General features: G+C 46.3%; 1 protein-coding gene across 2 annotated transcripts; it reads right to left on the minus strand.

Moving 5' to 3' along the window:
• Positions 1-36,938: 36,938 nt before the first annotated feature.
• Positions 36,939-58,275, minus strand: LOC121273415 (NADH-ubiquinone oxidoreductase subunit 8-like). Of its 2 annotated transcripts, none has more exons than XM_041180597.1 (7): positions 58,188-58,275; positions 58,021-58,068; positions 50,652-50,714; positions 42,661-42,750; positions 42,318-42,490; positions 38,766-38,894; positions 36,939-37,112 (listed from the first exon to the last, which is right to left on the minus strand). In XM_041180597.1, exons 2-7 carry the CDS (start codon positions 58,058-58,060, stop codon positions 36,981-36,983), a joined length of 627 nt encoding a protein of 208 aa, XP_041036531.1. In that variant the 5' UTR covers positions 58,061-58,068; positions 58,188-58,275; the 3' UTR covers positions 36,939-36,980. The 2 variants fall into 2 exon arrangements, with proteins under 2 accessions (XP_041036531.1, XP_041036532.1); XM_041180598.1 differs by having other exon boundaries at positions 58,156-58,229.
• Positions 58,276-70,750: the final 12,475 nt, after the last annotated feature.

A 70,750-nucleotide genomic window follows, 5' to 3' on the forward strand; every position in this document is an offset into this window, starting at 1 on the left:
AGTAGAGTTAAACAGATTTAAACAGAGGTAAACAGAGTGAAACAGATTCAAACAGAGGCAAACAGAGTTAAACAGAAGCAAACAGAGGCAAACAGAGTTAAACGGAGGCAAACAGAGTTAAACAAAATTAAACATAGGCAAACAGAGGCAGATAGAGTTAAACAGAGGCAAACAGAGTAAAACAGATGCAAACAAATTAAAACAGAGTTAAACAGAGGCAAACAAAGTCCAACAGAGTTAAACAGAGTTAAACAGAGGCAAACAGAGTTAAACAGATTTAAAGAGAGGAAAGCAGAGGCAAGCAAAGTTAAACAGACTTGACCATAAGGAAACAGTGTTAAACAGAGGCAAACAGAGGCAAACAGAGTTGAACAGAGGCAAACAGAGTTAAACAGAGGCAAACAGAGTTAAACAGAGTTAAACAGAGGCAAACAGACGCAAACAGAGTTAAACAGAGGCAAACAGAGTTAAATCGAGGCAAACAGAGTTAAAAAGAGTTAAACAGAAGCAAACAGATTTAAACAGAGTTAAACAGAGGCAAACAGAGTTAAATCGAGGCAAACAGAGTAAAACAGAGTTAAACAGAGATAAACAGAGTTAAACAGGGTTAAACAGAGGTAAACAGAGTGAAACAGATTTAAACAGAGGCAAACAGAGACAGATAGTGTTAAACCGAGGCAAAGTGAGTTAAAAAGGGTTAGACAGAGTCAAACAGAGGCAAACAGAGTTGAACAGAGGCCAACAGAGTTAAACAGAGGCAAACAGAGTTAAACAGAGATAAACAGAGTTAAACAGGGTTAAACAGAGGCAAACAGAGTTAAACAGAGTTAAACAGAGGCAAACAGAGTTAAACAGAGGCAAACAGAGTTAAATCGAGGCAGAGTTAAAAAGAATTAAACAGAAGCAAACATATTTAAACAGAGTTAAACAGAGGCAAACAGATATAAATCGAAGCAGAGTTAAACAGAGTTAAGTAGAGGTAAACAGAGTAAAACAGGGTTAAACAGAGGTAAACAGAGTGAAACAGATTAAAACAGAGGCAAACAGAGACAGACAGTGTTAAACCGAGGCAAAGTGAGTTAAACAGGGTTAGACAGAGTTAAACAGAGGCAAACAGAGTCAAATCGAGGCAAACGGAGTTAAACAGAGGCAAACAGAGTTAAACAGAGGTAAACAGAGTTAAACAAGGTTAAACAGAGGCAATCAGAGGCAGACAGTGTTAAACAGAGGCAAAGAGTGTTAAACAGGGTTAGACAGAGTCAAACAGAGGCAAACAGAGTTAAACAGATGCAAACAGAGTTAAACAGAGGCAAAAAAATTCAAACAGAGTTAAACAGAGGCAAATAGAGTCAAACAGAGTTAAAACGAGGCAAACAGAGTTAAACAGAGGCAAACAAGGTTAAACAGATTTAACTAGTGGGAAACAGAGTTGAACAGAGGCAAACGGAGAAAAACAGAGGCAAACAGAGGCAAGCACAGTTAAACAGAGGCAAACAGAGTTAAGCAGTGTTAAACAGAGGCACACAGAGTTAAAGAGAGTTAAACAGAGGCAAACAGAGGCAAACAGTGTTAAACAGAGACAAACAGTGATAAACAGAGTTAAACAGTGGCAAACAGAAGTAAACATATTTAAACAGAGGCAAACAGAGTTAAACAGAGGCAAACAGAGTTAAACAGAGGCAAACAGAGTGAAACAGAGTTAAACAAAAACAAACAGAGGCAGACAGAGTTAAACAGAGGCAAACAGATTTAAACAGAGGCAAACAGAGTTAAACAGATGCAAACAGAGTAAAGCAGAGTGAAACAGAGGCAAACAATGTCCAACAGAATTAAACAGAGGAAAACAGAGGCAAACAGAGTGAAAGAGAGGAAAACAGAGGCAAACAGAGTTAAACAGAGGCAAACAGAGTTAAACAGAGTTAAACAGAGGCAAACAGAGTTAAATCGAGGTAAACAGACTTAAACAGAGGCAAACAGAGTTAAACAGAGGTAAATAGAGTTAAACAAGTTTAAACAGAGGCAAACAGAGGCAGACGGTGTTAAACAGAGGCAAAGAGAGTTATACAGGGTTAGACAGAGTCAAACAGAGGCAAACAGAGTTAAACAGATGCAAACAGATTTAAATAGAGGCAAAAAAATTCAAACAGAGTTAAACAGAGTTAAACAGAGGCAAACAGATTTAAGCAGACTTAACCAGAGGGAAACAGAGTTGAACAGAGGCAAACGGATTAAACAGAGGCAAACAGAGTTAAACAGAGGTAAACAGAGGCAAACAGAGTTAAACAGAGGCAAACAATGTCCAACAGAGTTAAACAGAGGAAAACAGAAGCAAACAGAGTGAAAGAGAGGAAAACAGAGGCAAACAGAGTTAAACAGAGGCAAACAGAGGCAAACAGATTTAAACAGAGGCAAACAGAGTTAAATCGAGGCAAACAGACTTAAACAGAGGCAAACAGATTTAAACAGAGGCAAACAGAGTTAAACAAGGTTAATCAGAGGCAAACAGAGGCAGACATTGTTAAACAGAGGCAAAGAGAGTTAAACAGGGTTAGACAGAGTCAAACAGAGGCAGAGTTAAACAGATGCAAACAGAGTTAAGTAGAGGCAAAAAAATCAAACAGAGTTAAACAGAGGCAAACAGAGTAAAACAGAGTTAAAACAAGGCAAACAGAGTTAAACAGAGTTAAACAGAGGCAAACAGATTTAAGCAGACTTAACCAGAGGGAAACAGAGTTGAACAGAGGCAAACGGATTAAACAGAGGCAAACAGAGTTAAACAGAGGTAAACAGAGGCAAACAGAGTTAAACAGAGGCAAACAGAGTTAAACCGAGGCAAACAAAGTTAAAAAGAGTTAAACAGAAGCAAACAGATTTAAACCAAGTTAAACGGAGGCAAAGAGAGTTAAACAGATTTAAACAGTGGCAAACAGAGGCAGACAGAGTTAAACAGAGGCAATAAGAGTAAATCAGGGTTAAACAGAGGCAAACAGAGGCAAACAGAGTTAAACAGATGCAAACAGAGTTAAACAGAGGCAAACGAATTCAAACAGAGTTAAACAGAGGCAAAAAGAGTTAAAGAGAGTTTAGCAGAGGCAAACAGAGTTAAAAAGAGTTAAACAGAGGCAAACAGAGTTAAACAGAGGCAAACAGAGGCAAACAAAGATAAACAGAGTTAAACAGAGGAAATCAGAGGAACAGTTAAATAGAGGCAAACAGAGTTAAAAAGAGTTAAACAGGGGCAAACAGAGGCAAACAGAGTTAAACAGAGGCAAACAGAGATAAACAGAATTAAACAGAGGCAAACAGATTTAAACAGAGGCAAACAGAATTAAACAGATGCAAACAAAGTAAAACAGAGTTAAACAGAGGAAAACACAGTGAATTAGAGGCAAACAGAGTTAAACAGAGTTAAACAGAGGCAAACAGAGGCAAATGGAGTTAGACAGAGGCAAACTAAGGTAAACACAGTTGAACCGACGCAAATAGTGTTAAACAGATTTAAACAGAGGCAAGCAGATGCAAACAAAGTTAAACAGAGGCCAACAGAGTTAAACAGAGGCAAACAGAGGAAAACAGAGGCAAACAGAGGCCAACAGAGTTAAACAGAAGCAAACAGAGTGAAACAGAGTTAAATGGAGGCAAACAGAGTTAAACAGAGGCAAACAGAGTGAAACAGAGTTAAACAGAGGCAAACAGAGGCTGACAGAGTTAAACAGAGGCAAACAGATTTAAACAGAGGCAAACAGAGTTAAACAGATGCAAACAGATTAAAACAGAGTTAAACAGAGGCAAGCAATATCCAACAGAGTTAAACAGATGAAAGCGGAGGCAAACAGAGTGAAAGAGAGGAAAACAGAGGCAAACAGAGTTAAACAGAGTCAAACAGAGGCAAACAGAGTTAAACAGAGGCAAACAGAGGCAAACAGAGTTAAACAGAGGCAAACAGAGGTAAACAGAGTTAAACAGGGTTAAACAGAGGCAAACAGAGGCAGACAGTTTTAGACAGAGGCAAAGAGAGTTAAACAGTGTTAGACAGAGTCAAACAGAGGCAGAGTTAAACAGATGCAAACTGCGTTTAATAGAGGCAAACAGAGTAAAACAGAGTTAAAACGAGGCAAACAGAGTTAAACAGAGGCAAAAAGAGGCGAACAGATTTAAATAGAGTTAAACAGATTTAAACAGAGGTAAACAGAATGAAACAGATTCAAACAGAGGCAAACAGACTTAAACAGAAGCAAACAGAGGCAAACAGAGTTAAACAGAGGCAAACAGAGTTAAACAGAGTTAAACAGAGGAAAAAAGAGGCGAACAGATTTAAATAGAGTTAAACAGATTTACACAGAGGGAAACAGAGTGAAACAGATTCAAACAGAGGCAAACAGAGTTAAACAGAAGCAAACAGAGGCAAACAGAGTTAAACGGAGGCAAACAGAGTTAAACAGAATTAAACATAGGCAAACAGAGGCAGACAGAGTTAAACAGAGGCAAACAGAATTAAACAGCAGCAAACAGAGTTAAACAGATGCAAACAAAGTAAAACAGAGTTAAACAGAGGCAAACAAAGTCCAACAGAGTTAAACAGAGGCAAACGAATTCAAACAGAGTTAAACAGAGGCAAAAAGAGTTAAAGAGAGTTTAGCAGAGGCAAACAGAGTTAAAAAGAGTTAAACAGAGGCAAACAGAGTTAAACAGAGGCAAACAGAGGCAAACAAAGATAAACAGAGTTAAACAGAGGAAATCAGAGGAACAGTTAAATAGAGGCAAACAGAGTTAAAAAGAGTTAAACAGGGGCAAACAGAGGCAAACAGAGTTAAACAGAGGCAAACAGAGATAAACAGAATTAAACAGAGGCAAACAGATTTAAACAGAGGCAAACAGAATTAAACAGATGCAAACAAAGTAAAACAGAGTTAAACAGAGGAAAACACAGTGAATTAGAGGCAAACAGAGTTAAACAGAGTTAAACAGAGGCAAACAGAGGCAAATGGAGTTAGACAGAGGCAAACTAAGGTAAACACAGTTGAACCGACGCAAATAGTGTTAAACAGATTTAAACAGAGGCAAGCAGATGCAAACAAAGTTAAACAGAGGCCAACAGAGTTAAACAGAGGCAAACAGAGGAAAACAGAGGCAAACAGAGGCCAACAGAGTTAAACAGAAGCAAACAGAGTGAAACAGAGTTAAATGGAGGCAAACAGAGTTAAACAGAGGCAAACAGAGTGAAACAGAGTTAAACAGAGGCAAACAGAGGCTGACAGAGTTAAACAGAGGCAAACAGATTTAAACAGAGGCAAACAGAGGCAAACAGAGTTAAACAGATGCAAACAGATTAAAACAGAGTTAAACAGAGGCAAGCAATATCCAACAGAGTTAAACAGATGAAAGCGGAGGCAAACAGAGTGAAAGAGAGGAAAACAGAGGCAAACAGAGTTAAACAGAGTCAAACAGAGGCAAACAGAGTTAAACAGAGGCAAACAGAGTTAAATCGAGGCAAACAGAGTTAAACAGAGGCAAACAGAGGTAAACAGAGTTAAACAGGGTTAAACAGAGGCAAACAGAGGCAGACAGTTTTAGACAGAGGCAAAGAGAGTTAAACAGTGTTAGACAGAGTCAAACAGAGGCAGAGTTAAACAGATGCAAACTGCGTTTAATAGAGGCAAACAGAGTAAAACAGAGTTAAAACGAGGCAAACAGAGTTAAACAGAGGCAAAAAGAGGCGAACAGATTTAAATAGAGTTAAACAGATTTAAACAGAGGTAAACAGAATGAAACAGATTCAAACAGAGGCAAACAGACTTAAACAGAAGCAAACAGAGGCAAACAGAGTTAAACAGAGGCAAACAGAGTTAAACAGAGTTAAACAGAGGAAAAAAGAGGCGAACAGATTTAAATAGAGTTAAACAGATTTACACAGAGGGAAACAGAGTGAAACAGATTCAAACAGAGGCAAACAGAGTTAAACAGAAGCAAACAGAGGCAAACAGAGTTAAACGGAGGCAAACAGAGTTAAACAGAATTAAACATAGGCAAACAGAGGCAGACAGAGTTAAACAGAGGCAAACAGAATTAAACAGCAGCAAACAGAGTTAAACAGATGCAAACAAAGTAAAACAGAGTTAAACAGAGGCAAACAAAGTCCAACAGAGTTAAACAGAGTTAAACAGAGGCAAACAGAGTTAAACAGATTTAAAGAGAGGAAAGCAGAGGCAAGCAAAGTTAAACAGACTTAACCAGAAGGAAACGGTGTTAAACAGAGGCAAACAGAGGCAAACAGAGTTGAACAGAGGCAAACAGAGTTAAACAGAGGCAAACAGAGTTAAAAAGAGGTAAACAGAGTTAAACAGGGTTAAACAGAGGCAAACAGAGTTAAATCGAGGCAAACAGAGTTAAACAGAGTTACACAGAGGTAAACAGAGTTAAACAGGGTTAAACAGAGGTAAAAAGAGTGAAACAGATTTAAACAGAGGCAAACAGAGACAGACAGTGTTAAGCTGAGGCAAAGTGAGTTAAACAGGGTTAGACAGAGTCAAGCAGAGGCAAACAGAGTTAAACAGATGCAAACAGAGTTAAAACATGGCAAACAGAGTTAAACAGAGTTAAACAGAGGCAAACAGAGTTAAACTGACTTAACCAGAGGGAAACAGATTTGAACAGAGGCAAACAGAGACAGTGTTAAGCTGAGGCAATGTGAGTTAAACAGGGTTAGACAGAGTCAAGCAGAGGCAAACAGAGTTAAACAGATGCAAACAGAATTAAACAGAGGCAAAAAAATTCAAACAAAGTTAAACAGAGGCAAACAGATGCAAACAGAGTTAAAACATGGCAAACAGAGTTAAACGGAGGCAAACAGAGTTAAACAGAATTAAACATAGGCAAACAGAGTCAGACAGAGTTAAACAGAGGCAAACAGAGTTAAACAGAATTAAACAGAGGCAAACAGAGGCAAATGGAGTTAAACAGATTTAAACAGAGGGAAACGGTGTTATTCAGAGGCAAACAGAGTTAAACAGAGGCAAATAATGTTACACAGAGTTAAACAGAGGCAAACAGATGCCAACAGATTTAAACAGAGGCAAAGAGAGTTAAACAGAGGCAAACAGAGTTAAACAGAGGGAAACAGAGTTAAACAGAGTTGAAGAGAGGCAAACAGATTTAAGCAGAGACAAACAGAGGCAAAAAGAGGTAAACAGAGTTAAACGGAGGCAGACAGAGTTAAACAGAGGCAAACAGAGTGAAACAGAGTTAAACAGAGGCAAACAGAGTTAAACAGAGGTAAACATACTTAAACAGAATAAACCAGACTTACACAGAGGCAGACAGAGTTAAACAGAGGCAAACAGCGTCAGACAGAGTCAAACAGAGGCAACAGAGTTACACAGAGGCAAACAGAGTTAAATAGAGGCAAACAGAGTTAAACAGAGGCAAACAGTGTTAAACAGAGGCAAACAGAGTTACACAGATTCAAACAGAGGCAAACAGATTCAAACAGAGTTAAACAGATTTAAACAGAGGCAGAGAGAGTTAACAGAGGCAAACAGAGGCAAACGGAATTAAACAGAGGCAAACAGACTTAAACAGAGTTAAACAGAGGCAAACAGAGTTAAACAGAGTTCAACAGAGTCAGACAGAGTTAAACAGAGTTAAACAGAGGCAAACAGAATTAAACAGAGGCAAACAGTGTTACACAGATTTACATGGAGGCAGACAGAGTTAAAAAGAGGCAAACAGAATTAAACAGAGTTAAACAGAGGCAAACAGAGGCAAACGGAGTTAAACAGATTTAAACAGAGGGAAACGGTGCTATACAGAGGCAAACAGAGTTAAGCAGAGGCAAACAGGTGCACACAGATTTAAACAGAGTTAAACAGAGGCAGACAGAATTAACAGAGGCAAACAGAGTGGAAAATGCTCTGATTGGCTCTGTTTTGCTCTCTTTGGCTCTGTTTGGCTCTGTTTGGTCTGTTCTGCTCTGTTTGACTCTGTGTGCCTCTGTTTTGCTCTGTTTGGCTCTGTTCTGCTCTCTATGGCTCTGATTGTCTCTGTTTGGCTCTGCCAGGCTCTGTTTTGGTCTGTTCAGCTCTGTTTTGCTCTGCTTGAATCTGTTTTGCTCTGTTTGTCTCTGTTTTGCTCTGTTTTGCTCTGTTTCACTCTGTTCAGCTCTGTTTGGCTCTGCTTGCCTCTGTTTTGCTCTGTTTGGCTCTGTTTTGCTCTCTTTGGCTCTGTTTTCCTCCGTTTGGCTCTGTGTTGCTCTACCTGGCTCTGTTGTGCTCAGTTGTGCTCTCTTTGACTCTGTTTGGCTCTTTTTGGCCCTTTCTTGATTTGTTTGGTTCTGTTTTGCACTCTTTGACTCTGATTGGCTCTGTTTGGCTCTGTTTTGCTCTGATTGGCTCCGTTTGGCTCCATGTGGCTATGTTTCGCTATTTCTGGCTCTGTTTCACTCTCTTTTGCTCTGTTGTGCTCTGTTTGGCTCTGCTCTGCTCTCTATGGCTCTGCTATTCTCTGTTTGACTTTGTTCTGCTCAGTGTTTTCTGCTTGGCTCTGTTTTGCTCTGTTTGGTTCTGTTTGACTCTGTTTGGCTCTGTTTTGATTTGTTTGGCTCTGTCTTGCTCTGTTTGGCTCTGTTTGGCTGTTTGGCTCTGTTTTGCTCTGATTCACTCTGTTTGGCTCAGTTCTGCTCTCTATGGCTCTGTTTGGCTTTGTTTGGGTCTGCCAGGCTCTGTATGTGTCTATCTGGATCTGTTGAACACTGTTTTGCTCTGCTTGGCTCTGTGCTGCTCTGTTTGCTGGTTTGGCTCCATTTTGGTCTCTTTTGCTCTGTTCAGTCTGTTGGGATTTGTTTGGGTCTGTTTGACTCTGTTTGGCTCTGTTTGGCTGCGTTTGGCTCTGTTTGGTTCTGTTTTGCTCTGCTTGCCTTTCTGTTGCTTTGTTTGGCTCTGTTTTGCTCTGTTTGGTTCTGTTTGACTCTGTTTGGCTCTGTTTGGCTCTGTTTTGATTTGTTTGGCTCTGTCTTGCTTTGTTTGGCTCTGTTGGGCTGTTTGGCTCTGTTTGGCTCTGTTTTGCTCTGATTCACTCTGTTTGGCTCAGTTCTGCTCTCTATGGCTCTGTTTGGCTTTGTTTGGCTCTGCCAGGCTCTGTTGTGCTCTGTCGGCTCTGTTGTGCTCTGTTTGGGTCTGCCAAGCTCTGCATGTGTCTGTCTGGATCTGTTGAGCACTGTTTTGCTTTGCTTGGCTCTGTGTTGCTCTGTTTTGTTGGTTTGGCTCCATTTTGGTCTCTTTTGCTCTGTTCAGTCTGTTGGGATTTGTTTGGGTCTGTTTGACTCTTGTTTGGCTGCGTTTGGCTCTGTTTGGTTCTGTTTTGCTCTGTTCTGCTCTGTTTGCCTCTGTTGTGTTCTGTTTGGCTCTGCTTGCCTTTCTGTTGCTCTGTTTGGCTCTGTTTTGCTCTCTTTGGCTCTGATTGCCTTTCTGTTGCTCTGTTTGGCTCTGTTTTGCTCTCTATGGCTCTGTTTGGCTCCGTTTGGCTCTGTTTTGCTCTGTGTGGCTCTGCTTTGGTCTGTTTGGCTTTGTCTTGCTGTGTGTGGCTCTGCTTTGCTCTATTTGGCTCTGTTTTGTTCTGTTCTGTTTGGCTCTGTTTGGTTCTGTTTTGCTCTGTTTGGCTCTGGTTGGCTCTGTATTGCTTTGTTTGGCTCTTTCAGCCCTGTGTGGCTCTGTTTGGCTCTGTTTTGTTCTGTTCAGCTCTTTCTGGCTCTGTTTAGCTCTCTCCTGCTCTGTCTGGCTCTGTTTGCTTCTGTTTTACTCTGTTTAGCTCTATTTGGCTATGTTTTCCTCTGTTGGCTCTCTTTGGCTCTGTTGGGCTTTGTTTGGCTCTGTTCAGCACTCTTTGGCTCTGTTTTGCTCTGTTTGGCTCTGCTTGGCTATGTCTTGCTCTTTTTAGCTCTGTTTGGCTCTGTTTTGCTCTGTCTGGCTCTGTTTGGCTCTGTTTTGCTTTGTTCTGCTCTGTTTGATTCTGCGTGCCTCTGTTTGTCTCTGTTCTGTTCTCTATGGCTCTGGTTGGCTCTGTTTGGCTCTGCCAGGCTCTGTTGTGGTCTGTTTAGCTTTGTTTTGCTATGCCTGACTCTGTTTTGCTCTGTTTGCCTCTGTTTTCCTCCGTCTGGCTTTGTTGTGCTCTGTTTGGCTCTGTTTGCCTCTTTTTTGATTTGTTTGGCTCTGTTACGCTCCCTTTGTCTCTGTTTCACTCTGTTTGGCTCTGCTGTGCTCTGTTTGGCTCTGTTCTGCTCTCTATGGCTCTGTTATGCTCTGTCTGGCTTTGTTCTGCTCAGTGTCTTCTGTTTTGCTCTGTTTGGCTCTGTTTGGCTCTGTTTTGCTCTGTTTTGCTCTGTTTGGTTCTGTTTGACTCTGTTTGGCTCTGTTTTGCTCTGTGTGGCTCTGCTTTGGTCTGCTTGGCTTTGTCTTGCTGTGTTTGGCTCTGTTCTGCTCTGTTAGGCTCTGTTTTGCTCTGTTTTGCTCTGTTTGGCTCTGTTTGACTCTGTTTGGAACTGTTTTGCTCTGTTTGGCTCTGTTCAGCTCTGTTGGGCTCTGTTTGCCTCTGTTTTCCTCTGTCTGCCTCTGTTGTGCTCTGATTGGCTCTTTTCTGATTTGTTTGGCTCTGTTTTGCTCACTTTGACAATGTTTCACTCTGTTTGGCTCTGTTTTGCTCTGTTTGGTTCTGTTTGACTCTGACTCTGGCTCTGTTTTGATTTGTTTGGCTGTGTCTTGCTCTGTTTGGCTCTGTTTTGCTCTGATTCACTCTGTTTGGCTCAGTTCTGCTCTCTATGGCTCTGTTTGGCTTTGTTTGGCTCTGCCAGGCTCTGTTTTGCTCTGTTTGGGTCTGCCACGCTCTGTATGTGTCTGTCTGGATCTGTTGAGCACTGTTTTGCTCTGCTTGGCTCTGTGTTGCTCTGTTTGCTGGTTTGGCTCCATTTTGGTCTCTCTAGCTCTGTTCAGTTTGTTGGGATTTGCTTGGGTCTGTTTGACTCTGTTTGGCTCTGTTTGGCTGCGTTTGGCTCTGTTTGGTTCTGTTTTGCTCTGTTCCGCTCTGTTTGGCTCTGTTGTGTTCTGTTTGGCTCTGCTTGCCTTTCTGTTGCTCTGTTTAGCTCTGTTTTGCTCTCTAAGGACTGTTTGGCTCCGTCTGGCTCTATTTTGCTCTGTGTGGCTATGCTTTGGTCTGTTTGGCTTTGTTTTGCTGTGTTTGGCTCTGTTCTGCTCTGTTTGGCTCTGTTTTGCTCTGTTTGGCTCTGGTTGGCTCTTTATCACTTTGTTTGGCTCTTTCAAACTTGTGTGACTCTGTTTTGCTCTGTTTGGCTCTGTTTTGCTCTGTTCAGCTCTGTTTGGCACTGTTTAGCTCTGTCCTGCTCTGTTTGGCTTTGTTTGCTTCTGTTTTGCTCTGTTTAGCTCTATTTGGCTATGTTTTCCTCTGTTGAATCTGTTTGGCTCTTTTGGGCTTTGCTTGGCTCTGTTCAGCATTCTTTGGCTCTGTTCTGCTCCGTTTTGCTCTGTTTTGTTCTGTTTAGCTCTGTCCTGCTCTGTTTGCCATTGCTTTGCTCCGTTTGGCTCTATTTGGCACTGTTTTGCTCTGTGTGGCTCTGTTCTGCTCTGTTTGGCTCCTCTTGCCTCTGTTTTGCTCTGTTTGGCTCTGTTTTGCTCTCTTTGGCTCTGTTTTGCTCTGCTAGTTCTGTTGTGCTCTGTTTTGCTCTTTTTGACTCTGGCTCTTTTTAGCCCTTTCTTGATTTTTTTGGCTCTGTTTTGCACTCTTTGACTTTGTTTGGCTCTGTGTGGCTCTGTTTTGCTCTGTTTTGCTTTGTTTGGCTCTGTTTTGCTCTGTTTGGTTCTGTTTGACTCTGTTTGGCTCTGTTTGGCTCTGTCTTGATTTCTTTGGCTCTGTCTTGCTTTGTTTGGCTCTGTTTGGCTGTTTGGCTCCGTTTTGCTCTGATTCACTCTGTTTGGCTCAGTTCTGCTCTCTATGGCTCTGTTTGGCTTTGTTTGGCTCTGCCAGGCTCTGTTTTGCTCTGTCGGCTCTGTTGTGCTCTGTTTGGGTCTGCCACGCTCTGTATGTGTCTGTCTGGATCTGTTGAGCACTGCTTTGCTCTGCTTGGCTCTGTGTTGCTTTGTTTTGCTGGTTTGGCTCCATTTTGGTCTCTTTTGCTCTGTTCAGTCTGTTGGGATTTGCTTGGGTCTGTTTGACTCTGTTTGGCTCTGTTTGGCTGCGTTTGGCTCTGTTTGGTTCTGTTTTGCTCTGCGTGGCTTTGCTTTGGTCTGTTTGGCTTTGTCTTGCTGTGTTTGGCTCTGCTTTGTTCTATTTGGATCTGTTTTGTTCTGTTCTGCTCCGTTTGGCTCTGTTTGGTTCTGTTTTGCTCTGTTTGGCTCTGTATTGCTTTGTTTGGCTCTTTCAGCCCTGTGTGGCTCTGTTTTGCTCTGTTTGGCTCTGTTTTCCTCTGTTGGCTCTGTTTGGCTCTGTTTAGCACTCTTTGGCTCTGTTTTGCTCTGTTTGGCTCTGCCTGGTTATGTCTTGCTCTTTGTAGCTCTGTGTGGCTCTGTTCTGCTCTGTCTGGCTCTGTTTGGCTCTGTTTTGCTTTGTTCTGCTCTGGCTCTGTCGGGCTCTGTTTGGTGCTGTTTGGCTCTGTTCGGCTCCGTTTTGCTCTGTTTGGCTCTGTTTATCTCTGTCCTGCTCTGTTCAGCTCTGTTTGCCATTGCTTTGCTTTGTTTGGCTCTATTTGGCACAGTTTTGCTCTGTTTGGCTCTGTTGGGCTTTGTTTGGCTCTGTTCAGCAATGTGTGGCTCAGTAATGATCTGTTTTGCTCTGTTTGTCTCTGCCACACTGTTTTCCTCTGTTTAGCTCTCTTTGGCTCTGTTGGGCTCTGTTTGTGTCTATTCGAATCTGTTCATCTCTGTTAGGCTCTGCCACACTGTTTTGCTCTCTTTAGCTCTCTTTGGCTCTATTGGGCTCCTTTTGGCTCTGTTCTGCTCTATTATGCTCTGTTTGGCTCTGCCAGGCTCAGTTTTGCTCTGTTTAGATCTCTTTGGCTCTGTTTGGCTCTGTTTGCTTCTGTTTGGTTCTGTTCAGCTCTGTTTTGCTCTGCCTGGTTCTGTTTTGCTCTGTTTCACTCTGTTTTGCTCTGTGTGGCTATGTTTCGCTATTTCTGGCTCTGTTTAATTCTCTTTTGCTCTATTGCACTCTGTTTGGCTCTGTTCTGCTCTCTATGGCTCTGTTTTGCTCTGTTGGCTCTGTTTGGCTCTGTTTAGCACTCTTTGGCTCCGTTTTGCTCTGTTTGGCTCTGCCTGGCTATGTCTTGCTCTTTGTAGCTCTGTGTGGCTCTGTTTTGCTCTGTCTGGCTCTGTTTGGCTCTGTTTTGCTTTGTTCTGCTCTGTTTGGCTCTGTCGGGCTCTGTTTGGTGCTGTTTGGCTCTGTTTGGCTCTGTTCTGCTTTGTTTGGTTCTGTTTCGCTCTGTTTGGCTCTGTTTGTTTGTTTGGCTTTGTTTTGCTCTGATTGGCTCTGTTTGGATATGTTTTGCTCTTTTTGGCTCAGTTCAGCACTGTTTGGCTCTGCTTGCCTCTGTTTTGCTCTGTTTGGCTCAGTTCTGCTCTCTATGGCTCTGCCAGGCTCTGTTGTGTTCTGTTTGGGTCTGCCAGGCTCTGTATGTGTCTGTTTGGATCTGTTAAGCACTGTTTTGCTCTGCTTGGCTCTGTGTTGCTCTGTTTTGCTGGTTTGCCTCCATTTTGCTCTTTTTTCCTCTGTTTGGTCTGTTGGGATTTGTTTGGGTCTGTTTGACTCTGGCTCTGTTCTGCTATGTTCTGCTCTGTTTGGCTCTGTTGTGTTCTGTTTGGCTCTGCTTGCCTTTGTGTTATTTTGTTTGGATCTGGTTTGCTCTCTGTGGCTCTGTTTGGCTGTGTTTTGCTCTGCTCAGCACTGTTTGGCTCTGTCTAGCTCTGTTTGGTTCAGTTTGGCTCTGTTTGTGTCCATTTTGCTCTGTTTAGCTCTGTCCTGCTCTGTTTGGCTCTGTTTGCTTCTGTTTTGCTCTGCTTAGCTCTATTTGGCTCTGTTTTCCTCTGTTGGCTCTGTTTGGCTCGATTGGGCTTTATCTGGCTCTGTTCAGCACTCTTTGGCTCTGTTTTGCTCTGTTTGGTTCTGCTTGGCTATGTCTTGCTCTTTTTAGCTCTCGTTGGCTCTGTTGGGCTCTGTTTGTCTCTATTCGGATCTGTTCATCTCTGTTTTGCTCTGCTTGGCTCTGATTTGCTCTGTTTTGCTTTGTTTGGCTCTGTTCTGCTCTGCTTGGCTCTGTTTTGCTCTGTTATGCTCTGTTTGGCACTGCCAGGCTCAGTTTTGCTCTGTTTAGTTCTCTTTGGCTCTGTTTGTCTCTGTTTAATTCTGTCTGGTTCTGTTCAGCTCTGTTTTGCTCTGTTTTGCTCTGTCTGGCTCTCTTTGGTTCTGTTTTGCTCTGTTCTTCTCTGTCCTGCTCTGTTCGGCTCTGTTTGCTACTGCTTTGCTTTGTTTGGCTCTATTTGGCACTGTTTTGCTTTGTTTGGCTCTGTTGGGCTTTGTTTGGCTCTGTTCAGCACTGTATGGCTCTGTATTGATCTGTTTTGCTCTGTTAGGCTTTGCCACACTGTTTTGCTCTGTTTAGCTCTCTTTGGCTCTGTTGGGCTCTTTTTGGCTCTGTTCTGCTCTGTTATGCTCTGTTTGGCTCTGTCAGGCTCAGTTTTGCTCTGTTTAGATCTCTTTGGCTCTGTTATGTACTGTTTGGCATTGTCCTGCTCAGTCTTTTCTGTTTTGCTCTGTTTTGCTCTGTTTGGCTCTGTTCAGCACCGTTTGGCTCTGTCTGGCTCTGTTTGGTTCAGTTTGGCTCTGTTTGTTTCCGTTTTGCTCTGTTCAGCTGTGTTTAGCTCTGTCCTTATCTGTTTGGCTCTGTTTGCTTCTGTTTAGCTCTGTTTAGCTCTATTTGGCTCTGTTTTCCTCTGTTGGCTCTGCTTGGCTCTGTTTTGCTTTGTTTGGCTCTTTCAGCCCTGTGTGGCTCTGTTTTGCTCTGTTTGGCTCTGTTTTGCTCTGTTCAGCACTGTTTGGCTCTGTCTGGCTCTGTTTGGCTCTGTTTGCTTCTGTTTAGCTCTGTTTAGCTCTATTTTGCTCTGTTTTCCTCTGTTGGCTCTGTTTGGCTCTGTTGGGCTTTGTTTGGCTCTGTTCAGCACTCTTTGGCTCTGCTTTGCTCTGTTTGGCTCTGCTTGGCTACGTCTTGCTCTTTTTAGCTCTGTTTGGCTCTGTTTTGCTCTGTTTGGCTCTGTCTGGCACTGTTTGGTTCTGCTTGGCTCTGTTCAGCTCCGTCTTGCTCTGTTTTGCTCTGTGTAGCTCTGTCCTGCTCTGTTTGGCTCTGTTTGCCTTTGCTTTGCTCTGTTTGGCTGCATTTGGCACTGATTTGCTCTGTTTGGCTCTTTTGGGCTTTGTTTGGCTCTGTTCAGCACTGTGTGGCTCGGTTTCGATCTGTTTTGCTCTGTTTGGCTCTGCCACGCTCTGTTTTGCTTCGTTTAGCTCTCTTTGGCTCTGTTGGGCTCTGTTTGTCTCTATTCGGATCTGTTCATCTCTGTTTTGCTCTGCCTGGCTCTGATTTGCTCTGTTTTGCTCTGTTTGGCTCTGTTCTGCTCTGTTTGGCTCGGTTTTGCTCTGTCATGCTCTGATTGGCTCTGCCAGGCTCAGTTTTGCTCTGTTGAGATGTCTCTGGCTCTGTCTGGCTCTGTTTGATTCAGTTTTACTCTGTTCTGCTCTGCCTGGCTCTGATTTGCTCTGTTTTGCTCTGTTTGGCTCTGTTCTGCTCTGTCTGTCTCTGTTTTGCTCTGTTATGCTCTGTTTGGCTCTGCCAGGCTCAGTTTTGGTCTGTTTAGTTCTCTTTGGCTCTGTTAGTCTCTGTTTAATTCTGTCTGGTTCTGTTCAGCTCTGTTTTGCTCTGCTTGGCTCTCTTTGGTTCTGTTTTGCTCTGTTTGGCTCTGTTTTGCTCTTCTTGGCTCTGTTTAGCTGTTTAGCTCTGTTGGGCTCTTTTTGGCTCTGTTTGGCTCTTGCACAGTTGTTTCTGAACTAAGTTTCTCACTCTCAAATGGAATACTAAATTCCACCATGTTATGGTCACTAGGGGATCTTTTACTCTGAAATCATATATTTAACTTACCTCATTACACATTACCAGATCCAAAATAGCCTGATCCCTGGTTGAATCCACAATATATTGTTCTAGGGAACTCCTAAATACACTCTATGAATACTTGCTTGTGGCTATCTCTGCCAATTTGATTTCCCCAATCTACCTGAAGATTCAAGTCACCCATGATTAATGTGCTGTGTTTTTCACATGCCTTCATTATCTTCTGATTTATTCTCTGTTCCAGAGCATAACTACTGTTAGAGGGCCTATAGACTACTCCCACCAGTGCCTTCTTCCCCTTGTTATTTCTTGCTTCCATCCACCACAATAACCTCCCTGACCTCCTCCTGTGAGAATGCATGTTACTTTAAAAAAAAAACTACTTTTGGGGATTATCATGTAATTATGTGAAGAAGGTTGTGTGTCTGTTTGTATAAATGATTTAATTAAACTAGGGAAAGATTACTAGAAGGAAGGTTGTCTGGGAGGTTTAAGACATAAAGGAGAGAGGCGTTAGGTTTGTACATTTGTAATGAGTTAGGTTGGGTATAACATTTACATTTTTAAGTAAATTCAGAGTTTGTTGAATATCAAAGGGATGTCAGAGGTAAAAAGAAACATGATTGCATCTTGTAGGAGTTCCATAGGTAAATAGAAGAGAGTATATTACTTTTACTTTTTAAAAACTTTTACTTTTCGTTTTTAGAATCCCAAAAGTGTTACTGGACTTCTTGCTGCTGGGATCAGTACATATTCTTCTCATTTTAAGAATACAAAAGAAAAGGGTAGGGCCTGTAAAGCAAGGTTCTCTCTGGGATTTGGTTTGCGCAGCAAATTAACATCAGCTGTGGTCATAACACTTCCAACCCCCAGGTTCATTTCTGCCTCCAACCACCCTCCCTGTCCCTTCTACCAATACTGTTGCACCCACACCCTCCCACCCTACCGGCTCACTCTGCCCTCTCTCATTCTCACCATTCCCTCCTACCGTGCCCACCCTCATTTTGCTCTCCTGGAGGCAGCCATCGACTACACAGATGTTTACCTGGATGTCAGCCCTACTCCTTGTCCCTCATAACTCCTTCCCCCTCAGACTCCTTGTTTTCCCTTTCTCCTTCCTGACTCCTTTGTCCACCCTTACTTATTCCTCCACCCCTTACTCCTTCCCCCACTGGATTTCCCCCCTTCCCGCTGGACTCCTTCCTCCTCCCAGGCTTCTTCCACCCACTGGGCTCCTTCCTCCACCCCCCCTCCAAGACTCCTTCCCCCCTCTGGCCTCCACCCTTCTTCTGGACTCCTTCCCTTATAACTTCCTCCTCCTTTACACCTACCTACCCAGTTGCCATATTTTCCCCATAACCCCTCATCCCCGTACTCTCTCCCCGCCTTCCCAACCTCGTCCCCCCAACACCTTTGTTCCACCCCTCTCAACCTCAACACCTCACAGTTTTGTTCCCCCTCCCAATCTCATCCCCTTGAGAGACCTTCCTCTCCCACTCACAGCTGGATCTTCCTCTCCTCTCCCTCGACGTTCATCCATAGTCGACCATGGCCAAGACACTGAAGTCCTGAAGCAGTGATTTTCCACCTTCTGTGAGCTGCCTTACGGCGGAGTCCTGTTCATGAGAATCCACCCAGCATGCAATGCATGTTCCTCCAAGGCTTGGCTGCTGTCGGACTCCAGCATCTTCTGCTCTTTGTATGTCTGCGATGTGAGCAAGGCTTTGATGGTGAATGCTGAGTTCTGCATGTCACACTTGTCAAGAGGTGTTCTGTATCAGCATGTTTCCCTGCTGACATGGGCAGTAAATTAGACGCAGAGGGATGATTCCGGCAAACTTGGCTTATAATAATATGTATTACAACGAAATTCCTGATGTCCGGCAGTGGGAAACACAGCCCACTATTGCTGAGCAGAGTGGACGATTGCAAACGTGTTTCAAGATGGCGTGAAATTAATTTTTGGCCTTCCTGCCATATTGCCCTCTCACACCTGCCATCATGCCCACTGCCAGAGGGCACAGATGATTCCATCCTCAATCTCTCTTCTCTCAGAAAACGTGCTCTTATGGCGGGCTCTCTTGTTCCTAAGACAATCTGATCAGGTCATCCTTCAGTTGCCCAAACTCACAAGATTCAGTTAGGCATTTCAATGCAGCCATATACGGATTAATATTCTCCCTGTCCCCCACCTCCCCTCCTGAGCTCTGGTGTTGAGTCTGTAGCGTTCATTAGTAACAATAGTTGAGGGTTCAAAGTGGGTCCTTAAGCTCTCCAAATTATCACATGCCTGACTTTTCTGGACATCAGTGAGGTCTAGGCTGCAATAAAGCTTGAAGCATGCTTTTCCCAGCACTGATAATAGAGTTGCTACTCTTATTTGTTCAAGTTTCTTACTTAACTCCATGGCAATTTCATAGTTTTGCCATTGAGACTGGAAGAATTTCTAATTTACTTTCAAATGTGCCTTCATTTCCTAGGAGCCATTACTGGGATATTCAAAGCCATACTGACTTACCCAGTGACCAATATCCTGTACAAAGTTGCAAACTGAACTTTTAACTATTCACTGCTGCTTTTTACAGCTGCTGGCTCACTTACAAATATCAAAATCCATTCAATTTCAGCTGCATACTCTTAATACCATGTTCCAAGCAATACATGAAATGGCTTCTGCTCTGAAGCTGTTATACACCATGGGTGACATCAGTGGTCACATGACTGTGGAAAGCCTTCAGCCAGCCACATTGCACAAAGGTGCTTCTCCATACACCTACATCTCACTTACACACACATTCAGACACAAACCAGTAGACACATGCAATCTTGCGCTGTTCAGCTTATTATATATGCATGCATGAAGGGCACAGGGAATTTTGTGGTGGGGGTGGGCTGGAAGTCACTGTCACCCTTACCTCATGGGATTGAAGGTCCTGACACCACAGTTAAAGGACTCCCAGACAGCCAGGGGTTCCAGATTCTGAATCCATCAGAATGTCACAGAGAAGACGTGTAGTCCCACAGTTGCCTACTGCAGGTTCTCCTCCAGGCTGTCCAGGAAAGCCGGGAGGTCCCATTTCCCAGAGGTGGCAGCATGATGCCCTCCCAACTGACCAAGTCAGTTTGGACGGAAGTCACAATGGAGAGTAGTGCCCATGGGGCCCACAAAAGAACCACCCAGGAGTGCAGAAAAAGAACGAACAATCTGAAGCACTCTGCCAGGGTAAGTGGCACTATTTACTCACTCAAAGTGATATTTATAAGGGAGTATAAGCGTGCGAGTGCACAAAGATGTTAGACAGGCATTTAGGTTGCAAGTCTCAGCAGCAAATGGGACACACCACAAATGTTGAGGCACACAGGGTTTAGTAAGAGGGAGGAACTGAAAGAAATCAGTATTAGTAGGGAAATGGTGCTGGGGAAATTGATGGGATTGAAGGCCAATAAATCCCCAGGGACTGATAATCTACATCCCAGAGTACTTAAGGAAGTGGCTTAGAAATAGTGGATGCATTGGTTCCAAGGTTCTATAGACTCTGGAACAGTTCCTACAGATTGGAGGGTAGCTAATGTAACTCCACTATTTAAAAAGGGAGGCAGAGAGAAAACAGGGAATTATAGACCAGTCAGCCTGACGTTGGTAGTGGGGAAAATTCTAGAGTCCATTATAAAAGATTTAATAGCTGAGCGCTTGGAAAACAGTGGCAAAATCAGACAGAGTCAGCATGGATTTACGAAAGGGAAATTATGCTTGACAAATCTACTGGAATTTTTCAAGGGTGTAACTAGTACAGTTGATGAAGGGGAGCCAGTGGATGTGGTTTATTTGGACTTTCAGAAGGCTTTCGACATAGTCCCACATAAGAGATTAGCGTGTAAAATTAAAGTGCATGGGATTGGGGGCCGTGTATTGAGATAGATAGAAAACTGGTTGGCAGACAGGAAACAAGGAGTAGGAATAAACGGGTCTTTTTCCGAATGGCAGACAGTGACTGGTGGGGTACCGCAGGGATCGGTGCTGGGACCCCAATTATTCACAATATATATTAATGATTTAGATGAGGAAACTAAATGCAATATATCCAAATTTGCAGATGACACAAAGCTGGGTGGGAGGGTGAGCTGTGAGGAGGATGCAGAGATGCTTCACTGTGATTCGGACAAGCTGAATGAGTGGGCAAATGCATGACAGATGCAGTATAATGTGGATAAATGTGAGGTTATCCATGTTAGTAGCAAAAACAGGAAGGCAGATTATTATCTGAATGTCTATATATAGAGTGAAGGGAATGTGCAATGAGACTTGGGTGTCCCTCGTACACCAGTCGCTGAAGGTAAGCATGTAGGTACAGCAGGTGGTAAAGAAGGCAAATGGTATGTTGGCTTTTATAGCCAGAGGATTCGAGTACCGGAGCAGGGGTGTCTTGCTGCAATTGTACAGGGCCTTGGTGAGACCACACCTGGAATATTGTACACAGTTTTGCTCTCCTTATCTGAGGAAGGATGTTCTTGCTATGGAGGGAGTGCAGCGAAGGTTTACCAGGCTGATTCCTGGGATGGGGGGACTGAAATATGAGGAGAGATTGAGTCGGTTAGGATTATATTTGCTGGAGTTCAGAAGAATGAGGGGGGATCTCATAGAAACCTATAAAATTCTAACCGGACTACACAGGGTAGATGCAGGAAGGATGTTCCCGATGTTGGGGGCAGCCCAGAACCAGGGGTCACAATCTGAGGATACGGGGTAAACTATCTGGGCTGAGATGAGGAGAACTTTCTTCACCCAGAGAGTGGTGAGCCTGTGGAATTCACTACCACAGAAAGTAGTTGAGGCCAAAACATTGTATGTTTCCAAGAAGGAGTTAGATATAGCTCTTGGGGCAAAAAGGGATCAAAGGATATGGGTAGAAAGCGGGAGCAGACTATTGAGTTGGATGATCAGCCATGATCATAATGAATGGTGGAACAGGCTCAAAGAGCCGAATGGCCTCCTCCTGCTCCTAGCTTCTATGTGTGTTTCTATGTGCAATGAATGTGTGGCAACCACTTCATACTGTTAGTGTTCTACCAGTTGCAGGACATCATGCTTGTTAAACACTTATTGGGGAGACCTTTGAGCTGGCATAAGCATGCATGCTCCTAAACTGATCATGGACCCACTGGGATGACACTCAATCCTATTATCTGTTGTTATGATCCCAGCTATGAGAATACTGGCTAAGCCGGGTTAGGATCTGGTTTGATAGGCCATAATGATTTAAAGATTGTAATGCATGGAAGAACAAAGAGTAAGGAAATAAGTGGCAGGACTCCAAGATTAAATTTGAACCACACAAGAATCTTTACTATCCAGTTAGGGATGGGCAGTAAATGTTGGCCTAGCCAGCGATGACCCCATCCTGTAAATGAGTTTTAAAAAAGCAATAATGACTAAATAGCACACTAAGCAAATAAAATAATGATTCTAAACAATATGAGGTTCTACCTTAAATTCATTCCAACAGACTTAGCCCAGCTTAACCTTTTTACTGTGGCTTTCATTTTGAAATGCTTTTAAACATACTCATAAACTTGGAGGCAGTTTCTTTTTCTCTGGGTCTAGCTGCACAGTCACAGCTCAGGTCTGTGGTATATACTGACTAATATGACCTCCTAGTCCATGTATTCACGTTGCTGACAGTGACACAACATAACCCACCAGACACATGTAGAAACTCACTTGGCATCTATTCCATAGCTAGAGTTCTCCTCTTTTCACAGAGGTATTTGGCGCTACCCAATTCTCTAGAAATCCCAATTTCCTCTCTAAATGTACAGAACTGAGTTCTCTAGTTAAACACAACAGACTAGATGTCTGCAGCCTCTACGTCAGCTTCTACAGTACACCTGTAAAATAAGCACACCTACTTTTTTCTAAAAAAAAACAAAACCCACCAGTATTCCATTTAGAGTATGGCTCCACCCTCAGCAATTTTCTCCATTGCAACCTCAAGGCTTTCTTGCTTCTAAAAGCCTCTCAGCTGGGTCATAAGTTCAAGTATTGATTGTAAACACACACAGATATACTAGGCCAAATTGAAAGTAAACAACTGAGATAAAAACAAAAAACTGTGGATGCTGGAAATCCAAAAAAAAAACAAAAACAGAATTACCTGGAAAAACTCAGCAGGTCTGGCAGCATCGGCGGAGAAGAAAAGAGTTGACATTTCGAGTCCTCATGACCCTTCGACAGAACTACGTAGCAATAGGAAAGGGGTGAAATATAAGCTGGTTTAAGGAGTGTGTGTGTGTGTGCGTTGGGGGGGGGGGGTGGCGGGTGGGTTGGGTGGGGGGAGAGAAGTGGAGGGGGGGTGTGGTTATAGGGAAAAGGTAGCAGTGATAGAAGCAGATCATCAAAAGATGTCACAGACAACAGAACAAAAGAACACATAGGTGTTGAAGTTGGTGATATTATCTAAACGAATGTGCTAATTAAGAATGGATGGTAGGGCACTCAAGGTATAGCTCTAGTGGGGGTGGGGGTAGCCTAAAAGATTTAAAAATATTTAAAAATAATGGAAATAGGTGGGAAAAAGAAAAATCTATATAATTTATTGGAAAAAAACAAAAGGAAGGGGGAAGAAATAGAAAGGGGGTGGGGATGGAGAAGGGAGGTCAAGACCTAAAGTTGTTGAATTCAATATTCAGTCCGGAAGGCTGTAAAGTGCCTAGTCGGAAGATGAGGTGTTGTTCCTCCAGTTTGCGTTGGGCTTCTCTGGAACAATACAGCAAGCCAAGGACAGACATGTGGGCAAGAGAGTAGGGTGGAGTGTTGAAATGGCAAGCGACGGGGAGGTTTGGGTCATTCTTGTGGACAGACCGCAGGTGTTCTGCAGAGCGGTCGCCCAGTTTACGTTTGGTCTCTCCAATGTAGAGGAGCATTGGGAGCAACAAATGCAGTAGACTAAGTTGGGGGAAATGCAAGTGAAATGTTGCTTCACTTGAAAAAAGTGTTTGGGTCCTTGGACGGTGAGGAGAGAGGAAGTGAAGGGGCAGGTGTTACATCTTTTGCATGGGCATGGGGTGGTGCCATAGGTGGGGGTTGAGGAGTAGGGGGTGATGGAGGAGTGGACCAGAGTGTCCCGGAGGGAACGATCCCTATGGAATGTGTGTGGGGTGGGGTGGGGGGGGGGGGGGGTGGTGGGTTGGGTAGGGGGAGAGAAGTGGAGGGGGGGTGTGGTTGACAGGGGGGTGAAGGGAAGATGTGTTTGGTAGTGGCATCATGCTGCAGTTGGTGGAAATGGCGGAGGAAGATCCTTTGAATGTGGATGCTGGTGGGGTGATAAGTGAGGACATCATCCTCCGCCATTTCCGCCAACTCCAGCATGATGCCACTACCAAACACATCTTCCCTTCACCCCCCCTGTCGGCATTCCATAGGGATTGTTCCCTCCAGGACACCCTGGTCCACTCCTCCATCACCCCCTACTCCTCAACCCCCACCTATGGCACCACCCCATGCCCACACAAAAGATGTAACACTTGCCCCTTCACTTCCTCTCTCCTCACTGTCCAAGGGCCCAAACACTCCTTTCAAGTGAAGCAACATTTCACTTGCATTTCCCCCGACTTAGTCTACTGCATTCGTTGCTCCCAATGCGGTCTCCTCTACATTGGAGAGACCAAACGTAAACTGGGTGACCGCTTTGCAGAACACCTGCGGTCTGTCCACAAGAATGACCCAAACTTCCCTGTCGCTTGCCATTTTAACACTCCACCCTGCTCTCTTGCCCACATGTCTGTCCTTGGCTTGCTGTATTGTTCCAGTGAAGCCCAACGCAAACTGGAGGAACAGCACCTCATCTTCCGACTAGGCACTTTACAGCCTTCCGGACTGAATATTGAATTCAACAACTTTAGGTCTTGACCTCCCTCCTCCATCCCCACCCCCTTTCTGTTTCTTCTCCTTTCCTTTTGTTTTTGTTTCCAATAAATTATATAGATTTTTCTTTTTCCCACCAATTCCATTATTTTTAAATATTTTTAAATCTTTTATGCTCCCCCACCCCCACTAGAGCTATACCTTGAGTGCCCTACCATCCATTCTTAATTAGCACATTCGTTCAGATACATATCACCAACTTCAACACCTATGTGTTCTTTTGTTCTGTTGTCTGTGACATCTTTTGATGATCTGCTTCTATCACTGCTTGTTTGTCCCTACAACCACACCAACCCCCTCCACTTCTCTCCCCCCACCCAACCCAGCCCCCACCCCCCTCCCCACCCCACACACACACACACACACACACACACACACACACCTTAAACCAGCTTATATTTCACCCCTTTCCTATTTCTACTTAGTTCTGTCGAAGGGTCATGAGGACTCGGAACATCAACTCTTTTCTTCTCTGCCGATGCTGCCAGACCTGCTGAGTTTTTCCAGGTAATTCTGTTTTTGTTTTTGTTTTGAAAGTAAACAACTCCCCAGTTCACCTTAAACTGAAAGCAAACCTCTTCATTCTTAACCCTCAATATAACCCACACTACAGACAGTTATAATAATGTCTGCAGGACAAGAATACACTTAACAAGACAGAACAGGCCCACCCTGATGGCTGCATGTCAAATACCAGAGTGCTCACCACCTTCGAGGAGGTGGGTGTCAAACCAGACAGCGTGGACTAGGGCCACGCATGCACCGAAGGCAAGACAGGATTACAAAACTGCCTCCAGTCTGCTATTGCTAGATGTGCCAACAAAGTGAGCCATTTTTTAAATAAGGAAGCCTGCTTAGGCACCCACTAAATCTTTCTTTTCTCCACTCCAAGTATCAACTAGAAAAAGGGAAGGGAAAGAACGTGGGCGGTTCACATCTCTAGATCCAACCTCACCTCTGAGGATGATGACTCAGAATCCTCAGAGCATGCACCAACACAGCATTCTCTTGCACCCTCAGCCAGCACAGAGACATTCACCTTGGGGGCTGCATGTTCTAGAGTAGGCTCAGGGTTACAATCTGATGAGCACCTCACAGATGCGGGTTTGACATTCAGATGACTGCTGGAGTCAGTCCCCTGCTCAGCCCCATGCAGACGACGAGTCTCTGGATTCAGCTATAAGAGACCTGATGGAGATGCAGAGACAGGCAGGGGAACATCAGGAAGAGATGCCACAGGGCATGCATACGCTGGACAAAGGTCTGAAGGAGTCCGTCTGAGTGGGCAAAAATGTGGCAGATGGAGTATTATGTGGGAAAACGTGAACTTGTCCAATTTGTCAGGAAGAACAGAAAAGCAGCATATTATTTAAATGGAGAGAGATTGTAGGGCTCTGCAGTACAGAAGGATCTGGAAATCCTTGTACATGAATCAGGAAAAGTTAGCAAGTAGGGACTGCAAGTGATTAGGAAGGCTAATGGAATGTTGGCCTTTATCACAAGAGGAATAGAATATAAAAGTAGGAAAGTTTCGCTACAGTTGTACAGGGTGTTGCTGAGACCACATCTGGAGTACTGTGTACAGTTTTGGTCTCCTTATTTAAAAAAAAGATATAATTGCATTAGAAGCAGTGCAAAGAAGGTTCACTTGACTGATTCCTGGGGTGAAAGAGTTGTCTTATGGAGAAAGATTGGGCCTAAATTCATTGGAGTTTAGAAGAATGAGAGGTTACCTTATTAAAACATTTAAGATCCTGAGGGGACTTGACAGGGTGGATGCTGAAAGGATGTTTCCCCTTGTGGGAAAGACTAGGACGAGAGGACGCAGTTTAAAAATAAGAGGTCTTCCATTTAGGATGGAGATGAGGAGAAATGTTTTCTCTCAGAGGGTCATTAGTCTTTGGAATTCTCTTCCCCAGAGAGCAGTGGAGGCTGAAGCATTGAATACTTTTAAGACTGAGTTAGACAGGTTCTTGACTGACAAGGGAGTCAAAGGTTAGAGGGGGTAAACTGGAAAGTGGAGGCCACATCAGATCAGCCATGATCTTATCAAGTGGCAGAGCCGGCTCGAGGGGCTAAGTGGGCTACTCCTGCTCCTAATTTGTATGTTTGTATGGAATACCTTATATCAATTCAAGGCCTAGCCTTCATAACTAAAACGCTAGTGTCTCTGGCTGACATGTTGTTGTTTTCCTTGATGACATTTGTTTTTGTCTGTCGTCTTGATAAGGTTTATTTTTGGAAAAACTGCACAAGCATTGCTTTCTCAGTCCAGATCATTTTATTGCAAAATTGATGGGGAGTCATGGCAATCATTGCCCTGAATTTGTTAAAACGTTTTTTTTTGCCTACACACCTCCCCTAGTGTCTTGGTGTGGTATAACATACTATAACACTTTCAATAGTTGTTTCTTCTTGACTTTTTCATCACTTCTTAAATATATTTTTATTTCTTGGCCACAGCAATGTTTGTTTCAAGGTGTTAAATGTGATGTGATGACCAAATTCAATTGCACATTTAAGCAAGTTAGATCTAAGCACATTATTCACAAGCACTGTGGTAGCAATATGCTTTAAGAATATTCTGAAATATTTTAACATGGGAAATACATCCTTTCTCTAGCTAGTCAGGTTTGTGGAAAAAAAAATTGTGATGACATCTGACAAGTGTCTACTTAAGGAATTGTTCCTGCTCAGATCGCTGTTTACAAATTTAAGAGTTGTATTTATTTTCTTTTCTGATTAACGCTTAACAAGAATACTACAAAAATCAACTGGACAATTACCAGGATAATTCTTATCCACGGGTGGATTTCAATAGTCATACCAATATCCAACTAGGACATTGTTGTCCAATATCTATGGTATTCCCCTCACCATGCATATAATGGTCCCAGTCCTTCTAGGCTTCTCCACCTTTGCTTCTGTAGGTCTAAGCTCATTTCGTTAATATGGAACTATTTGACTTTTTTTAGGCAGTTGAACTGCATACACCATAGGACCTGCCTCATCCATTATACTGTACAGTCCCTGATACAAGGATTCACAAACACCTACTCTTGCAGGTAAGTTTCTTACCATCACCTGGTCTCTGATGTTCCACTCCTGTGGTTTGGATGAGGCTAATAGGAGCCTGTTACTGTGATGCATCTGGCCGATTTTGGTGGAGGCATCCAAGTGAAGCTTTGTCAGGGTTTCCCATAAATCTTTCAGGCACTTGTTCCTGGTTACTTCTCCACTTTGAATTTCAGTAAAGGTGGGAACCAGCAAATGTGTGGGAAGCTGCATGGGTCAAATCATGAAAGGAATTCCCAGCTCTTTTGATTCTTCACTCCTGATACTCATAAGAACCTGGGGAAGTACTTTATTATCCCACTTACTGCACTGTTCATCCAGTTCTTGGCTATGGCCCAGCTTTAAGGTTGGGTTCATTCTTTCTCCAATTCCCGATGATCACGGGTTGTGGGCTACATGCTATCTCCTTCAGTCAAAACATTTTCAGTGTGGCTTGTATTACCTGCCCTGGAAAGTGACTTCCCTGATCTGATTTTGATACATTTGGTAATAACCACCTCGAGAATACTTTCCTTTCTTAGTGCTGGGTAGACGTCCGATAAAGCTTATTTGGATAACTGCTGTGGTCCTTCAGTACGCCATAGCCCAGAGGAGCCTGCTTCCTGCTTGGGTCAGGGCTAGTGACAGTGCACGTTAGACATCTCTTACAAAAGTCTTCTACCTCGCCTCTTAGCTTCAGCCACCTTCCTGCTTCCTCTATTCTCTTCTGAGTATTCTCAGTTCCCGGATGTTCTGCCTCTGGACTTCCATGTGCCAACTGAATAAAATACTCCTGGGATCCTTCAGGAACTATCCACTTCTCCTCTTTGAATAACATCCCTTCTTTAATTCTTACATTTCTCGCCCCATATGGTCCCTCCATTCCTGACCCTTCCAATTTTGCCTTCATGCTTTTTGTGCTAAGTCATTCAATTGAGTGTCCTTAAGGTCTGGTGAGAGGAGCACTTCTTTTTGGGTTGTTGGGGGGGGCGGGGTGGGGGGGGGGGGGGGGGAGGCGGTCACTGCCCCAAATTGTTAAGAGTCCTAGAGATTCCCTTTCTCTGCTCCATTCTTAGCCAATTCATCTGCCTTATGATTACCCTCCCATCTAGTTCGTTTCTGAATGGGCCTTTGCCCTGTAGATGTAATACATACGGTCCATATATTTAATGGACTCTGATATGGATGCTAACATAGAAGCTGTGATCAGGGGTTTTCCATCTGTGAATGTAAAACCTCTTCTAGCCCCCAGAGCTACAGCAATTACAGGTGAACACAGAACTGGCAGAGACGGTATATAGAGGGGTAACTCAGCAGGGTGAACAACCACATAAGTTATTGCAGCTAGCTTTACCTGCTGGGCACGGACAGTGGAAGGGAGAGGTATTGTTCAATCTCTTTATGTCGGTCATAAATCCCACAGCCTGTTTCCACTTGGCAAAGGAGCAGGCAGTTCAATGAATTAACATGTGGCTGAAGGTGTGGGCAAGAAGGGTTCCTTTTCATGGGACATTAGCACCTGTTCTGGGACAGGAAGGAACTGTATTGATGGGATGGGCTCCAGTGAACTGGTTGGGACCTGTTTTGTAGCAGAAATGGTAAATAGGGAGGTGGCAAAGGCTGTGGGGGAAGGATCTAAAGAAACATCCAACATCTTAAATGTAAACAAAACAGGCAGGAGAACATAGAAAAGAATAAAGTAAGGGTAGACATTGAAGGCAAGAAAATAAGCAGAGTTATAGAATGGAGGTCAAAAAAGATGGTAAACATTAAGTGAGAGGTAATCATATTAAAAATGAGTCTTTTCTTTGTATGGCTGAGGAAACAGTTATGGTTTGGTGTCAAGGTTAACAATTCATTCAACGGCTTCAGCTGATGCAGTGAGTGGTTGTGATGGCACCAGACCAGGATGCCAAGATCTCTCAGGGCAGGAGTTCAGTACATAGGTGATGGTCTGACATGGATGGCACCAGGCACAAATTTGAGTTGTTCCTCGTGTTCCACTTGTGAGCATGTGGCTACATCTTACCTGGCCCATCCTCAAGCAGTTGATGGTTATCCAAATTTTCCATGGAAGGTTGAAACCTGGGGCTTCACCAGCCTGGTCAGTTACCAGGTTAAAGTCGATGTTGTTTGCTGTCAACCAGGTGGTACACAATCGAGAGTTGGGGCTGTCATCAGTTTGTAGGGTATGGAGTACGTTCCAGTATGGGCTCCAGGATTTCAGATGGGTGTGTGTTTTTTTTTATATCCTGTTGTCAGGGAGAATGCTTTGTTAGCTGTGAGCCAATGGTGTTCTCTGAGGGGGATGTTTTTCCTGCAGACATCAGAAGGTTTAATGTGAGCTAGCACAGGAAGCCACTCAAGCTGTATTAGTCTCAACATCTCCGAAATCATTCCCACCAGTACCCATTAGTTTCGATTAGGGATTCACTCTCATCTTAACATTGGCTCTGCTGTTTTGGAGCTGTTGCTGGTAGGTCAACATACGGTCAAGAGTGATGTAAAAGTATTTTGGTATTGGGTTGTGGGTGAATGAACTGGACATGAAGTACTTCCCTGGCCTTGAGTTGTTTAGGTGGAAGGCTGAAACAGCAGCCTTGGCAGCATTTAATCAAAGTCTCCTTTTCTGAAATAAAAACAAAGTGCTGGAAATACTCAGGTCTGGCAACATTTGAGGAGAGACAAACAGAGTTAACATTCGAGTTCAATATGACTTCTTCAGAATTCTCCATTTTATGAAGTAGGTTTCCAGAGAACATAGGCCTTCAGTGTGTTCTCTCAATGTCCTGGAGTTCTTTAGCCTGGAAAGCGAGGGCCAAGTTGTCAGCCTATGTGAAGTGCTGTGGCCTTGTGGGAGGGAAGTTGAACAGAACCACTGTGAGGACTGAACCCTGTAGAAGCCCACTGTTGGTATTGCGTAGGTAGATGATTTGATCTCCAAGGTGCACACAGAACTGTCAGTTGCTGATCTTGGAGCTGATTAATTGTAGGGCATTCAAACAGCAGCTGATTTTGGAGAGTTTCAGCGGCACACCTGTGTGCCAAACTGTGTCATAGGCACAAGATATGCCAATAAAAGCAGTTCCTGTCTTCATCGCTTCCTGAAAACTGACACAAACTCAGTATCAGAACATGGTCAGAGTTTTTGCAGCCTGTGCAAAATCTGCCTATAAGGAGGGGGGCATCACTGCTTTCAGGGTGAGACTCAGCCTGTTTAGCAGGAGCCATTCCAGGGCATTATGTCTTTTGAGAGCAAGGCAATGGAACAGTAGCTATGTGGGGTGTCATGTGGCTTCCCTAGCTTGGCAATGGCCACTAATTTGGATTAATGCCAGGTGTTTGGGGTGGTGCCTGTGCTGTGGGTGTTGGCGATTAGCTTTACGGGCCATTTCCCTCCCTGCGATCAATGTTCTTCAGGAATTCTGGGCAAGTCCCATTCACACCTTTTGCTTTACCTGACCAGGTGGCCATCAGGACTCTGTCCACTTCCTCTTCTGTGTAAGGCCTTGAGAAGTCAGTCAGCTCTGGGACAGTTTTGAGAAGCCTGCATCAAGGCTGTTTCTACGTTTCACTTATTTTCCTTGTTGGCCGATATCTTGAGTTTATTGGAAGCTGTGAAGCAACAGCATCAGCATTGATTCTGGGTCACTGGTTTGGTTGCTACTCCCTGTTCCCAGACAGCTAGGAATTTCCATGCCTTTCAGCTTGAGTCTGCCATATCCTCCAGATTCAATGCAGCATGGCCCATGCCTGCTGGCTAATTACACACTCAACAGGAGCACAAACAGCATGTGAGGCAGTCATGTGTTCCAGCTAACCTACAGCTCTTAATGGCAGCCTGTCCCTCTTAAAGAGAAGCTGAACTGAGTGAAAAGATACTGCTGCTATCTGTGCTGCAATCGGGGAGAAGGGAAATGGATCACAGCGGCAGAGAGAGGACTCCGAGGTTCTTCTTTATGACTTTGGAAGCCTTAATCATGGAGATGAAGAGGAAGAGAGATGCCATGTTTCTGTGGGGTCCCAGGAGGTCCTCATGGATCATCCACTGAAGGGAATGGGAGCAGGTGGCCGGGGAGATGAACTCCAGGGGCCTGACCTACAGAACCAGGCAGTAGTCCAAGAAGTTCAATGACCTCACATGGGAACTCAAGGTCAGTGAATACATGTTCACAGGACATCTCCTACCCATTGCTCCACCAACTTCTCGCTGCTCAATGTGCCACTGCCCCCACCACCCTCCCCATTACACTCCCTGGCACTCAAGACTCCTGGCAAACATTCAGATATTCCACCTCACCCTCACACACCTGACAATGATGCCACACCAACTTCTTGGTGCCTCTACATATCTCCAGTTATTCAGCAATGACAGGCACATCATCCAAACACAGGATAACACAATCACTGACATTCTGTCCTCTCTTGCAGCTCAAAGTTATCCACAACAGGAAGAATCAAAGCTGAATGGGTGAAGCCATGCACACCTTCCTTCCCCAAATCAGACGGAGAAAATGGTGCCACACATCATGGTGTTGACTGTGATAGAGCCCGTACAATTCGCTGTCACCAAGAACATTCAGGATGATGGTATGTTACTGCCTTATACCTCTCTCAACTCCCAGCTCACCCTCATTCTGCTCTCTGGCATGATTTGCAAGCTCCCGATAGTGTGACCATGGGCCTCTTGATTGCACTCAAGCCCCATATCCTTCACCCCTTCAGGTTTTATACTTTCAGATACCCAAGAATTGCAACCTGCCCAGTCACTTCAACTCCAGGAGGATGGCGAGAGCAACACTTCACTATTGAACAAGAAACATTGTCACTTGATCTGACACTCGTAGCCATGAGCTTTTCCTTCCACTGCACCATCCAAACCTGCACCCTCTACCACCTAGAAGGACAAGGGCAGAAGCTGCAGGGGAACACAATCAGCTGCACGTTCCACTCAAAGCCACACACCATCCTGACTTGTAACTATATCACCGTTCCTTCACTGTCGCTGGGTCAAAATCCAAGAAGACAGCTCACCACCACCTTCTCAAGGGCAACTAGGAATGAGCAATAAATGCTGGGCCAGCCAGCAACGCCCACGTCCTGTGAAAGAATAAAATAGATACTGGTACTGTGTGAACTTGAAACTAGTCAGAGTTGGGATCAGCATGTGGTGAGGCACCAGGCATGAGTGGGCAGCAGCCAGGCCAGAGGGAAAGGATAGCTTGTGTCCTTCATCAGAAGGTGAGCAGGCAGACCAGTTTTGCTACAGGAGCCTCAGATGAGGGCCTAGATGGGGCAGCCTACAGGAGAACTCTGATGAACATGCACACTGAGATGCAGGCCTGCCAGACAGTCTTATGTCATTTTCAAAGAGCATGGAAAAGTCTAGCAGCAATATGACACAGATCTTGGAGCCTCTCCTTTCCAGTGTGGAGGAGATGGACAATCTCATGACTGCACTTGGCTTATCAACACATCCCGGGTTCGTGAATAATCCATTATAGTAAGCAGGTGTTTCGATGGGAAAGATTCGGGGAAGGTCCTATTAGGTTGGAAATAGCAAATGTAACTCTATTATTCAAAAAGGGAGACAGAAAGCAGGAAGCTGCAGGCCAGTTAGCTCAACATCTGTCATAGGGAAAACATTAGAAACTATTACTAAAGAAGTTAGAGCAGGACACTTGGATAAGTTCAAGGTGATCAGGCAGAGTCAACATGGTTATGTGCAAGATAAATCATGTTTAACCCACTTATTGGAGTTCTTTGAGGATGTAACATGTACTATGGATAAAGGGGAATCAGTGGATGTGCTGTACTTAGATTTCCAGAAGGTATTTGATAAAGTGCCACATCAAAGGTTATTGCAGAAAATAAAAGCTCATGGTGTCATGTTGGCATGGATAGAAGATTGACTGGCTAACAGGAAGCACTTAGTAGGCTTAAATGGGTCTTTTTCAGGTTGGTAAGTTGTAACGAATGGCATGCCACAGGGATCAGCGCTGGGACATCAACTGTTTACAATTTACATAAATGACTTGGATGAAAGGATTGAAGGGATGGTTGCCAAATTTGCTGATGACACAAAGGTGGGTGGGAAAGTAATTTGTGAAGAGGACACAAGAGAGCGAAAACAGATATCGGTAGGTTATGTGAGTGGGCAAAGATCTGGCAGATGGAGTATAATGTGTGAAAATGTGAACTTGTCCACTTTGGCAGGAATAGAAAAGCAGAATATTATTTAAATGGAGAGAGATTGCAGAACTCTGAACAGTACAGAGTGATCTGGTTGTCCTGGTCCATGAACCACAAAAGTTAGTATCAAGGTGCAGCAAGTGATTAGGAAGGCAAATGGAATGTTGGTGTTCATTGCAAGGGGAATAGAATCTAAAAGTATGAATATTTTGCTACCGTTGTGAAAATGGCATTGAGGTAGAAGGGTAGCCATGATCTAACTGAATGGCAGGGCAGGCTCGAGGGGCCGATTGGTGTTTGCCTGGTCCTATTTCCTATGTTCCTAAATTGTACAGGGTAATGGTGGGACCACCTCTGGAGTGCTCTATACAGTTTTGGAAAATGTATAATTGCATTAGAAGCAGTTCAGAGAAGATGCACTCGACTGATTCCTGGGGTGAAGGGGTTATCTTATGAGTAAAGGTTGGACAGGTTGGGCCCGTCTCCAATGGAGTTCAGAATAAGAGATCATCTTATTGAAACGTATAAGATCCTGAGGGCACTTGGCAGGGTGCATGCTGAAAGGATGTTTCCCTGTGTGGGACAGACTAGAACAATTCAGACACAGTTCAAAGTAAGCGGTCACCCATTTAAGATGAGGAGAATTTTTTTCTCTCAAAGAGTCATTAGTCTGTGGAACTCTCTCCTCCAGAGAGCAGTGGAGTCTAGGTTATTGAATATTTTTAAGGCTAAGTTAGATAGGTTCTTAAAAATATAAATAAAAACAAAAAAACTGCGGATGCTGGAAATCCAAAACAAAAACAGAATTACCTGGAAAAACTCAGCAGGTCTGGCAGCATCGGCGGAGAAGAGTTGACGTTTCAAGTCCTCGTGACCATTTGACAGAACTAAATAGAAATAGGAAAGAGGTGAAATATAAGCTGGTTTAAGGTGTGTGTGTGTGTGTGTGGGAGGGGGAGGGTGGGTTGGGTGGGGGGAGAGAAATGGAGGGGGTTGTGGTTGTAGGGACAAGCAAGCAGTAATAGAAGCAGATCATCAAAAGATGTCACAAACAACAGAACAAAAGAACACATAGGTGTTAAAGTTGGTGATATTATCTAAACGAATGTGCTAATTAAGAATGGATGGTAGGGCACTCAAGGTATAGCTCTAGTGGGGGTGGGGGGAGCATAAAAGATTTAAAAATATTTAAAAATAATGGAAATAGGTGGGAAAAGAAAAATCTATATAATTTATTGGAAAAAACAAAAGGAAGGGGGAAACAGAAAGGGGGTGGGGATGGAGGAAGGAGCTCAAGACCTAAGGTTGTTGAATTCAATATTCAGTCCGGAAGGCTGTAAAGTGCCTAGTCGGAAGATGAGGTGTTGTTCCTCCAATTTGCGTTGGGCTTCACTGGAACAATGCAGCAAGCCAAGGACAGACATGTGGGCAAGAGAGCAGGGTGGAGTGTTAAAATGGCAAGCGACAGGGAGGTTTGGGTCATTCTTGCGGACAGACCGCAGGTGTTCTGCAAAGCGGTTGCCCAGTTTACATTTGGTCTCTCCAATGTAGAGGAGACCGCATTGGGAGCAACGAATGCAGTAGACTAAGTTGGGGAAATGCAAGTGAAATGCTGCTTCACTTGAAAGGAGTGTTTGGGCCCTTGGACGGTGAGGAGAGAGGAAGTGAAGGGGCAGGTGTTGCATCTTTTGCGTGGGCATGGGGTGGTGCCATAGGAGGGGGTTGAGGAGTAGGGGGTGATGGAGGAGTGGCCCAGGGTGTCCCGGAGGGAACGATCCCTACGGAATGCCGATAGGGGGGGTGAAGGGAAGATGTGTTTGGTGGTGGCATCATGCTAGAGTTGGCGGAAATGGCGGAGGATGATCCTTTGAATGTGGAGGCTGGTGGGGTGATAAGTGAGGACAAGGGGGACCCTATCATGTTTCTGGGAGGGAGGAGAAGGCGTGAGGGCGGATGCACGGGAGATGGGCCGGACACGGTTGAGGGCCCTGTCAAAGACTGTGGGTGGAAAACCTCAGTTAAGGAAGAAGGAGGACATGTCAGAGGAACTGCTTTTGAAGGTAGCATCATTGGAACAGATGCGACGGAGGCGAAGAAACTGAGAGAATAGATGAAGTCCTTGCAGGAAGCGGGGTGCGAGGAGCTGTAGTCGAGGTAGCTGTGGGAGTCGGTAGGTTTGTAATGGATATTGGTGGACAGTCTATCACCAGAGATTAAGACAGAGAGGTCAAGGAAGGGAAGGTAAGTGTCAGAGATGGACCATGTGAAAATGATGGAGGGTGGAGATTGGAAGCAAAATTAATAATTTTTTCCAAGTCCCGATGGGAGCATGAAGCAGCACCGAAGTAATCAACGATGTACCGGAGAAAGAGTTGTGGAAGGGGGCCGGGGTAGGACTGGAACAAGGAATGTTCCACATAACCCATAAAGAGACAGGCATAGCTGGGGCCCATGCAGGTACCCATAGCCACACCTTTTATTTGGAGGAAGTGAGAGGAGTTGAAAGAGAAATTGTTCAGTGTGAGAACAAGTTCAGCCAGACAGAGGAGAGTAGTGGTGGATGGGGATTGTTCGGGCCTCTGTTCGAGGAAGAAGCTAAGGGCCCTCAGACCATCCTGGTGGGGGCTGGAGGTGTAGAGGGATTGGACGTCCATGGTGAAGAGGAAGCAGTTGGGGCCAGGGAACTGACAGGAACCTCCCTGTTGCTTGCCATTTTAACACTCCACCCTGCTCTCTTGCCCACATGTCTGTCCTTGGCTTGCTGCATTGTTCCAGTGAAGCCCAACGCAAATTGGAGGAACAACACCTCATCTTCCGACTAGGCACTTTACAGCCTTCCAGACTGAATATTGAATTCAACAACCTTAGGTCTTGAGCTCCTTCCTCCATCCCCACCCCCCTTCTGTTTCCCCCTTCCTTTTGTTTTTTCCAATAAATTATATAGATTTTTCTTTTCCCACCTATTTCCATTATTTTTAAATATTTTTAAATCTTTTATGCTCCCCCCACCCCCACTAGAGCTATACCTTGAGTGCCCTACCATCCATTCTTAATTAGCACATTCGTTTAGATAATATCACCAACTTTAACACCTATGTGTTCTTTTGTTCTGTTGTCTGTGACATCTTTTGATGATCTGCTTCTATCACTGCTTGTTTCTCCCTACAACCACACCAACCCCCTCCACTTCTCACTCTCCCCCAACCCAAACCGCCTCCCCCACACACCTTAAACCAGCTTATATTTCACCCCTTTCTTGGACTCACTCAAGTTCTGTCGAAGGGTCATGAGGACTCAAAACGTCAACTCTTTTCTTCTCCGCTGATGCTGCCAGACCTGCTGAGTTTTTCCAGGGAATTCTGTTTTTGTTTTAGATAGGTTCTTGATTGACAAGTGAGTCAAATGGTACAGGTATAACCCCACCTCAGCAACCTAAGCCAGCAGCTGAAGTGGGAGTAGAATGCAAAGGAAAGGATTATGAGGCAGTAGTGGCCTGGAAAAGAGCAGCTTGGGGCGAGTGAAGCTGATTTTTCTCTGCTGCTCACTTCCAAAACTCAAGAAGGAGTCCCCAACATAGGTCAGGATACCTGAGCAATATCTAAAGAAAATCATCATTGGTTAGTCTGAAAAGTTAGATTTATTCTATTGAGTCAACATGCTTCAGCGGTACAGGTAGTCAGCCTGGATATTGGCTCCAATCTCGGCTTCCCACTTGTCCCCATTGTTCAGAAGTTTTTCCTTGTTGTACAGCAATTCCTCGTGTGTTTCAGTGGAGAACTCAAAGTTAGGACCCTGTCAAAACAAAGCATGTGACAGTAAGAGGAGGAAAAATTAACATCACTTGGACAAATGTGGATTAATTAAGGTAGGCCAGTATGGATCTTCGAGGACAAAACCAACAAGTTAGCTTCTTGATGAGGTAACAGAGAAGTTTGATGATGTCTCCAATTGTTGTAGTGCAGCTGGTTGTACAGTATGACCAACACATACAGGGGAGGCTGCAGTGAGGGCAAACACCGCAAAGAGGGAGGACGGAGGTGGGGAGGGGCGCTTCACAGCAAACACTACCAACCACGGGTTTCCCAAGAGCTCTTCTCATATCTCCGTAAGAGCAGGAACAATGTCGGAGGTGGTTTGTTCATTGAGGTGTTTACAGAACTTTGCCACCTCTTTCAATGCAACCTGGAGCCCCGCACCAGGGTCAGGACGGCACTGCCAGTGTCTGTAAAGTTACAGTGGCATTAAACATTAATGTTCTTTGGAACCCTCTTCCTGAAAAGGCAGTGGAAGCAGAATCTTTGAATATTTTTAAGGCAGAGGTGGGTAGATTCTTGGTAAGTAAGGGGCGATGCAGATTTGAGATTACTATCAGGTCAGCCATGATCATTAAATGGCAGAACAGACTCGAGGGGCCAAATAGCTTACTTCTGCTCCTTGTTTGTTGTTCGTAGGTCCAGAATTTTCTGGGGATGGGGAGCAAGTGATGTGTCTAACATCTCCCAGTACATCATCCATCAATGAGGTGACTGAGGTCATCTATGTCAGGAAAGACAATGACATTGTGCTCTCTCTAAGGTGGAGCAGCAGGATAAAAGGGCATATGACATTGTCAGGGAACCAGTGTTCCCAATGGTGTAAGGAGCCAGATTTTTGGTCTCTCAGGTAATCAAGAGATAAGGGGAGTTGGTAGAAAAGTGGAATTGAGGACAAGGATTGGCCACGATCTCATCGAATGGTGGAACAGGCTCGAGGAGCCAAATGATCTACTGCTGCTCGGACTTCTTATGCCCTTATGTTTAAAAAGGCTTATAGAATCATGAGCTTTATATATACTGCAGGGGCATAAAATACAAAAGAAATGAGGTTATGATGAACATTTATAGAACACTGATTTGGCCTCAACTGGAGTACTGTGTCTAATTCTGGGCATCATACTTTAGGGAGGATGTGAATGGCTTAAAAAAGTGATTCTGGGGATGGCAATCTTCTGTATGAGGACTGATTGGAGAGGCTGGGGCTGTTTTCTTTAGAGTAGAGAAGGTAGAAAGGAGATTTGAGATGTATTCAAAATCATAAAGGGTCTGAACAGGATAGATAGGGAGAAACTGTTCCCATTGGCAGAAGGATGAGAACCAGAGGACACTGATTTAAGGTGATTTATAAAAGATGCATTAGCATCATGAAGAAAAGCTTCTGTATACAGGAAGTGTTTAAGATCTGTACTGCCCTGCCTGAGAATGTGTGCGATGCAGATTTCAAAAGAGAATTGGATCATTATCTGGGGAAACAAAACTGCGCGGCAACGGAGTAGCAGGTTAGCCAAGTAAGTCTTACTGAGAACTGGCACAGATTCAATGGGCCAAATGGCCTCCTACTGTGCCATAACAACTCTATGATGCAAAGAAAGACTCCGAGAAAGACCCCAAATTGTGTCCTTGGACATACCTCTACAATGGCATCAACTGGGCAAGCTTCCTGACAGAAACCACAGTAAATGCACTTTGTCATATCGATGTCATATCTTGTTGTTCTCCGGCTCCCATCAGCCCTTGGCTCTGCCTCAATTGTGATTGCCTGAAGAGAGGACAGAGAGTGTGAGAGGGGAGAGTGCATGAAGGAGAGGAGAAAGAGCAAAGCGTGACATATGAAAAGGCGAACACCTGCCACAGGGAACAAACACTCTGCTCTGGCCTACACAAACATACAGCAATGTGCTTGACTCTTAAATGCCCTCTGAAATGGCCTATCAAGCTACTCAGTTATAACAAACCACTACAGTCACAAAAAAGGAATGAAACCGGCATTAATCTAGGCACCGGAAACAACAGCGGCAATCTCAGCCCTGTCAAACCTGCAAAGTCCTCCTTACTAACATCTGAGGACTAGTGCCAAAATTGGGAGAGCTGTCTCACAGACTAGTCAAGCAACAGCCTGACATGGTCATCCTCATGGAATCATACCTTACAGATAATGTCCCAGACACCACCGTCACCATCCCTGGGTATGTCCTGTCCCACTGGCAGGACAGGCCCAGCAGAGGTAGTGGCACAGTGGTATAACATTGACTCCGGATCCCATGAAGTCTCATGGCATCAGGTCAAACCTGGGCAAGGAAACCTCCTGCTGATTACCACATACCGCCCTCCCTCAGCTGATGAATCAGTGCTCCTCCATGTTGAACACCACTTGGAGGAAGCACTGAGGGTGGCAAAGGTCACAGAATGTACTCTGAGTGGGGGACTTCAATGTCCATCACCAAGAATGGCTCGGTAGCACCACCACCGACCGAGCTGGCTGAGTCCTAAAGGACATAGCTGCTAGACTGGGTCTGCGGCAGGTGGTGAGGGAACCAACAAGAGGGAAAAACATACTTGACCTCATCCCCACCAACCTGCCTGCTGCAGATGCAGCTGCTTATGACAATATACCACTGCACAGTCCTTGTGGAGATGAAATCCCACCTTTACATTGAGGATACCCTCCATTGTGTTGTGTGGTGCCACCACCATGCTAAATGGGATAGGTTTAGAACAGATCTAGTAACTCAAGACTGGGCATCCATGAGGCACTGTGGGCCATCAGCAGCAGCAGAATTGTACTTGAACACAATCTGTAAACTCATGTCCTGGCACATTCCCCACTCTACCATTACCATCAAGCCAGGGGATCAAGCCTGGTTCACTGAAGAATGCAGGAGGGTATGCCAGGAACAGTACCAGGCATACCTAAAAATGAGGTGTCAATCTAGTGAAGCTATAACACAGGACTACTTGCGTGTCAAACAGCATAAACAGTAAGTGATAGACAGGGCTAAGCGACCCCACAACCAACAGATCAGATCTAACTTCTGCAGTCCTGCCACATCCAGTCGTGAATGGTAGTGGACAATTAAACAACTCACTGGAGGAGGAGGCTCCACAAATACCCCATCCTCAATGATGGAGGAGCCCAGCACATCAGTGCAAAAGATAAGGCTGAAGCATTTACTACAATCTTCAGCCAGAAGTGCCGAATGGATGATCCATCTCGGCCTCCTCCGGAGGTCCCCAGCATCACAGATGCCAGTCACCAGCCAATTCGATTCACTCTACATGATATCAAGAAACAGCTGAAGGCGCTGGATACTGCAAAGGCTATGGGCTCTGACAATATTTCGGCAATGGTACTGAAGACTTGTACTCCAGAACTTGCTGCGTATTCCATCGTGAGAGAATCCAACCATCTCCCCTTGATGTTCAATGGCATTACCAGCACTGAATCCCTCACTATCAACATCCTTGGGGTTACTATTGACCAGAAACTGAACTGGGCTAGTCATATAAATACTTTTGCTACAAGAGCAGGTCAGAGGCTAGGAATCGCGTGGCGTGTAACTCAGCTCCTGACTCCACAAACCTGTCCACCATCTACAAGGCAAAAGGCAGGAGTGTAATAGAATATTCCCCACTTGCCTGGATGAGTGCAGCTCCCACAACAATCAAGAAGCTTGACACCATCCAGGACAAAGCAGCCGCTTTATTGGCACCACATCCACAAATATTCTCTCCCTCCACCACTAACACACAGTAGCAGCAGTGTGTACCATCTACAAGATGCACTGCAGGAACTTACTAAGGCTCCTTAGACAGCACCTTCCAGACCCATGAACACTATCATCTAGAAGGATAAGGGCAGCAGATAGATGGGAACACCACCACCTGAAAGTTCCCCTCCAAGTCACTCATCAGCCTGACTTGGAAATATATCACCGTTCCTTCACTGTTGCTGGGTCAAAATCCTGGAACTCCCTTCCTAACAGCACTGTGGGTGTACCTACACCACATGGACTGCAGCGGTTCAAGAAGGCAGCTCACCACTGTCTTCTCAAGGGCAATTAGAGATAGGCAATAAATGCTGGCCCAGCCAGTGAAACCCACATCCCTTGAATGAATTTTTAAAAAATGCATAAATGGGTCTTTTTTGGATTGGCAGGATGTGACAAGTGGTGTCCCACAGGGGTCTGTGCTGGGGCCTCAACCTTTTACAATTTACATCAATGACTTAGATGGGGAGCGATGGCATGGTAGCTAAATTTGCAGACAACTCAAAGATAGGTGTGAAAATATGTGTGAAGAGGTCATTAGCAGGTTGCAGACAGATATAGATTGATTCAATGAATGGCAAAGATCTGGCAAAAGGAGTTTAAGGTGGGAAATTGTGAAGTTGATCACTTTGCCAGAAGAATATAAAAGCAGAGGATTACTTAAATAGAGAACAGCTGCAGAATTCTGAGCTTCAGGGTTACATAGTGTTCTAGTGCATTAGTCACAAAACGTTCGTATGCAGCTACAGTGCGCGAAGTGGGAGGAGTGTGAGTGCACACATAAGGGGGAGAAAACACATGTAAAAGGGGAGGAGAGCGAGTGCATGTGACGAGGGGGAGGAGAGCGAGTGCAAGGACGAGGGGGAGGAGAGCGAGTGCACGGACGAGGGGGAGAGCGAGTGCATGTGTGAGGGGGAGGAGAGCGAGTGCACGTGTGAGGGGGAGGAGAGCGAGTGCACGGACGAGGGAGAGGAGAGCGAGTGCACGGACGAGGGGGAGGAGAGCGAGTGCATGGACAAGGGGGAGAGTGAAAACGCATGCGAGAGGGGAGGAGAGTGAGTGCACGGACGAGGGGGAGGAGAGCGAGTGCACGGACGAGGGGGAGGAGAGCGAAAATGTGTGCGAGAGGGGAGCAGATGTGCATGCACGAAAAGTGGGAGGAGAACGAGGGCATGCGCGAGAGTCGGCTTGCGAGAGAAAGACAGCACAAGAGAAAGGGAGTGAGACTGAGAGGGAGCAAGGTAATCAAAGTGGAGCAAGGCAGTCAAGGTCGAGGGCAGATGGGAACAGTGTCAATGAGGGAATAATTTAACGTTAACAAGCAGACAGCTTGGCCCAAGGAGAACAGACCGTTTGACAAAGGTCATGGCATCACCTGAGCATGACAGACAGCCTCACGCGGTACACAGCCTCACCTGAGCAGGACAGACAGCCTCACAGAGTTTACAAGCGATGCAGCGCTCCTCGCCTGAAGGATACCTTCGCAGTGCGTGTTCACCTCGGAACCGAGGGCTCAGGGGCCCCTTCTCAAACGGGTAGTTAATGGTGGCTGGCTCCCGAAACAAGTAGCTCAAGGTCATTGCAAGGCCTGTACAGAATGGTCACCAGAATTCAGCAGTAACTGGGGTTAAACATACACTAACAGTTCAGCAGTGACTGACATTACCCAGGTAGTAACAGATACTGACAGTCTTCACAATACACTCCAGAAGCTTTGACCTAACAAAGGGTCATGAATTGATGAAAATGTCCACTCACCTCGAAATAACTCTGTCCAAAACAGGGTCTGAGCTGCATTGTCAGTGATCGTACGCATATCAGTGGGTTCCTCCTTCATATTGACGTACTCTGCTTGGAAGAAAACAGTTCCAGTAAACTGTGTAATGGAGCATAACAAACACTTCCCAATTTACAACAATTACAAAGACTCACTGCCCCAAACAACATCAACACACACACTCTCTCCTTGACCGACGCATGCACGGAACCAACCCCTCCACCCCACCAGGGTACAGAATACCAAAGATTTACAACCCTCTGAGTGAAGACATTTCTCATCTCAGTCCAAAATGATCGGCCCCAAATTCCTCTGAATGACAACCTTTCCCAGTCTCTCGCTTTTAAAAACTATTTCGCTTTTCTATTCTATTGGAGTGAAAGTGGCAGAAGACAAAAAGGTCGAAAATTTTTTGGTGACCAGGAATCATGCAATTACTGCACTTTTATGATCCAGAGTGAATACAAATGCTTTGAGGCCACTTCAAATCGGTGGAATTATTAGATTGCAAATGGGTAGAAACAATAGTTTTCCCTTTACCTTCTATTATTATCAAAGCTGTGGACCAAAGCATTTGTACCAAATCACCAAAGTGACCCCAGCATTTTTTTTGTTCATTCATGCGATGTAGGTGTCGCTGGCGAGTTCAGCATTTATTGCTGATCCCTAGTTGCCCTTGAGAAGGTGGTGGTGAGCTGTCTTCTTGAACCGTTGCAGTCCATGTGGTGTAGGTACACCTACAGCGCTGTTAGGGAGGGAGTTCCAGGATTTTGACCCAGCGACAGTGAAGGAACAGTGATATATTTCCAAGTCAGGATGGTGAGTCGTTTGGAGGGAAACTTCCAGGTGGTGGTGTTGGCACGTGTCTGCTGCTCTTGTCCTTCTGGGTGATAGAGGTTGCAAGTTTGGAAGGTGCTGTTGAAGGAGCTTCGATGAGTTGTATTCAATTTGTTCATGCACGTTATGCACATACTAACAGAACATGACAATGCTGGATTATGTACGTGAGAAGTAAAGGACTATGGCAGTGCTTCACAAACTTTTTTCAAATGTGTCTCAATTATATAAGGTCCTGACTGGTCTTGACAAAGTGGACATGGAAAGGATGTTTCCTCTTTTAAAAGTACATTAAAGCACATCCTTTAAAAAGTACCTGGATGAGCACTTGGCACATCATAACATTCAAGGCTATGGACAATGTGCTGGTTAATGGGATTAGGTGGGTAGGTCAGGTGTTTCTCACGTGTCGGTGCAGACTCGATGGGCCTTCAACATGAGGACTCGAAACGTCAACTCTTTTCTTCTCCGCTGATGCTGCCAGACCTGCTGAGTTTTTCCAGGTAATTCTGTTTTTGTTTTGGATTTCCAGCATCCGCAGTTTTTTTGTTTTTATCTAGATAGATTCTTGTTAGGCAAGGGAATCAAAGGTTATCAGGGGTAGATGGGAATGTGGAATTTGAAACAAACCGATCAGCCATGATCTTTTTGAATGGCAGAGCAGGCTTGAGGGGCCGAATGGCCTACTTCTGCTCCTATTTTGTGCGTTTGTATTTTAACTCATCAGCACTTTCTCAAGGGCAATTAGGGATGGGTAACAAATGTTAACCTTGCCAGTGAGGCTTACATCTCATAAAGGAATATATTATAAAAACTTGAAAATTAACATGAGCCCAGATGCCAGCAAAAACAAAACAGCATAAGAAGATTCAGTATATAACTTTTACAGTTCAAGCATTATAGATCAACATGTAATGCATCATATAAATATGAAACCTGTGTTTTAATGTACTTTGTAAAAATTTTATTATTTTATATACTCATGTAAGTTTCAGACAAGCTCTATATTCCCTGGTGATATGAGAGTGTGAAGCCCTTCTCCCCCACCCAGCCCCCCCATTGTAATGACCCCCTCTTCCCACCCAATGAACATATTGTAACACCCCCTCTCATCCTCCACACAAACACATTGCAATCAACCTCTCTCCCTTTCTCAATCACATTTTAATCAGCCACAGTCTCCCCACTCCACCCTCACGCCCCTCTTACCAAATATTCAAGAAGTTGTTTAAAAGCAGACATCATTTTAACTGTTCAGAGAAAGCAACATCAAACCTACTGATTCCCAGAATATGTTTATGATAATTAAACTTGACACAATTTGTGCTTATCAATGTAGCCTACATAATTTTATAATTTACATTTTATGGAACATAGATACTGTTGAGATGTTTAAACAAGAAGTAAAGTTTAAAATCAAAAAATTATTGGAAAACATTGCTTGAAATTATATTCACAGAATCACACAGTGCAGAAGAGGCCCTTCGAGTCAGCACCGGCAAATGAGAAACATTTGTTTCATGTTTTGTGCAGAGTGTTTCTGCTATTATGAAACCACCTCCTTTAATCCTCTTCTAAAGACACTAATTCATCCACAGCATTGTTCCATGCCACCAGCAATGCACCCCCCACCCCCAACCCCCCGGAGTTTTTGGTTCAAATTACCCTCCTTTACATGTAGGCTTAGACAACGAGGCTCAGTAGATTACTTAGTCACAGCGACCATCACAGCCAAGCCTATGCTATCTTCAACCTAATTTCACACTAATTAGCCGTGCAACACCTCCACCCATGTCTGATGTTCATCTCGCCTGTCCCCTTATGCCGGATGTCCACCTCCTGAGGAGACAATGTCTTTCATACAATTTTCCTACCTCTCAATGTCTTGTGTTCCTTGGTCTCTAATGTCTGATAACCAACTCACTTCCACTTTGTTCCCTAACCCTACCTGCCCAATAGACAGCCCCTCAATGTAACCGGCTGTGGCTAGGAAACCAAGAATAAGAAATTAAATCTCTGTTAAACTCTTCAGGGTTTCCAAGAAAACCATACTTTCTAGACACTAAATCTTGCACTCGCCTTCACAGATTGTATCGTGGCCATTGTCTATTCTGCACCTGCTACCAACCCATTCCATGGTAAAATGAAAGTAGGGTGTGCTTCAGGAAGAGGTCAGGCTGACCTTGTCTTAATTGGGAGAAGCACTGAAATTAGTTGCTCCTCACTTTCATCAAAGACAGAGTAGTTCATGGAGCAGAATTGGGAACAAACACTCCCTTCTCCCTCCTCACAATTGACATCCAGTCCCTCTACACCTCCATCCCCACCAGGTTGGTCTGAGGGCTCCCTGCTTCTTCCTTGAATGGAGGCTCAAACAGTCCCCATCCATCACCATCTGCCTCTGCCTGGATGAACTTGTTCTCCACTGAATAATTTCTCCTTTAACTTGTCTCAATTCCTCTAAATAAATGTTGTGGCTGTGGGTACCCACATGAGCCCTAGTTACGCCTGTCTTTTTGGGGATATGTGAAACATTTGTGAGGAACCCATTTTTGGAAAATGTGAGATTGAATTTTGTACATTCTTCCTCCAAAGTTATTTTTAACAGTTTGCAATATTAATTCAAAGCTGTGAATATGCCATTCATCAAGAAACCATGGGTCAAGATAGATGTCCAGTGGTGAACACCTACTGAGGGACGAGATACTTTGCATATCTAAGTTAACAAAGAACTGCTGTTGCCAGGCTAAAGATGCTTGCTGATTAGTTATAAACACCTGGCCCAAGAGAAGTATTCTTTGAACATCCTAGTCTTTAAAACTCAGTCAGAGTATGGGCGGGTGCCTTAGAAGCAGGTTGCAAGGAAAAGACTCTCTCTTTCCCTCTCTCGGCCCCATATTTGTGCTCTACACGGGCTAGAGTGAGTCAAACTTTCCTTAGAAATGTCACATCGGAATAAATCATCTGTCAATTTTGAAAGTCTGCAAAGTTGTGATAAATAAAAGTCATCAAGGAGAGTTTCACCAAAAAAATCTGAAGGAACCTCCAGATCTGTTGTGACCAGAATTCTGTTAGATCAATAGCATTGACATCTCCTTGAAATTTATCCTTTTAAAAGCAATGTTCCCATCCTCCAGCCTCTACAGGGGACTGTGTTTGTTTCGTTCCTGTTTTGTGCTTGTGTGAATGTATGGGGGTTCGAATATCTGTTTTTATTTAAAAGGAAAAACATAAGACCATAAGACATAGCAGCAGAAATTAGGCCATTCGGCCCATCAAGTCTGCTCCGCCATTCAATCATGGCTGGTAAGTTTCTCAATCTCATTCTCCCCGTAACCTTTGATCCCCTTACCAATCAAGAACCTATCTATATCGGTCTTAAATAAACTCAATGACCTGGCCTCCACAGCCTTCTGTGGCAATGAATTCCATTGATTCACCACTCTCTGGCTAAAGAAATTTCTCCTCATCTCTGTTCTAAAAGGTCTTCCCTTTACTCTGAGGCTGTGCCCTCAGGTCCTAGTCTCTCCTACTAATGGAAACATCTTCCCCACATCCACTCTATCCAAGCCTTTCAGTATTCTGTAAGTTTCAATCAGATCCCCCCCTCATCCTTCTAAACTCCATCGCGTATAGACCCAGAGTCCTCAAATGTTCCTCATATGTTAAGCCTTTCATTCCTGGGATCGTTCTCATGAACCTCCTCTGGACCCTCTCCAGGGCCAGAACATCCTTCCTAACATCATTACACTTCTAACCTACAACTTGTAAGTTAAGCAGTTTATTAACTTTTTAAAAAAGTAGTTTGCTTTATAATAAATCAATGTTTTTTGTGTTTACTGAAAGAAGGCTGGTTAGTGTCTTTCTAGGTGGGAATAACAGAATCAAAGGGTCACAACTGGCCGGTTTTGTAGATGAATTAAACATTTAAACTATTGTCACGACCAGGAGAGAAGTGGGGCTAGAATTAACTGTGCATTCCTCCCATCTCAGTCAATAACAAATCCCTTGCTCCAGTCCTACTCAGGCGCCCTGCCACAACTCTTTTCCCAGTACATCAATGACTGTATCAGTGCTGCTTTCTGCTCTAGTCTGGAACTGGAAAAATTAATCAATTTTGCTTCCGATCTCCGCCCCTCTCTCAACTTCACATGGTCCAACTCTGACACTTCCCTTCCTTGAATTCTCTGTCTTCACTTCTGGTGACAGATTATCTAGAAATATTCATTACAAGCCCACTGATTATCACAGCTACCTGAACTACACTTCCTCACACAGTGTAAGGACTCCATCCCTTTCTCCCAGTTTCCCCATCTCTGTCGCATTTGTTGTGATGATGCTATCTTTCACAACAGCATTTCTGACATGTCTCCCTTTTTCCTCAGCCGAGGATCCCTCCCACTGTAATTGACAGGACCCTCGACCATGTCCGACCCATCCCTCCCACTGTAATTGACAGGACCCTCGACCATGTCCGACCCATCCCTCCCACTGTAATTGACAGGACCCTCGACCATGTCCGACCCATCCCTCCCACTGTAATTGACAGGACCCTCGACCATGTCCGACCCACCCCTCCCACTGTAATTGACAGGACCCTCGACCATGTCCGACCCATCACTCCCACTGTAATTGACAGGACCCTCGACCATGTCCGACCCATCCCTCCCACTGTAATTGACAGGACCCTCGACCATGTCCGACCCATCCCTCCCACTGTAATTGACAGGACCCTCGACCATGTCCGACCCATCCCTCCCACTGTAATTGATAGGACTCTCGACCATGTCCGACCCATCCCTCCCACTGTAATTGACAGGACCCTCGACCATGTCCGACCCATTTCCTGCACTTTTGCCCTGACCTCTTCCCTCCCTCCCAGAAACACGATAGGGTTTCCCTTATCCTCACTTTCCACCCCAACAACCACTGTATTCAAAGGATCATCCTCCGCTATTTCTGCCAACTCCAGCATGAGGCCACCACAAGACACATTTCCCCACCCCTTCCTGTTAGCATTCTTATGGGACTGCTCCCTCCCCGACACCCTGGTCCACTCCTCTATCACCCCCGACACCTCGCCCCCTTCTTATGGCACCTTCCCATGCAATTGCAGGATTAACACCTCCTATTTACCTCCTCCTTCCTAATTGTCCAGGGCCTCAAACACTCCTTCCAGGTGAAACAGCAATTTAGTTGTACTTCCTTTAATTTAGTCTACTGCATTCTCTACTCACAATGCGGTGTCCTCTGCATCAGGGAGACCAAACAGATTGGGTGACCGCTTTGCAGAACACCTTCACTCAGTTCGCAAGTATGATCCTGACTTTCCTGTCACTTGCCATTTCAATTCACCATCTTGCTCTCATGCCCACACGTCTGTCCTTGGCCTGCTGCATTGTTCCAGTGAAGCCCAATGCAAACTGGAGGAACAGCACCTCAGGTTCCAATTAGGCACTTTACAGCCTTCTGGACTCAAATTGGGTTCAACAACTTCAGACCATGAACTGTGTCCTCTATTTCAATTTTCTTTCACACCAAGTACCAGTCTGTATCTTGTTCTCATGTTTTTGCTTTCAGTGCTGACCTTCATTCTGCTATTAACACTTCTCTGGACCAATACTACCATAAACACTCCCTTTGCCTAATGTTCCATGACATCTTTATTACTTAATTTCCCCCGCATCCTAATCCATCCCTGACCTTCTCTTTGGCTCCACCTGCTCCTCTCTCCTTTGTCAACAGCAGAAATTCCACCAAATTCCTACCTCTCTTCAGTTTGAAAGAAGTCATATTAGGATCTAAATGTTCACAATGTTTCTCTCTCCATAGTTGCTGCCAGACCTGCTGCATTTTTCCAGCACTTAGCAATTTTATTACCCGCCCTCCACCCTCCCCCCTCCCATCACTAATCATGCCCCCTTGACCTCCCCCATCCCTGGGATCTGCATGGCCAACCTTATAATGAGCTGTGATTGCCCCACACAATGACACAGCACTTACCTCACTCAAGATTTGTGGTTTAACACATCAGTAGAAGCGAAGGCAACCAAATGAGTGCCCTCTAGTTCCCTGGCAGTGGCTCAAGCTGCCGATGTGGACAGCAGCCAGCTCCAGCCTGGAACGAGGCTGAGTGACAGCTTTCCCGGGCCTACTCTGGCCTTGTAACTGGTGGAGACTCTCTCCTCTTCTTCCATTTTCTGATTCTTTCCTTTAGCCTTCTTGTCTTTGGTGTTGGGACAGCTAAAAGTTTCCTGCATAGCAGCTGTGGGACCAGCCAGAATATCTGCTCCAACACCTCCAATCACAGGCTCCCTCCCTCTTGCCCTTGCTGCTCCTGCAATCATAGATGCCTACTCTGGAGGAGCAGCAAGAGCAAGAGAGAGGGAGCCTGGGATTGGAGAAGCGGGAGAAGTGAGCATGGGAGAGACAGAATCAGTAATTGGAGGAGCAGCTCCTCACATAATCTGTCTTTCCCACACTTGCTGCTCCTCCAATCACAGCTCTGCAGTCAGTTCCCGCTCTCACTGACTGCAGAGTACAATATTTTTTAAACCACCTGCCAGCCCCGAAGGTCAGAGCATATACTTAAAATATCGGAAATCCACCAAAAGGTGGACATTTCTCATCGCTGATTCTAGATTCTACCAAAGTGAATAACCTTACTTTCCCCCACATTACACTGTGCCTGCCATCTAATTGCCTGTTAACTTAGCCTGTCTATATCTCTTTACAGCCTCTTTGTGTCCTCCTCACAGCTTAAAATTCTGTCCATCTAGTTTTGTATCATCAGCGAATTTAGGTAAATTACTCTTGGTATCTTCATTAATATAGTTTATAACTAGTTGAGACTCCAGTACTGACCCTGTGGCACTCCAACAGTCTCAGTGTGCCATTCCAAAAATTATCGATTTATTCCTACTCTACATTTTTTGCCCATTAACAAAATTTCAATCCGTGCTAGTATGGTAGCCTCAACTCCATGAACCCTTATCTTGTGGAACAACCTTTTACATGCACTTTATTGAATACTTTTTGAAAATTGAAATATAACAGAATCACTGCTTCCACTTTAACTGCCTTGCTCGTCGACAAACACTTCAGGCACTGTTAGAAAATTGAGGGAACCACTCACTGAAACTTCTCAAAGGGGCAGCAGTGCTGATCTGGCAGAAAGATCCTGGGAACAGCATCCTTCCTGTGATCAGAAGAAACATGTTAGAAATGGACCAATGATAGTGTCATCACAGATGACAGGCAAAGCAACATGCAACCTTCCTCCCAAACAGCCTCCTCCTCCTCACCATCACACCTCCCAGCTCCCTCAGCAGAGGCGATGAATGAAATAAAAGGCAGACTGAGAGCTACTAATCAACAGTCTTGAAAGTTGCTTGGATCTGAAACCAATAAATGGCTAAACTAATGGATTTTGATGCTGTCATTCCAACTGAAATGAATCTACTATATTTAATAATTGCACCTTAACAAGATAAAACTTGACCCGGAGCCACATGAGACAAAGTTAGGATAAGTGACCACAAGCTTAATCAAAGAAATTGGCTCTAAGAAGAGTCTTAAGGAGGAGTGATATAGGTGGAGAGCTTTAGAGGTTACGGCCAAAGCAACTGAAGGCACAACTATCAATGGTGAAGTGATGAAAATCAGGGCACGCACAAGAAGCCAGAATTGCAGGAATGCAGAGATTTTAGAGGGTTGTAGGAGGTTACAGAGATGGGTGGTTTGGGGGGCATTGTAGGGGCTAGAGGAAGTTACAGAGATAGGGAGGGTTTTAGGGGCTTCAGGAGGTTACAGAGATAGAAATGGTTGTAGGGGCTGGAGAGATAAGGAGTATTGTCATGGCTGGAGATAATGACGGACCTGAGGCTATGCAGAGATTTGAAAATAAGGAAGAGACATATAGAATTAAGTTGCTGCTGGAAAGGGAACCCATGTCGGTCATCGAGACTGAAATGTTGGACATTAGGAATTTGATGTGAGTTAGGATATGTGCAGCAAGGTTTTGGATCAGCTAAAGTTTATGGAGGGTAGAAGATATTGATATCAGCCAGGCAAGCATTTTTTCCTAATTTTTTGTACGTGATATAGGTGTCATTGGAAAGGCCAGAATTTATTGCCCATCCCTGGTTGTCCTTGAGAAGGTGGTGGTGAGCTGCCTTCTTGAACCGCTGCAGTCCATGTGGTGTAGGTACACCCACCCTGCTGTTAGGGAGTTCCAGGACTTTGACCCAGAAACAGTGAAGGAACAGCAAGTCAGGATGGTGAGAGACTTGGAGGACAGAAAGCAGCGAGTCGTGGTAAATGGTTGTTTATCGCAGGATGTGATGTTGCCCAAGGGTCAGTGATAGGACCACTGCTTTTTTGATCAATATAGAATCATAGAAAGTTTATGGCACAGAAAGAGGCCACTTGGCCCATCGTGTCCTCACCGGCTGGAAAACGAGCTCCCCAGCCTAATCCCACTTTCCAGCATTTGGCCCGTAGCCCTGCAGGTTACAGTACGTGGTATCAGTCCATATCTAGACACCTTTTAAATGAGTTGAGGGTTTCTGCCTCTACTTTCAGGCAGTGAGTTCCAGACTCACACAGCCCTCTGGGTGAAAAGGTATTTCCTCATCTCCCCTCTGATCTTTCTACCAACCACTTGAAATCTCTGCCCTCTAATACCTGACCTCTCAGCCAAATTAGCCCTTCTCAACCACTCTATCTCTATATCTATACCCCTCACAATTTTGTACATCTCAATCAAATCTCCCCTCAGCCTTCCCTGTTCCAAGGAGAACAACTCCAGCCAATCCAATCTTTCCTCATAGCTACAATTTTCCAGTCCTGACAACATCCTGGTAAATCTCCCCTGTGCCCTCTCTAGAGCAATTACATCCCTTTTGTAATGAGGGGACCAGAACTGCACATAATACTCAAGTTGTGGCCTATACAATTCCAGCATAACCTCCCTACTTTTACATTCTACGCCCCAACGAATAAGGAAAGGAATCCACGTGCCTTCGTAACCACCTTATCAACCTGTCCTACTATCTTCAGAGATCTGTGAACATTCACTCCAAGTTCCCTCATTTCCTCTACACCACTCAGTATTCTCCCATTTATTGTGTGATCCCTTGACTTGTCTGACTTCCCCAAATGCATCACCTCGTACTTCTCCGGGTTGAATTCCATTTACTACTTTTCTGCCCACCTGACCAGTCCATGGATATTTTACTGCAGTCTACAGCTAACCTCCTCGCTATCAACCACACGGACAATTTTTGTGCCACAAAAAGCAGGGGGCCTAGTACTGAGCGCTGCGGAATCCCACAGGAAACAGCCTTCCAGTCACAAAAACACCCATCAACAATTCCCCTTTGTTACCTGCCACTGAGCCAATTTTGTATCCAGCTTGCTACATGCCCCTGGATCTCATGGACTTATTTTTTTTACCCACTCTGCCATGTGGGATCTTATCAAAAGCCTTGCTAAAATCCACATAGACCACATCAACTGCATTATCTTCATCCATTCTCCTTTTTATTTCCTCAAAAAATTCAATCAAGTTAGTCAGACACGAATTTCACTTAACAAATCCATGTTGACTATTGTTGATTAATCTGTGACTTTCTAAGTGACAGTTTATCCTGTTTCTCGGAATTGATTCCAATAATTTGCCCATTAAAGGCTAGACTGACTGGCCTGTAAGTATTCGGTCTATCCCTCGTTCTCTTTTTAAACATAGGTTCATCATTAGCAAACCTCCAATCCTCCAGTGCCACACCGGGGAGGCAATGGCGTAGTGGTATTGTTGCTGGACTAGTGATCCAGAGGCCCAGGGTAATACTCTGGGGACCTGGGTTCGAATCCCACCACGGCTGATGGCGGAATTTGAATTCAGTAAAAATCTGGAGTTAAAAATCTAATGATGGCCATGAAACCACTGTCGATTTTGTAAAAACCCACCTGGTCCACTAATAACCCTTTAAGGAAGAAAATGTGCTGGCCTACAATGTGGTTGACTCTGAAATGGCCTAGCAAGCTACTCAGTTATATCAAACTGCTACGAAGTCTCAAAAAAGGAATGAAACCAGACAGACCATCGACCTAGGCACCGGAAACGACAACGGCAAACTCAACCATGTCGACCCTGCAAAGTCCTCCTCCCTAACACCTGAGGGCTAGTGCCAAAATTGGGAGAGCTGTCCCACAGACTAGTCAAGCAACAGCCTGACATAGTCATCCTCATGGAATCATACCTTACAGATAACGTCCCAGACACCACCATCACCATCCCTGGGTATGTCCTGTCCCACCGGCAGGACAGACCCAGCAGAGGTGGTGGCACAGTGGTATAGAGTTGGGAGGGAGTTGCCCTGGGAGTCCTTAACATCGAGTCCTGATCCCATGAAGTTTCACGGCATCAGGTCAAACATGGGCAAGGAAACCTCCTGCTAATTACCACGTGCAACCCTCCCTCAGCTGATGAATCAGTGCTCCTCCATGTTAAACACCACTTGGAGGAAGAACTGAGAGTGTCAAGGGCGCAGAACGTATTCAATGTCCATCAACAAGTGTGGCTCGGTAGCACCACTGCACTCTGAGCTGGCCAATTCTTAAAGGACATAGCTGCTAGACTGGGTCTGCGGCAGGTGGTGAGGGAACCAACTAGAGGAAAAACATACTTGACCTCATCCCCACCAACCTGCCTGTCGCACTTGCATCTGTCCATGACAGTATCGGTAGGAGTGACCACCACACAGTCGTTGTGGAGACGAAGTCCTGCCTTCAAATTGAGGATACCCTCCATCATGTTGTGTGGTATTACCACTGTGCTAAATGGGATAGGTTTCGAACAGATCTAGCAACACAAGACTGGGCATCCATGAGGTGCTGTGGGCCATCAGCAGTAGCAGAATTGTGCTCGAACACAATCTGCAACCTCATGGCCCGGCATATCTCCCACTCTACCATTACCATCAAGCCAGGGGATCAACCCTGGTTCAATGAAGAGTTTTTTTAATTCATTCAGGGGATGTGGGCTTCGCTGGCTGGGCCAGCATTTATTGCCCATCCCTAGTTGCCCTTGAGAAGGTGGTGGTGAGCTGCCTTCTTGAACTGCTGCAGTCCATGTGGTGTAGGTACACCCACAGTGCTGTTAGGGAGTTCCAGGTTTCTGATCCAGCGACAGTGAAGGAACGGCGATATATTTCCAAGTCAGGATGGTGAGTGACTTGGAGGGGATCTTTCAGGTGGTGGTGTTCCCATCTATCTGCTGCCCTTGTCCCTCTAGGTGGCAGTGGGCTTGGAAGGTGCTGCTGAAAGAGCAGCAGGGCATGCCAGGAGCAGCACCAGGCATACCTAAAATTGAGGCATCAACCTGTGAAGCTATACCCAGGACTACTTGCATGGCAAACAGCATAAGCAGCAAGTGATAGACAGAGCTAAGCGATCCCACAACCAACTGATCAGAGCTAAGCTCTGCAGCCGTGCCACATCCAGTCATGAACGGTGGTGGAAAATTAAACAACTCACTGGAGGATAAGGCTCCACAAATATCCCCATCCTCAATGATGGAGGAGCCCAGCATATCAGTGCAAAAGATAAGGCTGAAGCATTTGCTACAATCTTCAGCCAGAAATGCCAAGTGGATGATCCATCTCAGCCTCCTCCAGAGGTCCCCAGCGTCACAGATGCCAGTCTTCAGCCAATTCGACTCACTCCACGTGATATCAAGAAACAGCTGAAGGCACTGGATACTGCAAAGGCTATGAGCTCTGAAGATATTCCGGTAATAGTACTGAAGACTTGTGCTTCAGAAATTGCTGCTTCCCCAGCCAAGCTGTGCCAGTGCAGCTACAACACTGGCATCTAACCAGCTATGTGGAAAATTGCCCAGGTATGTCCTGTCCACAAAAAGCAGGACAAATCCAACCCGGCCAATTACCGCCCCATCAGTCTACTCTCCATCATCATAAAGTGATGGAAGGGGTCATCAACAGTGCTATCAAGTGGCACTTGCTTGGCAATAACCTGCTCACTGAAACAAAGTTTGGGTTTCACCAGGGCCACTCAGCTCCTAATCTTATTACAGCCTTGGTTCAAACATGGACAAAAGATTCGAACTCCTGAAGTGAGGTGAGAATGACTGCCCTTGACATCAAGGCAGCATTTGACCGAGTGTGGCATCAAGGAGCCCGAGCAAAACTGGAATCAATGGGAATTAGGGAGAAAACTTTCCACTGGTTGGAGTCATACCTAGCACAAAGGAAGATGTTGCTGGAGGTCAGTCAACCCAGCTCCAGGACATCACCCCAGGAGTGCCTCATCAATGCCTTCCCTCCGTCATAAGGTCAGAAGTGGGGATGTTCACAGAATCACACAGTGCAGAAGAGGCCCTTTGGCTCATCGAGTCTGCACCGACACGTGAGGAACACCTGACCTACTTACCTAATCCCAGTTCACTGATGATTGCACAATGTTCAGCATCATTCGCGACTCCTCAGCTACTGGAGCAGTCCATGTCCAAATGCAGCAAGACCTGGACAATATCCAGGCTTGGACTGACAAGTAGCAAGTAACATTCGTGCCACACAAGTGTCAGGCAATGACCATCTCCAACAAGAGAGAATCTAACCATTATCCCTTGACTTTCAATGGCATTATCATCACTGAATTCCCCACTATCAACATCCTGGGGGTTACCATTGACCAAAAACCGAACTGGACTAGCCATATAAATACTGTGGCTACAAGAGCAGTTCAGAGGCAAGGAATTCTGTGATGAGTAACTCACCTCCTGACTCCCAAAAGCCGGTCCACCTTCTACAAGGCACAAGTCAGGAGTGTGATGGAATACTCCCCACTTGCCTGGATGAGAGCAGCTCCCATAACACTCAAGAAGCTTGACACCATCCAGGACAAAGCAGCCCAATTTATTGGCACCACATCCACAAACATTCACTCCCTCCAACACCAATGCACAGTAGCAGCAGTGTGTACCATCTACAAGATGCACTGCAGCAACTCACCAAGGCTCCTTAGACAGCACCTTCCAAATCCACGGCCACTACCATCTAGAAGGACAAGGGCAGCAGATAAATGGGAACATCACCACCTGGGATTTCCTCTCCAAGTCACTCGCTATCCTGACTTCTAAATATATTGCCATTCCTTAATTGTCATTGGGTCAAAATCCTGGAACTCCCTCCCTAACAGCACTGTGGATGTACCTACACCACATGGACTGCAGCGGTTCGAGAAGGCAGCTCAACACCACCTTCTAGGGCAATTAGGGATGGGCAATAAATGCTGGTCCAGCCAGTGATGCCCACATTCCCCCGAATGAATGAAAAAAAATGACCTGTATTGAGTGAGGATTGGAAAGTGATGGTGAGACCTTCCGCGATATCCTCCCTGGCTTCTTTTCATATCTTTCAATATCTTGGATATTGACTTGGACGTTGGAATACAGAGCAAAATTGCAAAATTTGACGATGATACCAAATTTGGAGATTTGGCAGAAAATGAGAATGATACAAATTAACTATAACAGAACACAGATAAGCTAGCAGATTGGGCAAATGGCAAATAATGCAGAGCAGTCTGAGTGACACATTTTAGACAGAAGGGATAGGGAGGGGCAATACAGATTTAATGACACATTTCTAAAGAGTGTACAGGGACAGAGGGACCTGGGGGTACATGCACATCAATCTTTGAAGATGGGAGGTCAGATTGAGAATTTAGTTAAAGCATATGGGACTTTTGGCTTCATAAATTGGAGTATTAAGTGCAGAAGCAGGGAGTTGTCCTGAACTTTTATAAAGCTCTGAAAGGTCACAAATAGAATGCAAAACCTGGTCACTACACTTTAAGAAGGATGTAGGGGACCTTGGGAGCGTGAGGAGGAGATTTACCAAAATGGATTCAAGAATGAAAAAAATCAGCTGGAGAATCTGGGCTTGATCTCCTTGAAGCAAAGGAGATGGAGGGGAGATTTGATAGAGGTGTACAAGATTATGACAGGTTCAGATGAGGTAGATGATGAAAAGCTGTTCTCATTAGTTGACAGTACAAAGACTAGGGGACAGATTTTGGACAAGTGATGTAGGTCTCCCCAAGGAAGAACTTTTTACACACAGTGTGATAACGGCCTGGAACTTTATTGCCCACAAGGGTGGTGGAAGCAAAAAAATGATGAATGATTCCAAAAAGAAATTGAGTAGACACTTGAGGAAACAAAGGGCTAGGGGATAGAGCAGGGGAATGGAATTGACCGGGTGGCTGTCCAGAGAGCCAACATGGAGCCGATGGGCTGAATGGCCTCCTTCTGTGGCATAATGACTGTGTGATTCCGAGTTGGATAGGTAGCTGAGGATGAGGAGCTCACTGACAAGTAGGATGAAGGGTGAAGCAGGAAATCTCTTACAAAGAGGCAGATTAACCTGATGTAAGTCTCTGTTTCTATGGAGAGTTTGGACATTGACTGTGGTGCCTACCATTTGCTGCAGATTTCTGGATTACTCGGAGAGCCAACATGTTCACTCCTGTGAATTAAAAACATAGGAGAATTAACAATTCAAAACTGTCCATGGCTGACTCCGTCTTTCTCTCTCTCTCTATTTTTCTCTCACCTTCAGCCGCCACAAAAAGGACACCAACTCACCTAATCCTCCCAGTGAATCCTCCCAGAGCACGAACTATCCCGGCATGCCGCCTGGTCCTCCCAGTGAATCCTCCCAGAGCACGAACTATCCCGGCATGCCATCTGGTCCTCCCTGACTCATCCCAGTTTCTGTCCTATCCCGGCATGCCGCGCGGTGACCGCGTGAAAACGAAAGCGATGTCTTTTTCCAAAGGGACAGCTTTCCGTTGCCCTGATTGGTTCGCCTTTCAGTGCCGCGACTGGCCAGACTGGCCGAACGCTCCGATTGGTTAATCCGGGTGTAATGGCGGTTACTGTCTGGATCAAGCCGCTAAAATGAAAATAAATCACCTGAAGCTGGAAATCCTCAAGGAGAGAGAAATGGGGTGAAGGAGGGAAATGGGGGTGAAGCAGGGAAATGGGGTGAAGGAGGGAAATGGGGGTGAAAGAGAAGGAAATGGGGTGAAGGAGGGAAATGGGGGTGAAAGAGAAGGAAATGGGGTGAAGGAGGGAAATGGGGGTGAAGGAGAGGGAAATGGGGGTGAAGGAGGGAAATGGGGGTGAAGGAGAGGGAAATGGGGGTGAAGGAGGGAAATGGGGGTGAAGCAGGGAAATGGGGTGAAGGAGGGAAATGGGGGTGAAAGAGAAGGAAATGGGGTGAAGGAGGGAAATAGGTCGAAGGAGATTGAAATGGGGGTGATGGAGAGGGAAATGGGGGTGATGGAGTGGGAAAAGGGGTGAAGGAAAGGGAGATGGGGGTGAAACAGGGAAATGGGGTGAAGGAGGGAAATGGGGGTGAAGGAGAGGGAAATGGGGGTGAAGGAGAGGGAATTGGGGTAAAGGAGGGAAATGGGGATGAAGGAGAGGGAAATAGGGGTGAAGGAGAGGGAAATGGGGTTGAAGGAGAGGGAAATGGGGGTGAACGTGAGGGAAATGGGGGTGAATGAGGGAAATGGGGGTGAAGGAGAGGGAAATGGGGGTGAAGGAGAGTGAAATGGGGTAAAGAATGGAAATGGGGGTAAAGGAGGGAAATGGGGTGAAGGAGAGGGAAATGGAGATGATGGAGAGGGAAAGGGGATGAAGGAGGGAAATGGGGTGAAGGAGAGGGAAATGGGGTGAAGGAGGGAAATGGGGGTGAATGAGAGGGAAATGGGGGTGAAGGAGGGAAATAGGGGTGAAGGCGGGAAATGGGGTGAAGAAGAGGGAAATGTGGTGAAGGAGAGAGAAATGGGGGAGAAGGAGAGAGAAATGGGGGAGAAGAAGAGAGAAATGGGGTGAAGGAGGGGGAAATGGAGTGATGGTGAGGGAAATGGGGTGAAGGACAGGGAAATGGGGTGAAGGAGAAGAAATGGGGTGAAGGAGGGAAATGGGCTGAAGGAAAGGGAAATGGGGTGAAGGAGAGAGGAATGGTGGAGAAGGAGAGAGAAATGGGGGTGAAGGAGGGAAATGGGGGTGAAGGAGGAAAATGGGGGTGAAGGAGAAGGAAATGGGAGTGAAGGAGAAGGAAATGGGGTGAAGGAGGGAAATGGGATGAAGGAGAGGGAAATGGGGGTGATGGAGAGGGAAATGGGGGTGATGGAGTGGGAAATTGGGTGAAGGAGGGAAATGGGGTGAACGAGAGGGAAATGGGGGTGAAGAGAGGGAAACGTGGGTGAAGGAGGGAAACGGGGTGAAGGAGTGGGAAATGGGGGTGATGGAGAGGGAATTGGGGGTGATGGAGAGGGAATTGGGGTGAAGGAGGGAAATGGGGGTGAAGGAGGGAAATGGGTTGAAGGAGAGGGAAATGGCTTGAAGGAATGTGAAATGCGGTGAAGGAGGGGGAAACGGGGTGAAGGAGTGGGAAATGGGCATGAAATAGAGGGAAATGGGGTGAAGGAGAGAGAAATGGGGGTGAAGGAGAGAAAAATGGGGATGAAGGACAGAGGAATGGAGTGAAGGAGAAGAAATGGGGTGAAGGAAAGGGAAATGGGGTGAAGGAGAGAGGAATGGTGGAGAAGGAGAGAGAAATGGGGGTGAAAGGGAGGGAATTGTGACTGAAGGAGGGAAATGGGGTGATGGAGAGGGAAATGGGTGTGAAGGAGTGGGAAATGGGTGTGAAGGAGTGAAATGGGTGTGAAGGAGAGGGAAATGGGGGGGAAGGAGAGGGAAATGGGGGTGAAGGAGGGAAATGGGGTGAAGGAGGGAAATCGGGGTGGAGGAGAGGAAAATGGGGGTGAAGGAGGGAAATGGGGTGACGGAGGGAAATTGGGGTGAAGCAGAGGGAAATGGGGGTGAAGGTGAGGGAAATTGGCGTGAATGAGGGAAATGGGGATGAATGAGATGGAAATGGGGGTGAAGGAGAGTGAAATGTGGTGAATGAGGGAAATGGGGGTGAAGTTGAGGGAAATGGGGGTGAAGGAGAAGAAATGGGGTGAAGGAGAAGGAATGGGGTGAAGGAGAGGGAAATGGGTTGAAGGAGAGAGAAATGGTGGAGAAGGAGAGAGAAATGGGGGTGAAGGAGAGAGAAATGGGGTGAAGGAGAAGGAAATGTGGTGAGGGAGGGAAATGGGGTGATGGAAAGGGAAATGGGTGTGAAGCAGTGGGAAATGGGTGTGAATGATGGATATGGGTGTGAAGGAGAGGGAAATGGGGTGAAGGAGAGGAAAATGGGGGTGAAGGAGGGAAATGGGGTGAAGGAGGGAAATGGGGGTGGAGGAGAGGAAAATGGGGGTGAAGGAGGGCAATGGTGTGACGGAGGGAAATGGGGGTGAAGCAGAGGGAAATGGGGGTGAAGGTGAGGGCAATTGGCATGAATGAGGGAAATGGGGATGAATGAGATGGAAATGGGGGTGAAGGAGAGTGAAATGTGGTGAGTGAGGGAAATGGGGTGATGGTGAGGGAAATGGGGGTGAAGGAGACGGAAATGGGGTGAAGGAGAAGAAATGGGGTGAAGGAGAAGGAAATGTGGGGAAGGAGGGAAATGGGGTGATGGAAAGGGAAATGGGTGTGAAGCAGTGGGAAATGGGTGTGAATGAGCGAAATGGGTGTGAAGGAGAGGGAAATGGGGGTGAAGGAGAGGGAAATGGGGGTGAAGGAGGGAAATGGGGTGAAGGAGGGAAATGGGGGTGAAGGAGAGAGAAATGGGGGTGAAGGAGGGAAATGGGGTGAAGTAGGGAAATGGGAGTGAAGCAGAGGGAAATGGGGGTGAAGGTGAGGGAAAGTGGCGTGAATGAGGGAAATGGGGATGAATGAGATGGAAATGGGGGTGAAGGAGAGTGAAATGTGGTACAGGAGGGAAATGGGGTGACGGTGAGGGAAATGGGGGTGAAGGAGAGGGAAATGGGGTGAAGTAGAAGAAATGGGGTGAAGGAGAGGGAAATGGGTTGAAGGAGAGAGAAATGGTGGAGAAGGAAAGAGAAATGGGGAGAAGGAGAGAGAAATGGGGGTGAAAGAGAGGGGAATGCGGGTGAAGGAGAGAGAAATGGGGTGAAGGAGAGAAATGGGGGAGAAGGAGAGAGAAATGGGGGTGAAAAGGAAATGGGGTGAAGGAGGGAAATGGGAGTGAAGGAGGGTAATGGGGTGAAGGAGGTAACTGGGGTGAAGGAGAGTGAAATGGGGTGAAGGAGGTGGAAACGGGGTGAAGGCGGGGGAAATGGGCATGAAGGAGAGGGAAATGGGGTGAAGGAAAGAGAAATGGGGGTGAAGGAGAGAAAAATGGGGGTGAAGGAGAGAGAAATGGGGGTGAAGGAGGGAAATGAGGGTGAAGGTGGGAAATGGGGTGAAGGAGAGGGATCTGGGTTGCAGGAGAGGGAAATGGGATGAAGGAGGGAGAAATGGGGTGGCGGTGAGGGAAAGGGGGGTGAAGGACAGGGGAATAGAGTGAAGGAGAAGAAATGGGGTGAAGGAAAGGGAAATGGGGTGAAGGAGAGAAGAATGGGGGTGAAAGAGAGGGATCTGTGGCTGAAGGAGGGAAATGAGGTGAAGGAGGGAAATGGGGGTGAAGGAGGAAAATGGGGGTGAAGGAGAAGGAAAAGGGGGTGAAGGAGAAGGAAATGGGGTGAAGGAGGTAAATAGTGTGAAGGAGAGGGAAATGGGGGTGATCGAGAGGGAAATGGGTGTGAAGGAGTTGGAAATGGGTGTGAAGGAGGGAATTGGGTGTGAAGGAGAGGGAAATGGGGTGAAGGAGGGAAATGGGTGTGAAGGAGAGGGAAATGGGTGTGAAGGAGGGAAATGGGTGTGAGGGAGTGGGAAATGGCTGTGAAGGAGGGAAATGGGTGTGAAGGAGAGGGAAATGGGTGTGAAGGAGAGGGAAATGGGTCTGAAGGAGGGAAATGGTTGTGAAGGAGAGGGAAATGGGGGTGATGGAGAGGGAAATGGGTGTGAAGGAGGGGGAAATGGGTGTGAAGGAGGGAAATGGGTGTGAAGGAGAGGGAAATGGGGGTGAAGGAAAGGGAAATGGGGGTGAAGGAGGGAAATGGGTGTGAGGGAGTGGGAAATGGGTGTGAAGGAGGGAAATGGGTGTGAAGGAGAGGGAAATGGGGGTGAAGGAGAGGAAATGGGGTGAAGGTGAGAGAAATTGGCGTGAATGAGGGAAGTGGGGATGAAGGAGATGGAAATGGGGTTGAAGGAGAGTGAAATGTGGTAAGGGAGAGAAATGGGGGTGGAGAGGGAAATGGGGGTGAAGGAGAGGGAAATGGGGTGAAGGAGAGGGAAATGGGTTTAAGGAGAGGGAAATGGGTTGAAGGAGAGAGAAATGGGGGAGAAGGAGAGAGAAATGGGGGAGAAGGAGAGAGAAATGGGGGTGAAGGAGGGAAATGGAGGTGAAGGAGTGGGAGATGGGGGTGATGGAGAGGGATCTGGGTTGCAGGAGAGGGAAATGGGATGAAGGAGGGAGAAATGGGGTGGCGGTGAGGGAAAGGGGGGTGAAGGACAGGGGAATGGAGTGAAGGAGAAGAAATGGGGTGAAGGAAAGGGAAATGTGGTGAAGGAGAGAAGAATGGGGGGTGAAAGAGAGGGATCTGCGGCTGAAGGAGGGAAATGAGGTGAAGGAGGGAAATGGGGGTGAAGGAGGAAAATGGGGGTGAAGGAGAAGGAAAAGGGGGTGAAGGAGAAGGAAATGGGGTGAAGGAGGTAAATAGTGTGAAGGAGAGGGAAATGGGGGTGATGGAGAGGGAAATGGGTGTGAAGGAGTTGGAAATGGGTGTGAAGGAGGGAAATGGGGTGAAGGAGGGAAATGGGTGTGAAGGAGGGAATTGGGTGTGAAGGAGAGGGAAATGGGGTGAAGGAGGGAAATGGGTGTGAAGGAGAGGGAAATGGGTGTGAAGGAGGGAAATGGGTGTGAGGGAGTGGGAAATGGGTCTGAAGGAGGGAAATGGTTGTGAAGGAGAGGGAAATGGGGGTGATGGAGAGGGAAATGGGTGTGAAGGAGGGGGAAATGGGTGTGAAGGAGGGAAATGGGTGTGAAGGAGAGGGAAATGGGGGTGAAGGAAAGGGAAATGGGAGTGAAGGAGGGAAATGGGTGTGAGGGAGTGGGAAATGGGTGTGAAGGAGGGAAATGGGTGTGAAGGAGAGGGAAATGGGGGTGAAGGAGAGGAAATGGGGTGAAGGTGAGAGAAATTGGCGTGAATGAGGGAAGTGGGGATGAAGGAGATGGAAATGGGGTTGAAGGAGAGTGAAATGTGGTAAGGGAGAGAAATGGGGGTGGAGAGTGAAATGGGGGTGAAGGAGAGGGAAATGGGGTGAAGGAGAGGGAAATGGGTTGAAGGAGAGGGAAATGGGTTGAAGGAGAGAGAAATGGGGGAGAAGGAGAGAGAAATGGGGGAGAAGGAGAGAGAAATGGGGGTGAAGGAGGGAAATGGAGGTGAAGGAGTGGGAGATGGGGGTGATGGAGAGGGAAATGGTTGTGAAGGAGGGGGAAATGGGTGTGAAGGAGGGAAATGGTTGCGAAGGAGAGTGAAATGGGGGTGAAGGAGAGGGAAATGGGGGTGAAGGAGGGAAATGGGGTGACGGAGTGAAATGGGGGTGAAGCTAATCGAAATGGGGGTGAAGGTGAGGGAAATTGGCGTGAATGAGGGAAATGGGGATGAAGGAGATGGAAATGGGGGTGAAGGAGAGTGAAATGGAGTAAAGGAGGGAAATGGGGTCACGGTGAGGGAAATGGGGGTGAAGGAGAGGGAAATGGTGTGCAGGGGAAGAAATGGGGTGAGGGAGAGGGAAATGGGGTGAAGGAGAGGGAAATGGGTTGAAGGAGAGAGAAATGGGGGAGAAGGAGAGAGAAATGGGGGAGAAGGAGAGATAAGTGGGGGTGAAAGAGAGGGGAATGTGGGTGAAGGAGAGAGAAATGGGGTGAAGGAGAGAGAAATGGGGGAGAAGGAGAGAGAAATGGGGGTGAAAGGGAAATGCCGGTGAAGGAGAGAAATGGGGTGAAGGAGGGAAATGGGAGTGAAGGAGGGAAATGGGGTGAAGGTGGAAAATGGGGGTGAAGGAGAGGGAAATGGGGTGAACGAGAGGGAAATGGAGGTGAAGAGAGGGAAACGTGGGTGAAGGAGGGAAATGGGGTGAAGGAGAGGGAAATGGGGGTGATGGAGAGGGAATTGGGCGTGAAGGACGGGGGAATGGAGTGAAGGAGAAGAAATGGGGTGAAGGAAAGGGAAATGGGGTGATGGAGAGAGGAATGGTGGAGAAGGAGAGAGAAATGAGGGTGAAAGAGAGGGAAATACGGCTGAAGGAGGGAAATGGGGTGAAGGAGGGAATTGGGGTAAAGGAGGGAAATGGGGTGAAGGAGAGGGAAATGGAGATGATGGAGAGGGAAATGGGGTGAAGGAGGGAAATGGGGTGAAGGAGAGGGAAATGGGGTGAAGGAGGGAAATGGGGGTGAAAGAGAGGGAAATGGGGGTGAAGGAGGGAAATGGGGGTGAAGGAGGGAAATGGGGTGAAGAAGAGGGAAATGTGGTGAAGGAGAGAGAAATGGGGGAGAAGGAGAGAGAAATGGGGGAGAAGAAGAGAGAAATGGGGTGAAGGAGAGGGAAATGGAGTGATGGTGAGGGAAATGGGGTGAAGGACAGGGAAATGGGGTGAAGGAGAAGAAATGGGGTGAAGGAGGGAAATGGGCTGAAGGAAAGGGAAATGGGGTGAAGGAGAGAGGAATGGTGGAGAAGGAGAGAGAAATGGGGGTGAAGGAGGGAAATGGGGGTGAAGGAGGGAAATGGGGGTGAAGGAGAGGGAAATGGGGGTGAAGGAGGGAAATGGGGTGAAGGAGGGAAATGGGATGAAGGAGAGGGAAATGGGGGTGATGGAGAGGGAAATGGGGGTGACGGAGTGGGAAATTGGGTGAAGGAGGGAAATTGGGTGAACGAGAGGGAAATGGGTGTGAAGAGAGGGAAACGTGGGTGAAGGAGGGAAACGGGGTGAAGGAGTGGGAAATGGGGGTGATGGAGAGGGAATGGGGGTGATGGAGAGGGAATTGGGGTGAAGGAGGGAAATGGGGGGTGAAGGAGGGAAATGGGTTGAAGGAGAGGGAAATGGCTTGAAGGAATATGAAATGCGGTGAAGGAGGGGGAAACGGGGTGAAGGAGTGGGAAATGGGCATGAAATAGAGGGAAATGGGGTGAAGGAGAGAGAAATGGGGGTGAAGGAGAGAAAAATGGGGGTGAAGGACAGAGGAATGGAGTGAAGGAGAAGAAATGGGGTGAAGGAAAGGGAAATGGGGTGAAGGAGAGAGGAATGGTGGAGAAGGAGAGAGAAATGGGGGTGAAAGGGAGGGAATTGTGACTGAAGGAGGGAAATGGGGTGAAGGAGAGGGAAATGCGGGTGAAGGTGGGAAATGGGGTGAAGAAGAGGGAAATGGGTGTTAAGGAGGGAAATGGGGGGAAGGAGAGGGAAATGGGGGTGAAGGAGGGAAATGTGAAGGAGGGAAATGGGGGTGAAGGAGAGGAAAATGGGGGTGAAGGAGGGAAATGGGGTGACGGAGGGAAATTGGGGTGAAGCAGAGGGAAATGGGGGTGAAGGTGAGGGAAATTGGCGTGAATGAGGGAAATGGGGATGAATGAGATGGAAATGGGGGTGAAGGAGAGTGAAATGTGGTGAATGAGGGAAATGGGGTGATGGTGAGGGAAATGGGGGTGAAGGAGAAGGAAATGGGGTGAAGGAGAAGGAATGGGGTGAAGGAGAGGGAAATGGGTTGAAGGAGAGAGAAATGGTGGAGAAGGAGAGAGAAATGGGGGTGAAGGAGAGAGAAATGGGGTGAAGGAGAAGGAAATGTGGTGAGGGAGGGAAATGGGGTGATGGAAAGGGAAATGGGTGTGAAGCAGTGGGAAATGGGTGTGAATGATGGATATGGGTGTGAAGGAGAGGGAAATGGGGTGAAGGAGAGGAAAATGGGGGTGAAGGAGGGAAATGGGGTGAAAGAGGGAAATGGGGGTGGAGGAGAGGAAAATGGGGGTGAAGGAGGGCAATGGTGTGACGGAGGGAAATGGGGGTGAAGGTGAGGGAAAGTGGCGTGAATGAGGGAAATGGGGATGAATGAGATGGAAATGGGGGTGAAGGAGAGTGAAATGTGGTACAGGAGGGAAATGGGGTGACGGTGTGGGAAATGGGGGTGAAGGAGAGGGAAATGGGGTGAAGTAGAAGAAATGGGGTGAAGGAGAGGGAAATGGGTTGAAGGAGAGAGAAATGGTGGAGAAGGAAAGAGAAATGGGGAGAAGGAGAGAGAAGTGGGGGTGAAAGAGAGGGGAATGCGGGTGAAGGAGAGAGAAATGGGGTGAAGGAGAGAAATGGGGGAGAAGGAGAGAGAAATGGGGGTGAAAAGGAAATGGGGTGAAGGAGGGAAATGGGAGTGAAGGAGGGTAATGGGGTGAAGGAGGTAACTGGGGTGAAGGAGAGTGAAATGGGGTGAAGGAGGTGGAAACGGGGTGAAGGCGGGGGAAATGGGCATGAAGGAGAGGGAAATGGGGTGAAGGAAAGAGAAATGGGGGTGAAGGAGAGAGAAATGGGGGTGAAGGAGAGAGAAATGGGGGTGAAGGAGGGAAATGAGGGTGAAGGTGGGAAATGGGGTGAAGGAGAGGGATCTGGGTTGCAGGAGAGGGAAATGGGATGAAGGAGGGAGAAATGGGGTGGCGGTGAGGGAAAGGGGGGTGAAGGACAGGGGAATAGAGTGAAGGAGAAGAAATGGGGTGAAGGAAAGGGAAATGGGGTGAAGGAGAGAAGAATGGGGGTGAAAGAGAGGGATCTGTGGCTGAAGGAGGGAAATGAGGTGAAGGAGGGAAATGGGGGTGAAGGAGGAAAATGGGGGTGAAGGAGAAGGAAAAGGGGGTGAAGGAGAAGGAAATGGGGTGAAGGAGGTAAATAGTGTGAAGGAGAGGGAAATGGGGGTGATCGAGAGGGAAATGGGTGTGAAGGAGTTGGAAATGGGTGTGAAGGAGGGAATTGGGTGTGAAGGAGAGGGAAATGGGGTGAAGGAGGGAAATGGGTGTGAAGGAGAGGGAAATGGGTGTGAAGGAGGGAAATGGGTGTGAGGGAGTGGGAAATGGCTGTGAAGGAGGGAAATGGGTGTGAAGGAGAGGGAAATGGGTGTGAAGGAGAGGGAAATGGGTCTGAAGGAGGGAAATGGTTGTGAAGGAGAGGGAAATGGGGGTGATGGAGAGGGAAATGGGTGTGAAGGAGGGGGAAATGGGTGTGAAGGAGGGAAATGGGTGTGAAGGAGAGGGAAATGGGGGTGAAGGAAAGGGAAATGGGGGTGAAGGAGGGAAATGGGTGTGAGGGAGTGGGAAATGGGTGTGAAGGAGGGAAATGGGTGTGAAGGAGAGGGAAATGGGGGTGAAGGAGAGGAAATGGGGTGAAGGTGAGAGAAATTGGCGTGAATGAGGGAAGTGGGGATGAAGGAGATGGAAATGGGGTTGAAGGAGAGTGAAATGTGGTAAGGGAGAGAAATGGGGGTGGAGAGGGAAATGGGGGTGAAGGAGAGGGAAATGGGGTGAAGGAGAGGGAAATGGGTTTAAGGAGAGGGAAATGGGTTGAAGGAGAGAGAAATGGGGGAGAAGGAGAGAGAAATGGGGGAGAAGGAGAGAGAAATGGGGGTGAAGGAGGGAAATGGAGGTGAAGGATTGGGAGATGGGGTGATGGAGAGGGATCTGGGTTGCAGGAGAGGGAAATGGGATGAAGGAGGGAGAAATGGGGTGGCGGTGAGGGAAAGGGGGGTGAAGGACAGGGGAATGGAGTGAAGGAGAAGAAATGGGGTGAAGGAAAGGGAAATGGGGTGAAGGAGAGAAGAATGGGGGTGAAAGAGAGGGATCTGCGGCTGAAGGAGGGAAATGAGGTGAAGGAGGGAAATGGGGTGAAGGAGGAAAATGGGGGTGAAGGAGAAGGAAAAGGTGAAGGAGAAGGAAATGGGGTGAAGGAGGTAAATAGTGTGAAGGAGAGGGAAATGGGGGTGATGGAGAGGAAATGGGTGTGAAGGAGTTGGAAATGGGTGTGAAGGAGGGAAATGGGGTGAAGGAGGGAAATGGGTGTGAAGGAGGGAATTGGGTGTGAAGGAGAGGGAAATGGGATGAAGGAGGGAAATGGGTGTGAAGGAGAGGGAAATGGGTGTGAAGGAGGGAAATGGGTGTGAGGGAGTGGGAGATGGCTGTGAAGGAGGGAAATGGGTGTGAAGGAGAGGGAAATGGGTGTGAAGGAGAGGGAAATGGGTCTGAAGGAGGGAAATGGTTGTGAAGGAGAGGGAAATGGGGGTGATGGAGAGGGAAATGGGTGTGAAGGAGGGGGAAATGGGTGTGAAGGAGGGAAATGGGTGTGAAGGAGAGGGAAATGGGGGTGAAGGAAAGGGAAATGGGAGTGAAGGAGGGAAATGGGTGTGAGGGAGTGGGAAATGGGTGTGAAGGAGGGAAATGGGTGTGAAGGAGAGGGAAATGGGGGTGAAGGAGAGGAAATGGGGTGAAGGTGAGAGAAATTGGCGTGAATGAGGGAAGTGGGGATGAAGGAGATGGAAATGGGGTTGAAGGAGAGTGAAATGTGGTAAGGGAGAGAAATGGGGGTGGAGAGGGAAATGGGGGTGAAGGAGAGGGAAATGGGGTGATGGACAGGGAAATGGGGATGAAGGAGAGGGAATGGAGTGAAGGAGAGAGAAATGGGGGAGCAGGAGAGAGAAATGGGGTGAAGGAGAGAGAAATGGGGGTGAAGGAGGGAAATGGAGGTGAAGGAGTGGGAGATGGGGGTGATGGAGAGGGAAATGGTTGTGAAGGAGGGGGAAATGGGTGTGAAGGAGGGAAATGGTTGCGAAGGAGAGTGAAATGGGGGTGAAGGAGAGGGAAATGGGGGTGAAGGAGGAAAATGGGGTGACGGAGTGAAATGGGGGTGAAGCTAATCGAAATGGGGGTGAAGGTGAGGGAAATTGGCGTGAATGAGGGAAATGGGGATGAAGGAGATGGAAATGGGGGTGAAGGAGAGTGAAATGGAGTAAAGGAGGGAAATGGGGTGACGGTGAAGGAAATGGGGGTGAAGGAGAGGGAAATGGGGTGAAGGAGAAGAAATGGGGTGAGGGAGAGGGAAATGGGGTGAAGGAGAGGGAAATGGGTTGAAGGAGAGAGAAATGGGGGAGAAGGAGAGAGAAATGGGGGAGAAGGAGAGATAAGTGGGGGTGAAAGAGAGGGGAATGTGGGTGAAGGAGAGAGAAATGGGGTGAAGGAGAGAGAAATGGGGGAGAAGGAGAGAGAAATAGGGGTGAAAGGGAAATGCCGGTGAAGGAGAGAAATGGGGTGAAGGAGGGAAATGGGAGTGAAGGAGGGAAATGGGGTGAAGGTGGAAAATGGGGGTGAAGGAGAGGGAAATGGGGTGAAGGAGGGAAATGGGGTGAAGGAGAGGGAAATGGAGGTGAAGAGAGGGAAACGTGGGTGAAGGAGGGAAATGGGGTGAAGGAGAGGGAAATGGGTTGAAGGAGAGGGAAATGGGTTGAAGGAGAGAGAAATGGGGGAGAAGGAGAGAGAAATGGGGGAGAAGGAGAGAGAAATGGGGGTGAAGGAGGGAAATGGAGGTGAAGGAGTGGGAGATGGGGGTGATGGAGAGGGAAATGGTTGTGAAGGAGGGGGAAATGGGTGTGAAGGAGGGAAATGGTTGCGAAGGAGAGTGAAATGGGGGTGAAGGAGAGGGAAATGGGGGTGAAGGAGGAACATGGGGTGACGGAGTGAAATGGGGGTGAAGCTAATCGAAATGGGGGTGAAGGTGAGGGAAATTGGCGTGAATGAGGGAAATGGGGATGAAGGAGATGGAAATGGGGGTGAAGGAGAGTGAAATGGAGTAAAGGAGGGAAATGGGGTGACGGTGAAGGAAATGGGGGTGAAGGAGAGGGAAATGGGGTGAAGGAGAAGAAATGGGGTGAGGGAGAGGGAAATGGGGTGAAGGAGAGGGAAATGGGTTGAAGGAGAGAGAAATGGGGGAGAAGGAGAGAGAAATGGGGGAGAAGGAGAGATAAGTGGGGGTGAAAGAGAGGGGAATGTGGGTGAAGGAGAGAGAAATGGGGTGAAGGAGAGAGATATGGGGGAGAAGGAGAGAGAAATAGGGGTGAAAGGGAAATGCCGGTGAAGGAGAGAAATGGGGTGAAGGAGGGAAATGGGAGT

This window comes from Carcharodon carcharias (assembly GCF_017639515.1).
Source record: "Carcharodon carcharias isolate sCarCar2 chromosome 15 unlocalized genomic scaffold, sCarCar2.pri SUPER_15_unloc_2, whole genome shotgun sequence".
Taxonomy (NCBI): Eukaryota; Metazoa; Chordata; class Chondrichthyes; order Lamniformes; family Lamnidae; genus Carcharodon; species Carcharodon carcharias.

Coding starts and splice junctions, on each gene's coding strand:
- LOC121273415 (XM_041180597.1), bottom strand. CDS start 58,060: ATGTTGGCTCTCCGAGTAATCCAGAAATCTGCAGCAAATG. Junction 50,715..58,020: donor CCAGAAATCTGCAGCAAATG/GTAGGCACCACA, acceptor TTCTGATCACAG/GAAGGATGCTGTTCCCAGGA. Junction 38,895..42,317: donor AGGCTGTCTGTCCTGCTCAG/GTGAGGCTGTGT, acceptor TCCTCTCTTCAG/GCAATCACAATTGAGGCAGA.